General features: G+C 31.7%; 1 protein-coding gene and 1 long non-coding RNA gene across 2 annotated transcripts; one reads left to right on the top strand and one right to left on the bottom strand.

The window, feature by feature from the left end:
* Positions 1–2,626: 2,626 nt before the first annotated feature.
* LOC143057869 (beta-1,3-galactosyltransferase 5-like) lies at positions 2,627–5,599 on the bottom strand. Its single transcript, XM_076231314.1, has one exon. It carries the CDS (start codon positions 5,274–5,276, stop codon positions 4,116–4,118), a length of 1,161 nt encoding a protein of 386 aa, XP_076087429.1. The 5' UTR covers positions 5,277–5,599; the 3' UTR covers positions 2,627–4,115.
* A 17,935-nt stretch (positions 5,600–23,534) lies between these two features.
* LOC143056883 (uncharacterized) lies at positions 23,535–25,324 on the top strand. The gene is made up of 2 exons (XR_012972555.1): positions 23,535–23,665; positions 24,594–25,324. It is a non-coding gene; the product is annotated as an uncharacterized LOC143056883 (long non-coding RNA).
* Positions 25,325–72,089: the final 46,765 nt, after the last annotated feature.

Genomic DNA, 72,089 nt, shown 5'->3' on the forward strand with positions numbered 1-72,089 from the left:
ATAGGCTATTATATGCAATTGTAGGTATGTTGATTTGTTCATTACACGACACCATAGAGTGTTGCTTTAACATGCAGTTATTGTCACTTTATTTTGAAATTAAAACAAAAGAGCTGTGCCTGCTTGAAATTGATTGATTAAACATAGAAAGCAATGGGGCTATGAATTAGTGGTGAATTTTCTTATCGGAGGAATTAGTATTCCTATGTTATAACTTACAAAATGTCCCCAAAACAAACTGTTTAGCTTAATTTACGGAGACAATAAAGTTTAATGTCTATCTGTTGGGCTCATGCCCTTAAGAACAATTGATCAACTTTATAATAAAAATTGTATCAAGTAATTGCTTTTGATTCTATAGGTAAAAGACAAAAAATCTAACAGAACACACTATTCGGTTAAGTACGAGATTACAATTTCACCATCATTGTTATAAAAATTAAGGGACCCAATATCATCGATTTACACTTAACTCATTTTGACTGCTGAAAAAAGTGCTTATCCCTTTAAATATTTGCAGTTATGATAAATGCAATAGTAACAAAATGTGCTATTTTGAGAGTTTTTTTGGTCCACACCAAACATGTACCTGAATATGATTTGAAAATACTGTAAAAGCCGAAATTTTCGTGGAGGATTTAATTTTGTTTATTTCGTGGAAGGAATATATCCATGTAATTAAAACCACCACGAAAATTTAAACTACACATAATGTCACTTCCATTTATTTGAAACCACGAAATTAAATCCCCAATCTTATATAGAGACAAAAGCATGAAATTTTAACCCCACAACACTTGCTGAAAGATTTGTATTCATTTGGCTATGTATGGTGTATAAATAATTAATACGCAGTCCAAGTCCGGTTAGACGTTAGGTAATGTGTAAGAATGTTAAGAAACGTTAGAGGGCTCCGTATCTAGCCTGCTGCAAGGTCAAATGTCTATCCGAAACCAACGAACCTTTGATATTATTTCCAAGTGGCAAACCAAATTTCAGCCTTAAATGATGGCCGACCTATCTTGCAATTCCTACGTGTACCGATTATTTGTTAGTTTGCTATCGTCCTGAATATACATAATATACATGTTAACATCATCAGTGTCATTTGTCAATGGACAAACAAATAATACTTTACTTCATTCATATATAACCTATAGTGCTAAACAGGTCCATTATTACAACAAGGATTAAAGTAACGTGATTTAAGCAGATCATGTTTTACTCTTGCGAATGGGGAAGTGACTCATACAATGTGTGTTATATCTGAATCCTTCAAAATGTGTTAAACTTTCTGAAACCTTCAATAATTGTTTTGTCTGAATCATTCACTGTTTGTTTTATCTGAATCGTTCAGTATGTGTTTTATTTTGAATCCTTCAATATGTGTTTATCTGAATCCTTCAATATGTGGTTATCTGAATCCTTCAATATGTGTTTATCAGAATCATTCAATTTGATAAGATAGATAAGATAAATTTTATTTCCAATAGTGGACCAATTATAGACATAATCAGTACATTGATCTTTTATCACACAATTGCAATAGACAATACACAAGAAAATAAAAAATAGAAATATGTGTTATCTGAATCCTTCAATGTGTGTTTATCTGAGTCATTCAATATGTGTTTTATCAGATGATTTCAGCTTTCCAATTGTGAACTTTCCATTTCTAAGTAGCAACATTCCAGCAGCACCTGCATACGGGGTATATATCTCCCAATTGATACGATATTCCCGTGCTTGCATTTCCTATCATGATTTTCTTGATAGAGGGTTGCTGCTCACAAGGAAGCTATTAAACCAAGAGGTCCAAATGGTGAAGTTTAAATCATCCCTTCGTAAATTTTACGGACGCCATCACGAGTTGGTTGACCGTTATGGAATAACCGTTTCACAAATGATATCGGATATGTTCCTTACGTCGCAACTACAATGACCTACCGAATTAGACTATTTACTGGATTAAAATTATGTAATCACATAAGCAACACGACGGGTGCCACAAGTGGAGCAGGATCTGCTTACCCTTCCGGAGCACCTGAGATCACCCCTAGTTTTGGTGGGGTTCGTGTTGTTTATTCTTTAGTTTTCTATGTTGTGTCATGTTTACTATTGTTTTTCTGTTTGTCTTTTTCATTTTTAGCCATGGCGTTGTCAGTTTGTTTTAGATTTATGAGTTTGACTGTCCCTTTGGTATCTTTCGTCCCTATTTTTTTTCAATATCTGTTTTACCTGAATCCTTCAATATGTGTTTTATCTGATTCCTTAAATATGTGTTTTATCTGAATCATTCAATGTGTGTTTTTATCTGAATTATTCAATGTGTGCTGTGTCAATTCTCATTCGTTCTGATGGCAGTGCCTTCTTGTCTGTGTACGTTTGTGTGAAAGACAAAAAAGTCATGTTTAAATAGGAATAGGTATAGTCGACTCCATTCACCATATTAATTAGTTATAATTGTTCTGTATTGACGATTTCTTCAAATGTCGAGTAGGCAGGATAATGTTTTCCTACATTTAATTCTTTGTTGACACTCTTGTTGAAAACTGAATTTTAACAGAGAGAAAATCATAATTTTCAAAATTGATCAGCCGAATAAGTTCTACCAACACGGAAAATATCACAAATTCTTATATTTTATTTATAACATACTAAAATGTATATTTAGATTACAAAAAGTTCAAAAGAAATCAAACATACCTTTTATCAAACTTAAACCTTTTGGTCATCAAAATCACACATTCCTTTCACCAAACTCACTCTTACTCAGACGTACATGACTTACAAACATGTTGGACTCAGTCTCTCAAAATTAATAGATACCTTGAAACTAACCGCATAAACTTATGACTAAACACGCATGTTACACTCAAACGCACACGTTTTCAACACATGTTGAACTCAGACGCACACGTTTTCCTCACATGTTGAAGTCAATCATACAAAATAATAATGAACATAAGACGATTATGAATACAAACAGGTCAATAATGATAATAAAAAATTAAAAATGGACAATGCCTTACAATAATAAAGGTGAACAAAGGACAATATCGCAAGGGAGCTCCTTTTCCCCTTTCCCCCAAATATTTGACGAACGAATCGATAAATGAAGAAAGTACAAAATATACAATAAAGAAGACAACAAAGGCAAAAACGGCCACTCAAACATATATGTTCTTATTTCAATATAAATTCCTATAGTAGTCAAATAATGAATTTTCGATCTGATACGATCTGACTATTAACCGACGACTTATTTTGTACAATGAACAACACAACCCGCCTTAATTCTAAGTACTGATATTTTGCTTGTTTGTGGCCTATTCTGAAACGTCCTCGTTTATTTAGTTATGATAGATACATAGCAGCATGAAATTTTGAAATTAAAACAAAATCTAAGGCCATATGTTACAGGACGTGTATGTCCCATACCATGTTTATGTTAATTAATATCATTCTGAGACTCCTAGATTGGTTTTAAATTATATGAATTGTATGTATTAATGAATTACCGTATAGTACTATTTGTTGCTTACTATACTTAATTTAATATTAATTATACTCGATACTTATAAGCTGAACTGCTTTTGGAATAAAGCATATATTATTTAAATTGTATGCTAAATTAGCATTGAATCCGGGTAACCTGGTTAACTGAACAAGGAAATATTTTCATGTTGCCTGGTCTGCGGCCAGTGGGGAATATACCATGAATATTCATAAAATTGAGAATGGAAATGTGTCAAAGCGACAACAACCCGACCATAGAGCAGATAACAGCCGAAGGCCTCCAATGGGTCTTCAATGTAGCGAGAAACTCCCGCACCCGGAGGCGTCCTTTAGCTGGCCCTTTAACAAATATGTATACTAGTTCAGTGATAATGGATGTCATACTAAACTCCGAATTATACACAAGAAATTAAAAAATTAAAAATCATACAAGACCAAAAAAAAAAACAACCTTAGGCTCCTGACTTGGGACAGGCGCAAAAAATGCCGCGGGGTTACGCATGTTTTTTTTTTTTTTTTTAAATCTGAACCCTCTCCCTATACCTCTAGCCAATGTAGAAAAACAAACACACAACAATACTCACAGTAAAACTCGTTCATATATAAAAAGAAATTGAACAGTTTAGTCTGTTTTCAAATGTTGTTATAGTATTCCACATTTCTAATGAATTAGTTTCATTTTTTAAAATATTCAAATAAAATAAACTGCATGGCTGACTATGTAAACTACTAATCACAGGTTCAACATAAAATGTCGGCATAAACATATTTATCTTTAAGAGCAAAGATAAAAATCCACTTCCATAAACATCTTCTAACCATAAATAAGGTACATTCTTTGATGCTCTGTACATTTTTCTTACAATGTCAATTGACATAATAGAACTGTGTCCAGCACAATATGGGAGAAACTTCGTGAACGGATATTCCTCGTGTGTTATAAACCATTTATTGTTCCTGTCACGAACCGGAACATTTTCCGTTATCGTTTTACATTCTAGAACATTCGATACTTGTCCAGCATTTAGCTTCTCTGTCAAGTAGGGTACTATGAGGGGGATATTGATTGTAATATCATCGTCCATCTTGATGACGAATTTAGCATTGTTGCAGAAATTATTCACCCAAAATAAACTAAATACAAGTTTATATGTTAAATTCCTGTATGAATCTATGAAATTACTTTGAATAATGTCCATGTAAATTCTACTTTCATGTTGGATTTCTTGTTGAAGTGTTATGTTTTCAGTTTTGCCAAGCACAAATACATATTCAATGCGTTTATTCTGAAAACTAAAAACGGTTCCAATCGTGGATCTTATTAAGATTCGTTCAGCAAAATTTCCCGGCGCCACATGTATAAAAACTAAAAGAAAAATATTTTTTCCTTTGCATTTCCGATTTTGATTTATCAATAGTTTGTAGCGATGTTGATGGATAAATGGGTCCATAAGTTCACCAGCGGAAGCGTTGATGTAATAGCTGTCAAACTGCGACGATATGTTTCTTCCATGAAATAATTGTATTTTCTGAGTATTGGTTTGTGTTTTCTTCATAGCGTATACCATTGACTCCGTAACATATGTTACTTTCTTCGTTACGTATTGTAATTTCTCCGTAGCGTACTCTAACGTTTCATCAAAGCTGTTATACATTGTTTGATGGTAAGTTGAAAAGGAAATTATCACCGTCTTATTATAAAACAATAAGGTAAATAACCAAAAGACTAACACAGATACTCTCTGTACGAACTTCATACTTTTATCCAATAAACTCACTAAATTCTTCCTTCACTTCCGATATTTGTTTTCGGCGTCAAACCCGTCCTTTTCAGTGCATGAAATCAATCAAGTTTTAGTTTTATTCGCCTAGTGTCTATTATATATTTATATAAAGAAAAGTGACAATGAAGATATCACTGGCTCTTTAATAATTCAATTTCTATGTTGATCCAATTATTTAATTTGTTTTATTTCCTGTTAATTGTGTGTCCCTCTGGTCAAAAGGCATTTAATAAAATTCAATATGAATGTACGGTCATCTAAGTAAGCTGATTGAAAGTCATGTCCATACTATATATTGCATAATTCATAGATCTATCAATTTGTCGGTACAAAAATGTAGCTATCCCAAGGGGAAGCAATAAAAAGTTTAAACACCCTAAATCAACTTAATATTTTATCATACAATATAACAGTTCAAATTTGTATATGAAACAAAAAAACCTGTTGAAGACCTGTGTTCTTTTATGGCATCTTGGATATATGAATAATGATTGGGGTTCTTTTCATCAACAAAATGTGACGCAACTCTGACTTATGATAAATGTCATGGTTTGCTCCCTTGCTAGTTGGATTTCTTTAGGATATGCAGAGCCATTTGTTTTTTTAATTCTAGGATAATTTTACTTACAGAAAATACATGTAGTTATGATATCTATTAGACATTTAATGACAACTGAACTCATTATCATTATACAAGATTTAGCCTGCTGTCAGTGATATTGATTGATTGAGTTATCGAACTTATTTTCAAGGTGTGCAATAGTGTGCTTAATCTATTACAAATAAACATAATCCTCTACAAATAATTACATTATATAAAAAGTCAAGACGAATGCAAATATATATTAAAAGTACGATTGGAAAAATATTTACACTAAATGTACACGAATTGATCAAGGTTAGATAATAACATTTTCATACCATTATAAGGCAATACTAGTCGAAGAATCATTGTGTTTGGCAGGATTTTGAAAATAAATAACTCAGCCTTGATAATCACAAAAATAAATGGTTTGTTCTTTGGTAGTTTGAAAATAAATTATCTGACTTGCAACGTATTGAAAATAAATAACTTAGCAGGTCCAATTGAAAGTATGAGATGGCACCAAATTCTTCATAAATTCATCTTTTCCCCCCAAACAAATCAGGAAACACTTCCCAATTTTTTTAATAATAAAAGTATTAATATCATTTAAATGTACTTGAAATGTCTGAAAATTGGTTTCATTTAACTTTAGGTATATTGTCTCAGGAAACGTTACCTCACTTTTTTTTAACAGCGCCGTAACTACATTGAGGCAAATGTATGTATGCCTAATGTAGGAAATTTCAAAACCAAACGCTTGTCTCCATATCAAATTGTGTTCACTGCGAGTGCCTTGCAAGAAGCAAGTTCTGTTTTCCCTCAGACGAAGCCCTTATTTTTCGGGATTAATGTTTCATATTTATTTGTCTTTTGTTCATTGATTAACCTACTGTATTCTGTTAGTGTTGCATTCCATTTGTAATCTAGTAATTTTGTTATGAACTTGATCATGAGTTTGAAAAAAAAACCAGCAGCCACAGACTTAAATATGTGAATTCCATTTTTGCTTTATCATGCACATTGGTCTTTTGATGTTGTCCCTAGAAACTTTTAAAACACTGAATTTATACATTTTGCTTAGAGACCAAAATATTGTCAAAAAATTATTAAAATAAAACTTGCATTTTCAGATTAAGAAAGGATCTCAGGAACACCCAGAAAGCATGATATTGCATAATTTGTTTTATAGCTTCTTGGGCGTTCAGTGACTCCAAAACCCTTCAAAAAAAAATTTTGCCTCGCTCCGCTCGGCAAAATATGTTTCCCAATACTTTTAAAACAGACTAGTTACAGCCAAAACTTGAATACTATGTATGTATGCTAATAAATAATGACTTGACTATACATGTATTATTCATAATAAACAAATCATTTAAAAACTGTATGTTTTCGAATCATAAATATAGTTGTGAAAATGAATAATCAGTCCTTTGCTTTAATGAAAATGAAAAATCTTGCTTCAATAGTGCAGAAAATCTGTCCTCTCCGTTTACAAAAATAAATAACTGATAAAAAAAAATCATCCTGCACCCCACCCCCCAGAATATCAAATGGTCGTCCCCTAACTACAATCTACAATTTGAAAAGGATTGGGTATTGTTTGAAAATAATGCAATCTGTTCAAATTAAAAACTGTTCTATTGAGAACAAAAAAAAAAAAAAGGATATTCTAAATTAACTTATTTTCTAGAACTCATGTGAAGTAGACGGTAAGGTTAAATAAAAACAGGTACACCCACAAGGAATCACATAAATGACCATCACAAAGAATTTCCCAAGGGACAACTACAATTATAGTTCTCAATCTCCTAAACTAAAGAACACACAGAAGCATACTAGCTCTAAATCTCAAAAGAGAACCCCACAAACAAAGCTCTGAATCTAAAACAAACACCAATAAACATAATTCTGAATCCTCAAAAAGACACCCACAAACAAAGCTCTGAATCTAAAATAGACACCAAAAAACATAGTTCTGAATCCCAAAAGAGACATCCACAAACATTGCTCTGAAACTAAAATAGACACCCAAAATCATAGTTTTGAATTAAAAGAGACACCCCAAAACATAGCTCTAAATCTCAAAAGAGACACCCACAAACATAGTTCTGAATCAAAAAAGAGACACCCACCTACAAACATAGCTCTAAATCTCAAACAGACACTCACAAACATAGTTCTGAATCCTAAAAGAGACACCCACAAACATAGCGCTGAATCTTAAATAGACACCCCAAAACATAGTTCTAAATCTCAAAAGAGACACCCACAAACATAGCTCAAATTCTCAAAAGAGACACCCATAAACCTACCTCCGAACCTACTTTAAGACACCATCAAGTATGCTAGCACCGAATCTCTTGACGGACACCCACAAGCATACTAGCTCCGAATCACCTAACAGCCACCAGCAAGCATGCAAGCACTGACTCTCCTAACGGACACCCACAAGCATACTAGCTCTTTATTTTCAAACAGACACTCACAAGCATGCAAGCCCATTATTTCCAAACGAACACCCACAAGAATTCTAGCTCCTTATTTCCGAACGGACACGCACAAGCATACTAAATCCGAATCTCCTAACAGACACACACAAACATAATAGCCCCAAATCTCCTAACGGACACCCACTAGCATACTAGATCCAAATCTCCTACGGACACACACAAGCATACTAGATCCGAATCTCCTAATGGACACCCATCAGCATACTTGATCTGAATCTCTTAACGGACACCACAAGCATACTAGATCAGAATCTCCTAACGGACAACCACAATTATACTAGATCTGAATTTGCAAACTGACATCCACAAGCATACTATACACGAATCTCCTATGAACACCCAAAAGCATACATTTGTACTATACACGAATCTCCTAACGGACATTCACAAGCATACTAGATCCGAATCTCATAACGGACAACCACAAGCATACTATATAGCTAGCACCGAATCTCCTAACGGACTAAGGGACACTCACATGCATACTAAATCCGAATCTCCTAGCGGACACCCACAAGCATACTAGCTCCGAATCTTCTCACGGACACCCACAAGCATACTAGGTACAAATCTCCTAACGGACACCCAAAAAACATACTAGGTCCAAATCTCCTAAAGGACAACCACAAGCATATTAGGTCCGAATCTCCTAACGGACACACACAAGCATACTAGCACCGAATCTCCTCACGGACACCCACAAGCATACTAAGTCCAAATCTCTTAGCGAACACCCACAAGCATACTAGGTCTGAATCTCCTAACAGACACCCACAAGCATATTATATCAAAATCTCCTAACGGACACCCACATGCATATTAGGTCTGAATCTACTAACGGCCACCCACAAGCATACTAGGTCCAAATCTCCTAACAGACACCCATATGCATATTAGGTCTAAATCTACCAACGGACACCCAAAAGCATACTAGATCCAATCTCCTAACGGACACCCACAAGCATATTAGATCCAAATCTCCTAACGAACACCCACATGCATATTAGGTCTGAATCTCCTAACGGACAACCACATGCATATTAGGTCCGAATCTCCTAATGGACACCCACACGCATATTAATTCTGAATCTCCTAACGGACACCTACAAGCATACTAGCACCAAATCTCCTCACGTACACCCAAAAGCATACTAGGTCCAAATCTCCTAATGGACACCCACAAGCATACTAGGTCCAAATCTCCTTACGGACACCCAAAAACATACTAGGTCCAAATCTCCTAAAGGACAAGCACAAGCATATTAGGTCCAAATCTCCTAACGGACACCCACAAGCATACTAGCACCGACTCTCCTCACGGACACCCACAAGCATACTAGGTCCAAATCTCTTAACGAACACACAAAAGCATACTAGGTCCGCATCTCCTAACAGACACCCACAAGCATATTAGGTCCAAATCTCCTAACGGACCCCCACAAGCATACTAGATCCAAATCTCCTAACGAACACCCACAAGCATACTAGGTCTAAATCTCCTAACTGACACTCACAAGCATATTAGGTCCGAATCTCCTAACGGATCCCCACAAGCATACTAGATCCAAATCTCCTAACGGACACCCACATGCATATAAGGTCAATATGTCCTTACGGACACCCACAAGCATACTAGATCCAAATCTCCTAACGGACACCCACATGTATATTAGGTCCGAATCTCCTAACGGACACACACACAAGCAAACTAGGTCAAAATCTCCTAACAGACACCCACAAGCATGTTAGATCCAAATCTCCTAATGGGCACCCACATGCATATAAGGTCTGAATCTACTAACGGACACCCACAAGCATACTAGGTGCAAATCTCCTAACGGACACCCACATGCATATTAGGTCTAAATTTACCAACGGACACCCAAAAGCATACTAGATCCAAATCTTCTAATGGACACCCACAAGCATATTAGATCCAAATCTCCTAACGAACACCCACATGCATATTAGGTCTGAATCTCCTAACGGACATCCACATGCATATCAGGTCCGAATCTCCTAATAGACAACCACAAGCATACTAGGTCCAAATCTCATAACGGAGACCCACAAGCATATTAAGTCCGAATCTCCTAACGGACACCTACAAGCATACTAGCCCCAAATCTCCTCACGTACACCCAAAATCATACTAGATCCAAATCTCCTAACGCACACCCACAAGCATATTAGATCCAAATCTCCTAACGAACACCCACAAGCATATTAGATCCGAATCTCCTAATGGACACCCACAAGCATACAAAATCCAAATCTACTCACGGACACCCACAAGCATACTAAGTCCAAATCTCCAAACAGACACCCACATGCATACTAAATCCGAAACACCTAACGGACACCCACAAGCATACTAGGTCCGAATCTCCTAATGGACACCCACAATCATACCAACACCGAATCTTCTAACGGACACCAACATACATGCTCGATCTCCTACCGAATCTCTCTTCAGTGATGTTAGGGGTCGAAACGGTATTTGGAAGGCCATATAATTTACCCTCAATTTAAGATAGACTCTTGAATTTTAAGAGTCAATATAGGATGAACGGATCATATAAACCGGAGGGAAAATATGATACAAGCCCAAACGAAAAATTATAAACAAGTCTAAATTGAAAACTACGTTCAAACCTAATATGATTGCGTTGGATAAAAACCGCAATTTTTATACGTGTGCATGTAAAACCAATTTCGTTGTAGAAGGGTCTAAATACAGCACAAACAACATTTTCCAAAAGACCTAAAAAGTGAAAAAGTATATTTAAACAAAACGCATTTGACTAACAGGTCGAACAACTGATTTTCTTTAACCCTGCTGACTGCCATTGGCGATTGCCAAATAAAATTGTAAAAAATGGATCTTAATATAAATTAATACTAAACAGAAAACAATCAACTTGTGGCCAAGATGTTATGTCACAAACATAAGGTGTCAATATATTTTTTTTCTACAACGAAATTTGTTTTACATGCACACGTATAAAAATTGCGGTTTTTATCTAACGCAATCATATTAGGTTTGAACGTAGTTTTCAATTTAGACTTGTTTATATATGTTACAGTAAATAGGTGAAATTAGGAATTACACGTAATTACTAAATATTTCAGTAAATACCTGTAATCACTAGTCAGTTTAGTAATTACATGTATTTACTAGTTGTTCCAGTGATTACAGGTATTTACTGATTTTTTTTGTCATTTTTACAGCTATTTACTAACTTGATATTTTTGTTTCAAAATTAAAGACATAATTTAAGATATCAAATAAGTAAGTAAGGGGTAGGGATTTTTAGGGCTTACTTAAGGATCAAGGATTATAAGGCACATTAAAAGTGCATACTCTTCAGTGTTTGTGAATTGAAACTGGAAAATGGTTATTTTATAAGTTTTGAAACTCCCTAAAAACCATTTTGAGCATGCAAGACAATGATATCAATCCAAAATTGAGAAAAACATTTTTGAGAAATTTATAGGCAACTTAGCCAGCTATTTTTTAAGATAGACATTAGATTATGGCAAACTTGATTAAATGATCTTGATAATTCTTAAAATCTCATAATTATATTATATTAAATTCTCCATCAGGCATAGTCTGTATATCAACTTGGCCAATAACATGAGTTAAATTCCTTTTACAAAATAGGTTTAACTACGACTTCTTTTGTCAGACATTTGCGATAAAGCTGACATTCTTCACAAACAAATTTATACAAATTGATGGCGTTAAGAGTCACATTTTCATAATCTTGTGTTTTTATGACTTCTTCAAGACCTCCAAACTTAAGCTTTTATACCTCCAACAAAATTTTATCATCGTTTCTTCCTGTATAAGAATGATCTTTTTGTGGATTGAAAAAGTCAACTAAATGGTCCATCCCTTTTGTTTTACTTTCAATGTTGACATTCTTTTCCTTTTCGTCGAGCCTGCGTTTTTTGTCGCAAAAGCGAGACAAAGCGAACCAACCTAATAATTCCGTCGCCAGCGGAGTCCACAAATATTCGCTCTGTGGTTATATTTTTTAAATTTTGATAAGTTTCTCATATTATCCTGGATTTCTACCAAACTTGGACAGAAGCTTCAGTTGTTTATGATCAAAATATAAATTTCAAGAAGTAAATTTTGTAAAAATAAAATCAAGTTTTTCCGTATTTTACTTATAAAGGGACTTAGTTTTTATGCCAGTTAACATTACATTCACACTGTGGTTAAATTTTTTTAAATTTTAATATCTTTCTCAAAATATCCCGGATTTCTAACAAAATTGGACAGAAGCTTGTTTATGATCATAAATTAATATCTAGAAATAAAGTTTGTAAAAAAAACTATACTTTTTCGTATATTACTTATGTAAACAGACTATTTTTTTCCAGTTAACATAACATACACTCTGCAGTTAAAGTTTAGATTTCATAAACCATCCTGAATTTTTATCAAATTTTGATAGAAGATTCTTACAGAACTAGTCAAAAGATAGTATCGAGAGGAAAATTGTAAATATTTGTTTCCTATTTTTGTTTGGGCCTGCGACTCACAGCAAGAGTAGGCGAGACACTGGGTTCTGAAAAACCCTTAAAATTTGTATAGCTGAATACTCACTGATTTTCTAATTAGTATTACCATAACTTTTGATCAGTTGACCATATTACAACATTATTTTAACAGTTAGTAAATAGGTGTAAAAATTCATTTTAAAATCAGTAATTACTGGTAATTACTTGGCAGTCTTAGGAATTACTTGTATTTACTAAGTGCATCGGGAATTACATGTAATTCCTAAATTTTAGTAATTACATGTAATTCCTAATTTCACCTATTTACTGTAACATATATATGTAAATGTATATACCATTTTTATAGTCTCTCATAACTCGTTTTAGAGAAGCTCTTGTTTTATATGTAAAATTTTTATTTTATGTAAATGTTTTTATAAGAGGTGAGAATTCAAATAAAATATTGTCTTGTGTTGTTAATTTCACAAACGATTAAAAAAGATAAACAAATAGACAATGTAATTTATAAATTTTTGTTGTTGTTTATTTTTTTATTTAAGTAATTTTCCTACAATATATGTTAAATGCCAGCTAAAAAAATACTTTTTGGATTAAAAAGTTCAATAAATGAAATGTTTAATTAAGTCGGATTGTCCTTTACGCTATTTTTTCTAACTGATAGTCAATTAGATGTTAATCCAATTTCTACCTTTAAGGAAATAATAATCTATTTTATTATTGTGTCACATATTGATTGACATACATAAATTATACAACAATATTATACAAACACAGCCTTTGTATGAGGTCGATACAAGGATATATTGACCTGAAAGAAGTATATTGATTGAGGACGAAGTCCGAGGTCGATATACTTCTTTGGGTCGATATATCCTGTATTGATCTCATACAAAGGCAATATTTGATATATTATTAATTTCCGACCATGTTTGTATCAAAATCGTCATTTAGGTTTGTTGGAACTTTATAGATATTACATTGTCTCCTTGACAATAATAACATATTAGTTGTTATTTCATTTTTTTTTTTTTTGACATCTTATGTATTTGAAGATTTTTTTTTTCGTCAAATAATCGATCACAGATATCATTTGTTTCAAAACGTTAAACAACATCCTGAAATTCATTACATGACGTCACAAAGTATATCAGTTTTTAGATATTCTAAAAATAACCGTGCAATATGCTTTTTGCCGGTCAATATGCTTTTTGCTGTCCGCCGTTTTCTCTCTACCTTCGAAAATATAGTTTAACATGTGACTATCTCTAAACGAATCAAATTTGATAAAATATACGAATTAATAATATTAAAACACACATAGAACAATCATACCCAGCCATATCATTTGGCTTATGATGCCAACGTATATTTGCTCCGCCTAACATTTATAAAACTAACCTATATTATGAAGGAACTCCTATTCCGTCACATACATGTTCTTAAAAACCCAACGATACTTTGAAATACTATATTTTTTAAAACAAATAACTAGTATTTTCAACATGATGAATAAAACTTAAGTAAAAAATGTTTAAAAACGTTTCGTTAAAAATATTTAATTTACATATAATTAAAACTTCATACATATATTTGAAAATATTTACGTTAAGATATTGCGGGAAAAAATCAACTAATATGCATGATTTAAATATACAGAATGAATTAAAATAATTATTCACGGTTAAACATTTAAGTAAACAATTTATGTCGCATGAAAAATAGTTAAAAACTAGATGTGTCAAAGCGACACGAATGGCCCCGCCTCAAAAAGTTGAAAAATCTGCCATTTCAATAACACATGTGGACACAAACATGATGGTAGTCTCACATATCAAAAATCAGATCAAATATCTGGAGGCATATAGAAAACAAAAGTCTGTAATCTGTGAAAAGTAAAATCACAAAAATACTGAACTTAGAGGAAAATCAATTCGGAAAGTCCATAATAACATGTCGAAATCAAACAAAACGCATCAAAAACAAATTGACAAGAATTGTCATATTCCTGTGATAAGCCTGTGATTTTCAACAATTTTGAAAGTTGTAAACCCTTAATTTGGGCAACAATTAGCGAAGCGGAACAAAACTTAAAATTGATCTGGAACTCATCATGAGTATCTCACAGCCAAATATCTGAAAGCGTTTAGAAAAAAAATCTGTAACCTGTGATTTTCAACAATTTTGAAAGTTGTAAACCCTTAATTTCTGCAAAAATCAGCGGAGCGGAACAAACCTTAAACTTGATCTGTAACTCATCATGAGTAACTCACATACTAAAAATCAGCCCAATATCTGAAAGCGTTTAGAAAAAAAGTCTGTATAAATGTGATTTTCAACAATTTATCAAAGTCCATAGCCTGTAATTTCGACAAAAATTAGCGGAGCGGAACAAAAATGAAACATAATCTGTACCTCATCATGAATATCTCACATACCAAATTTCATCCAAATATCTGAAAGCGTTTGGAAAAAAATTCTGTATAACTGTGATTTTTAACAATTTATCAAAGTCCAAAGCCCGTAATTTCTGCAAAAATTAGCGGAGCGGAATGAAACGTAAACTTGATCTGTAACTCATCACATACCAAAAATCAGCCCAATATCTGAAGGCGTTTAGAAAAAAAAAACTGTGTATGGTTTTTTGCGGAATGACGGAATGACGGAATTACGAAATTTCGGACAAGGGTAAAACTATATGGCACCGACAACTTCTTTGCTGGGCCATAACTATGTAAATAATTTACGTCGCATAAAAACGTATGAATACTTTTACATAAAAATGACTGACAGGGCCGTAACTAGGGTTCGAATTCAGGGGAGGCAGGGGTTTGGGGGCCGCCAATTGAGCCCCCTTTGATAGGGTGTAGGGGGCACAGCCCCCGCCGATTTTTTTTTCTCTAGAAGTCATTGGCTAAAAATTACCCGCTTCCCTTCGATTTCCTTACTTTAAGAGACATCAGTATTGCTTGAACCTGGAAGCAAATTTTATGCAAAAACAAGCTGAGATTACTGTTCGAGTGAGCCAATGCTAGCTCCGTCTTGAAGGCTGTACTTTTACCTATAATTGTTAACATTAAATATATTGTGACCGTGGATTTTTTCTCAAATGATACGGCTAAAATTACCCGTTTTCCTTCGATTTCCTTACTTTAAGAAAGATCAGTTTTGCTGGATCCTTGGAGCAATTTTCATGCAAACAATTATTATCTGTATTTTCTGTATTTAAAGATATTTTTTTTAGAAACTGGTAAGTTCAAAAAACATATAAAGCAAGATTATAAACGCAACATATTTTTTTTTATCGGGGATCTTGAATTTCAATATTGTTGAAAGCTGAACAGACATGTATATAACTACAACCAAGGACTTTCTATACTAGTCTAGTATATACTTAGTATAGAAAGTCCCTGGTACAACGAATGAGAGTGTTTAACTACTGAGGCATTGACCATAAAAGAGGGACGAAAGATACCAAAGGGACAGTCAAACTCATAAATCTAAAACAAACTGACAACGCCATGGCTAAAATGAAAAAGACAAACAGAAAAACAATAGTACACATATGTTCTCGTACGATCGGGAAACTTAAAAAAAAAACGATCCAACAGCTGATTCAGCCGGTAACGAATTTCCGATATCTTAAAAGATTCACAATACAAAAGGAACTTCCTCTGCTTAAATAATTGAGCCCCCAACTAAAAGTAAATAGTTAAGTTTTTATTCAAAATTATCGAAAGCAAAGTTTCATGTGTTTTCTCATACGAATACTGACCCCCTCAATACTGAATAACAGACGGACGGCCACACGAAAAAACTGAAAATAAAACAAATACTGAAACGGTTTACTTTCGACCAAAAATCCGAAAAATGACAGATATTACGTATCATGATAACACTGTTAAAACTGTTAACTTGTGTTGTTTATAATATAAATTCAAGTTCTTCGTGTACATATTGTCAATATTTTATTTTTTTACTTCAAAAAAAAATTTTGGTGTAGAAAATTCAGGGGAGGCAGTTGCCTCACCTGCCTCATTGGTAGTTACGGCCCTGACTGAATCGCGGAGCAATTCATGATTTATATAAATTTTAAATCGTCATTCAAATTGTCGAAACTATTAATATGTTGTGAACATTCTGAGTAAAGGTCAAATCTTAAGTCATTATATAGACAACAGTTCAAATAAATGTTTCTCAGTTTCAACACTATTGTCAGAGCAATAAACATATAAACGGTCTTCAACAGGTATTGGCGGCTTGGTGTATCTTCCAGTCTCGATGGCTAACAGTAGCGAGCCTGCACGAAACAGGGCCATTACACGTCGGTACGACCGTGGAATTTTTTTTGACACATACGGTTCCACGGAACAGTTGCTTTTGTATTGCCTGTATGTTCTTAGTTTTTTTCCATACGAGTCTTTTCCACGATCTTTAAAGAGTTCTCTTTGCCATTCTGTATTATTTAGGATGTTAACTTGTTTATTAACTTTTTTCATGGCTACTTTTGTACTTAATGACACATCACTAAAAATGTTCCTTATTTCCAACAAATTGACCATCTTGTTCACCTCCGTACTCCAGCTTTTCCGTCGACGTGATATCCAACTCCAAACATCATATACAGTACTACTTTGATCCATTCGTGTTAGTTTACACAGAAGCCGAACGTAAGAAACGCGCTGCTTATTCAAACATGATGTTCATCCTAAGTCGCCTATAGTAGAAATATTAGACGTATTTCTACCAATTTTTAAAAACTACTTACAGGCTTTATTTTTGCACAGAGTTTATTACGCAAGACGATTTTGTTCCCCAAATTCCACTTCCTTACATTAAGATAGGCTCCACCATTGAGTTGTACAATTTTGTATAAACCTTATACAGTTGGAAAGCATGTCACGGTTTGACCCCAAGTTTATCAGCAACAATAGAGTCACGTGACCGTGAAAATTCAGTAAAAAAACGGATGAGACAAACCTCATTTTAACTCACTGAATACTATTATCGTAATAAAAACTTATTGACCTAACTAATCTGGAGTATCCATAGTTTATTCTCGTCAAAGCTCACACATCAAATCAAAGTCCTTTATTCTTTATTTTATCTGCAAACTTGGAGTTTGGGTGAAAATTGTCAAGTCTCCTGAACGAAAAATCTAAATATTTACGAGGAAACTAAAAATGATGGGCTGAATTTAAATTTAATAAAGCATCTCATTAAGACAAACACTCGATACGAGTATCTCGGCAATAGAATGTTGGATACGCAAACGTCAAATTGATTTCAAACCGAAGCGGTGGTTTTTATGCCGATTTGTACAAGTGGTTATCTCCCCTTAATATAACCAGTCAAAAATAAAAACCCAGCAAACTGCATAAAAAATAAAAAAGGAGTTTACTTTACAAAAATTAGAAAGAAAATAAACGAAACTCGATTTATAACTATGTTATAATAATATAAAGAAGAGATACTTCCCCCTTTTTTTCAGAGAAGGACTAATTCATAATAAAATGTAAATATTAAAAGACAAAATATTACTGCAGTAAAAAAAAATCAATTCAGAAATGTGGATAATGACACCTACATGTAAAATTAAAAACCTAGCTATATTGAAAGAAATTAGATCTGGCGGATGAGATATACTACATGCAATTTTTATATGTGGGATCATTCCTAGCAGAATTTTTTTAAACACTTCTGATTATATTTAATGCAATAAAACATAGTTTATACAATTTCAATAATCTTTCTGAAAATTGATATAATTATTAAATAAATAGTACTGATCATATATATTTTATATTCTATAAAGTGTGACCAAGAGTCACAACAAATTTCTTCAAATTAAGAGAGCCTTTAAACTCAAGCCTATGTTTCTTAGTTGAACAGTAAAATACAAAAAAAGGGATTTATAAGTTTTATACCAAAAATATTGACAGAAATTCTGTAAAAAAATAGAGTGGGGGGCACATATTCGCCGGGGACACAATTTCGCCGTTTTATGATTTTGAGGTGTAAACACTTCAAAAGATGGCTGAAATGGAAGAAATATGCCGATAAATTATAATTTTATAACAAATATGATTATTTTTTAAACTTAAACAAAATTGCGGCACTTACTGCAAAGGACCGAAAAACAGACAACGATTTTCGGTCAATTTCCTGAATGAAAAACACGATTTTCAAAGAAGTTTTTCTTAGTAATTTTTTGACTGATTGGCCTAAATTTATGTTTTTTACATCTTTGAAATGTCTGCTGTGCATCTATAATGAAATTTATTTGATAATATTATATAAAGTTGCAGTTATTTGGTTTTAAATAGATGTGTAAAAACGGCGAATATGTGTCCCCCATTGACAAAATATCAGGAAATTTCAAACCCCCTTTAATCTAACTTTACAGGTGATTATTTTCAAACAAACATGTTTTCAAGCTTAGGAATGTTTTGCATTTGAAGTTATCTTCATATAGAAATATCAGTATACTTAAAAAACATATTGACCTGAACATAAACTGCAGAAAACATGGAAAGATATGGCGAAAATGAGCACCCCACTATGCTTTAAATTATAAGTGAAAGTGACACAATTTTGAATTTTAGAATCTTTATTATTGTGAAATTAAACTATTAGATTAGCTTGCACAGTAGCCCTTTGTCTTATTTCTCAGGGTATTTTATAGATTATGAAAGTAAACTTTTTGGAAAAAAATGGGGCTTCTTCTCTTGAACAGGTTGCTGTATCAGCTTCTTTAAATAACTACATATTTATAAACAAAGTATTGTATATACTTTACCTGAATACTAGTAATAGGAAATGAAATGAAACTGGTGGGACAAATTTTGTGCATTTTACTTCAATAATGATCAAAGATACTTAAATTTGACAAGAATTTGCCATTTGAATAAATTCAATTTTGTAAGAACACATCTCTATGAATAAACTTCTTGTTTGGCTGACTTGGCTTGATAAGCTAGTTTTTGCTCTTATTACTATAAAATTGAGAATGGAAATATAGCTTACTAAGTAAAGAGATAATAATATAAGCAAGATTTTATTAACTGACCTTCATTTTCTTTTTTTCATATGTTTTTTTCCTACAGAATTTTCTTTGCAATGCATTTTCTATTACTATTTTTGTACTTTTGTCCATCCACACAGTAGGCTATCAATAATTTGTCAGATCTTTCAGAATTTTCCAAGACGTTTAGCTTTAAACGCAATAAAGAAGATCTTTGATTGTTGTTTCACTTTTCCAATGTGTAAATTTTTACTATGCACATGACCCTGACACATATTTTGTTATAAACGTTACATGACGTATGTTGAAAAAAGAAAACAATGTCACCGTCAATTTGTGTAGGGGATCAAAAGGGGTTTTAGTTACTTTAAAATACAAGTATCGTATGGAATTGTGAAAATCCACAACTTTTAATCAAAATTTCATTCATGTCTTTAATAAAATCAGTATTTTAGAGCACTTTCAAACAGGTACAATGAAAAGAAGCTAAACTTTACTGTTTTGAAGTAGAAACGTAGCTAAAACCAGATAAAAATTGACATGGCTGGTGGTCACTAAAATTGATGTATAAAAGTAAAAAATGATGGCTTCAAAACAGTGTATAAATTTGAAATAGGTTTCCCGGTTTCATTTAAGATTATAACCGTTCTTTTCTGTATTTGGATACGCAAACGTCAAATTAGGAAAAATCGATTTTTTTGGCGAACAAAAAAGATGACTAATTTTTTTTAGAACTGACAGGATAAAGGAATAGCAATAACAAACTATTTTTTGTAATGTTTGTATGTCGTAAAGAAATTATATTGGTCACAAAACCTACAAATTTTAAAATTTCATTGTAATAAAAGCATGACAAGTTGCAAAAAATACTTTAAACGTCAATCTTTTAGCCGATTGATTTGGCGGACTTTTTGACGTTACGGACGACTGTAGCGCCACCTAATTAATTCCCCCTGCTATTGTTGCTGATAAAGCTTGACGACAACGGACGTTTCCAAGGACTTGCTTTCCAACTGTGTGTCAAAGAGATAACAACCTGACCAAAGAGCAGATAACAGCCAAAGGTCACCAATGGGTCTTCAATGCAACCAGAAAATCCACAGTGAGAAAATCCCACAACCTGAGACTGGGGTGGATCCAGCCATTTAAAGAAGGGGTTCCTAACCCAGGACATATGGGGGGGGGGGGGGGGGTTTCGAACTATATTCCCCATTCAAATGCATTGATCGTCAAAAATAAAAGGGGGGTTCCAACCTTCGAACCCCCTTGATCTGTGTCTGTGAGCTAGCCTTAGCTTGCCATTGAAAGCTTGCCATTAAACAAAAATGTATACTAGTTGAGTGATAATGATAATGGACCTCATACTCCTCAATATAAAGTAAGAAACTAAAATAAAAATCATACAGAGGTCACAATGGCCATAACTTCTGGCTCCTGACATGTAGAAAAGTGCAAAATGCAGTGGGGTTAAAAGCCTTTTCTGTAAATTCCTGAAATTACAATTATATAAATCATCTCACATCTTTGTGCATTTCTTAAAATTGGTCATATTAATAAATGCGTGCAATATCTTCAGAAAATTTTAATATATAGGCTTTTAGAAGTCAAATCTTGTGCATGATTATCATCATGATTATACTCACACAATTAACACATGTGGTTCTCAAGACTAAGGGACAACATCAAAAGATCGATGTAGGATAAAAAACTTAAACCGAATAGTTTGGGGGGGGGGGGGGGGGGGGGGGGGGGTCAGCAAATTAAGTTAAGAAGGGGGGTAGGGGGGTCAGCGAAAAAACTATGTGAATTAAGTTTTTTATCCTACATTGAGCTTTTGATGTCGTCCCTAAGAGCTGTCTATGCTATTTATGACAACATTTTTAGGTTTTTAAGCATAAATATAGTGGGTCAGGATCTGCCAACTCTCACTGACTGACTGAGCACATGAATTTAACACTACTTTTTTGGTGATGTTGGTTTTGCTAAGTGTTTTGTTTTGTTTTTCTTTTCTGCATCTTGTGTTTTGCCTTGGCATTGTCAGTTTCTCTTTGTTTTTTTTTGTTATGTTAAATAACAAGAGAGAAAAGACAAAAAAAAAAAAATATGTGAAAAAATTGGCTTAGTTCAGTAGATATTAAAGTCATAAGAAACCTCAAATTAAAAAAAAATAATGCATATTTTTTTTATAACTCAATGGATAGTTTTCATTATAAAACTTATGTACATAAACTTTTTTCTGAAGAAAATTCTTTAATTTATTCATATTTAGAAGAAGTTTACTTTATTTTAATTGCTTCCTTCCAGGAAGCAATTCCACTCACATATTTTCCATATGCAAAGTGACCTCAGTGTGACCCATCTCGTAAAAATCCGGTGATCGCAATACGCATGGATGTCCTTAAAATAAACTATTATCTGAATTTACATGTTAAACACGTGCTCAATTTGCATGCTTTTTTGTTGATTGTTGACAAACAGGTGACAATCATTAAACTTTGGCTTCAAAACAAGAACTTTAATTACCTGCCATATTTTCCCAACAACACTGACCGATTGAAACATTTTTTTTTACTATAAAACGAAATTTATGCGAAAAAAATGGAAAATTCTTGAATAGAAGACTAAGTTTATGATGTTTGTATGCATTGGTTCAAGAATTGGAGGAAGATTATTTTTCATCGGTTACTCGTTTCTTATGACTTTAAAGACAGAGAAAACAAATAGCTAAATAAGAAAAAGAAAATTCCTTTTCTACAGTCAAATGGTCAATTGTCTGACAATCTAGAAGATAGCCTGATTTGCTTTAATTCTCCTGAATTCTAGCAGGTACTTTATTCCAACTTTTTTAATTCAAACAAACCATGTCTTAGATAGTCTTGGAATTAGAATACATTAATCATAAAATTTTCATAATACTTGAATTTTGGTAGTGTCTCTTTTTCTATTCTAGAGTTATATTCTTTAAAAATGGAAAAATAATAAATTTTTCGTTTTCTGTCCTCTAACTTAAGTTTACCTCAACCAAATTTTATTAAACTTTAAAACAATACTTTTTACCACAAAATCAGATCAATTTCAAATTTTGGTAGTAAATCTTTTACCGTTCTTCAGTTATGTTCCTTTAAAACTTTGAATAATTAATACAATGTAATATGCAAGCTGGAGTATCATCCCCTATTTATCATGTATATTTTTGTATAAGATGCAGAGTTAAGGAACTTTAGTTGTTGGAAAGTTATTTAAAATCTGTCCATTTTCAAACTTTGAAAGGTTTTAGAAATTTATTTGTTAAAAAATCACAGCCTTAAAATTGTAATCAAGATATCTCTAAATGGAGCCAAATTATCTTCATGTTTTATGTCAATGAATACCATTGTGTGTGCATGTCCTTTTTTTTTGAGGGGGGAGGGGTCTAATTTGCGCAGTGCTCATAGTTTTTCTAGTTGATTTTTAAAATTCATTTAAAGCATAAAGACCAGCTAAAAGGGCAACAAGCTTATCAAGCACTCATGGTACAGATTTTTATTAAACACACATTAATATACATCATGTACATTAAACAGCAAAAAAATATTGATGCAAGATGTCATTCAATAATAACTTTTACTCTTTTATGTATAGGACAAGAACTATAGAAGATACAGAGAAATTATAAACAGCAGAAATGATAGACAATTTAAAATTTGCAGAAGCCAACTAAACGTAAATGGTAAGGGCGCCACTTTTGTTTTTAAAAAAGTTATTGAACTTGAAAGATGATTTTCATGATTACTATAAAAATTAAAAGATGTGGTATATTAGATATGAAAACTATTGATCATGGCTTTAAGAAAGCAATAGTAGGCCTGTGACGATCTTCAATAATGAGAAAATCCATACCCTATAGTCAAAGTAGGCAGCTATAAAAGACCCTCAGATGAAAATTGAAACAATCCAAACTGTAAAACTAATTGCCTAGTTTATAACAAAATAAATTACAAAATATAAATATGACCAGTATGAAACAACAACAACAACCACTAAATTTAAGTGTCTGAGTAAACTGACAAAAACTACAGGCTCCGAACTTTGGACAGGCACAATTGGAATATATGGCAAGATTATATAAAAATAAGATGTGGCATGATTGCCAATAAGACAACTCTCCACCAGACAACTAATGATGTAAATTTCCTGCAAACACAGACTGGACTACTGTAAACCAACTAATTTTTCGTGAATACTTTATTTTTGTGTTTTATACTTTCTAGTCGACATCGAAGCTATTTATTTTTCACAATTTTTAAGTTTACTTAATGTATTTTAATAAGGGAAGATACATATGAAAAACATTCGCGACGAGTTATATGCGCGTTATATTTCTAAATGCGAAAATAAATTGCTTGTGAAAATAAATCGCTCGCGAAAATAAGTTGGTTTACAGTTAGCAAGAAATTTATACATTTCCCTAAATTGAAATGACACAAAGTTTTAAGTACTCACAGTAACTGACAGCTTAAGTTAGAAATCCATAAAAACTAATGCAAGAAAAGAAAGGAAATATATTTAAAATGTTAATAAACATGACAAAATAAACTTTTTTTGCTGTTTCTCTCTCCATTTATAACATTTTATTTGTTTATTTTGTGTATTTATAGGTTATCAGACATCTTTGTTTTCATGACCAATAGGTCATTACTGAAGAGGAAATTGAACTGGAATTTGTGGTTTCCTGCAAAAAAAGAAATAGGAAATTTTATCATAATCACATGATAATGGCCTTCAACAAAATGGAGTTCTATCATAGATACACAAAAACACTATTGTATAAAAGCAACAACATATTATATATATTAGTCGAAAGAAAGGAGAAATGCAGAAAAAGTACTATTTTGTTGTTGAAAAAAGGAACACCAGTTTTATCCACTCATTTACATTGCTCCCTCATATCAAATATACAGAAGAAGATCATTGAAGAACAATTTGCAAAAATGTTTCTCTTAGAATTGAAGGAAAATATTAGTGAATGGAATTATGTATTCACTGAATTCTTACGAGTGGATTGAATAACTACACAAGCTGAAACAGAAGAAAATTTTAATTTAAAATAACAGGAAAAGTGTTTATTTTATTATTTAATCTGCAAATATAAACAAATTCTTTAGAACACTACAAATGGTATGACATTCAAATTGGTTGCTTATTAATGTATTGTGTTGAAACAATTACAAAGAAAACAGAATCCTTTGGTACAATTTTTTTTTATAAATCAAAGTTAAAGTTATATAAAAAGTATGAACAATACCTAGACCTAAACAGTCAGACTGTATTAATTTTCAATGTCATTAAAATGTTGAGTCAAACATTTATTAAAGTTTTAAATATCATTTATATCAATCATGTCAATTATTCAGTCTTGTAAAAATCATATTCATACTGTTTGTATGCATGGTATAGTGAAGAAATTTTTAACAATTTAAAAATAAGGGAAAACATTTCCTTAAGGGAAATTTGATGTTCAGAAATTTCCTTCGAGGAAATTTGAAGAAGAATGATTTCCTTAGAGGAAATTTGTTGTCTTGAATTTTCCCTTAAGGAAAAGTGTTTGTCAACAATTTCCTTACAGGAAAAAGTATTTCCTCCAAGGAAAATTTGAAGCTACAAATTTCCTCACAGGAAAAAGTATTTCCTCAAAGGAAAATTTAAAGCCGCAAATTTCCTCTAAGGAAATAGAATTTCCTCAAAGGAAAATTTGATGCCGCAAATTTCCTCAAAGGAAAAAGAATTTCCTCTAAGGAAAAAGAATTTCCTCTAAGGAAATAGAATTTCCTCAAAGGAAATATTTATGCAGCAAATTCCCTAAGGGAAATCTTTTTCCCTTGAGGAAAAAACAATTTCCCTTGAGGAAAAATCTTTTTCCTTTAGGGAAATTTGATTTCCCTTGAGGAAAACTACTTTTCCTCTGAGGAAATTGTTGAAAAAAGGGGCATAACTTTTTCAACAGTGGTGCTAGAGCCAAAAAATTTTAGGACAAATATCAGGGAACCAATACCAACCAAGTTATCAACTTCATTTTGACTTAACTTCAAAAATTAAGGTGACAACTTTTGCACTCAGCGGAATTGCAAACTTGTCCCGGAGACTGTTATTTCTCTCGTTAAACCGAATGACACCCGTGTAGTTAACCGTATTTAGTTTTTTAACTATACAGATCGAGTCAGACATTTACCGGTAATTGAATTGATTATTCAGTTGTGAAAAATGTCAGAACCCAAAGAAAAACCCAAATTAAAAAATAGAACTATAGACGAAATGTTTTAGAAAATAAGACAAAGTGAATCTCCAGAAAATCAAAATGAAACGCCGAAGGTATCAAAGCAAATCTCGGAAAGTGACGAAAATGAAGAAACAGTTGTAATGGCGGGGAGCCAGACTGACTTAGGTGAAGCAGTGACAGCTACGTCCGATTTGACGCCTTCTAGTACATGTAGCTCCAGTTCAAATTTCACTCTTAGTCTAATCAGCAAATATGAACCTCTATACCCTGACATTGCTAAATTATCTGATATGGATGACCTAATAAAACAAAAACTGTTGTCTACAAAGTGGAATATGACTCTCACTTATTTAAATTCCCAAGCAGGTACATTGTAGGTGCATAAATCAGAAAATATATATTTGATAAATTCAGATTGTGTTGAATTTAAGTATGCACACATGTAGCTTAAATTACGTACCTATATTGTCTATCAGTTTTCAGAACATTTTTTTTTTAATATGATTTTCCACTCCGACTTCTGTTAAGTTGTATGTTGTATATGTGTAGATTTTTGTATTGTTCTTTAACATTTACTTTGATTGTTTCGATTTACAACTTTTGCTCAGAAACTAACATTTTGTCATGCAAGAACCTTTTATATCGTAATATTCTGTGTTTTCGAATGGCTAAAGACCGTACGGTTACCTATAATAACGGTAGATGTTATCATCCTCGAGCTTTCGTCTCTGGTGAATATATTTGTCTCATTGGCAACTGCCAAACCACATGATCATCATTAAAACAACTCGTATTTTCAGGGTGTTTGGACAAAAGCAGAGAAAACTTCAAAAACGCCTATTTCGAATTGGAACAATCTTGAATATATTTATATATAATATAAGAAGTGTAAATATCAAAGACATTATTGACAAATTTTCAGTGAAAAAAAACCCAGACACCTTAATTTCGTTTAAACGTTGTGATTTTGTCATGGTTTTTCCTGAAAATTTAGTACTTTATTAGTTTGACTTTGATGGTTTCTTTTATGTTTGAACTTTTTAACATTGTCCTCATGTGCATATAATATAAATGTTGAAAACAATTTCTGGACAGTCATTCATCAGTCTTTTTTAATTATTAAATAAATAATTAAACTTTACTTTTTTCGTGTATATTTCATGAGAAAAATAACCAGTGAATTGAATGTTTTCTGTGCAACGAAATAAAAACAAATTGCATCCAGAAATGCTCAAAACCGTTTTCCGTCGGGAGGCGAAGCGGGGGCGAAGCCCTGAACCCTCTACCAGGGCTTTGCCCTGGACCCACTCGGGGCCTTCAGCGGCCCCCAGACCCCCTGCCGATTGGTACCTACACTTCAATTTAAGTCTGGCTACGCCCCTGGTTTCATTTGTTTTTTTTATGAATACCATTCCGATTCAAGTTTAAGCAACTGTGTACAAACTGTTTTGCCGTTTCGTTGATCATGAAAGTGAGGTCTATGAGAAGAAACTTCGGTCACAGCCGTTTAAAACTAGTCTGCAATTTATGCAGGAAATTGTTGAGAATTATGGCATCGAAAGAAAACAACAACGACGACGAAGACAATCTAGTGTATACGGTCCGTAGCTATCTTGAATGAGTGAAGTGAAGGACTGTCGTGTATGTTTACATTTTTGGGTTACGCTTCTTATCTATTTGTATACTAGTATTATAACTCATACAACAGCGAAAAATATTAGGGGAGAGTTGAGCGTCCATAAACATGTTTAACCCCGCAACAATCTTTATGTGCCTATCCCAAGTCAGGAGTCTGAAAGCTCAGTGATTTTCTTTGATTCATGCATGTCTGTCATATTTGTTTTTCGTGATTTTTTTTTCTTCTAAAGATTTAGATGTTAGTTTCTCATGCCATGGTTTTTGAAGCAGACTTGGCCTAACTGGTATGCAGTTTTCTCATTGTTGAAGGTCCAACAGTTACCTACAATTGCTTACATCCACTTCATTTGAACTTGGATTGTTGTCTCATTACCAATCATACCACATCACTATACCTTTTATCAGGAACTTGACTTTTTGGTAATTTCTAAACTATTATCATTAGTACTGCAGATTTGAAAGGAAACAAACCGTTTAGTCTGTGTGAATGATAAAAGTCTTACTAGTAAAGAGATGGCGTTATAGACACACAGTCAATATATTAAAGATGTCTTCAAGATGTTTAACAAAAAGCAGACATTCATAGAGATTGCTTTTGTCTTATCACATTAAGAATATTGTATGCCAAGTTACTTGTAAGCCAGCAAAAATATTTAACTTGAGTGGGAAATGTAGGCTCACCATATACATGTAGCTCAATTTTGGTAATTTAGCTTCATAATATAAGTTCCGCAGGAATAAATATTACAGTATATGTTCCTAACGGAACAAATGGTATAGAATATTTGTTCCCACAGGAATAGATATTATGACAATGTTTATAATAAAGTTTCCATTGGAACTTCTGTTAGGCGGAACAAATATACCTTGACAGTGTGTCTTATAAATTTATGAACATACTATGGAGGGATCAAATTACCGGTGAACATCTTACTATATGGTCGTATATAGATGTTATCTAATTGGCATTATATTACTATGTACATGTATTCTTGTTCTCCGTGGACTATCAATACATCTACGACTTTGTTCTATTATTCCGTTTTACATATTTTACATCATCCTCCGTTCTTGTCTCGAGACGATTCTCGAATAGTCGTAGACATATACAAATCGATACGATTTCATATCATATATAAACTGTTTCAACCAGACTGGGTCTACGCCTGACTGGCCATTGTAGAGTTCCTAACCAAACGCATGTTGTCACATGATACCAGACTGGGTCTACGCCTGACTGGCCATTGTAGAGTTCCTAACCAAGCGCATGTTGTCACATGATACCAGACTAGGTCTCTGCCTGACTGGCCTTTGTAGAGTTCCTAACCAAACGCATGTTGTCACATGATACCAGACTGGGTCTCTGCCTGACTGGCCATTGTAGAGTTCCTAACCAAACGCATGTTGTCACATAATACCAGACTGGGTCTCCGCCTTACTGGCCATTGTAGAGTTCCTAACCAAGCGTATGTTGTCACATGATACCAGACTGGGTCTCTGCCTGACTGGCCATTGTAGAGTTCCTAACCAAACGCATGTTGTCACATGATACCAGACTGGGTCTCTGCCTGACTGGCCTTTGTAGAGTTCCTAACCAAACGCATGTTGTCACATGATACCAGACTGGGTCTCTGCCTGACTGGCCTTTGTAGAGTTCCTAACCAAACGCATGTTGTCACATGATACCAGACTGGGTCTCTGCCTGACTGGCCATTGTAGAGTTCCTAACCAATGGCATGTTGTCACATGATACCAGACTGGGTCTCCACCTGACTGGCCATTGTAGAGTTCCTAACCAAGCGTATGTTGTCACATGATACCAGACTGGGTCTCTGCCTGACTGGCCATTGTAGAGTTCCTAACCAAACGCATGTTGTCACATGATACCAGACTGGGTCTCTGCCTGACTGGCCATTGTAGAGTTCCTAACCAAACGCATGTTGTCACATGATACCAGACTGGGTCTCTGCCTGACTGGCCTTTGTAGAGTTCCTAACCAAACTCATGTTGTCACATGATACCAGACTGGGTCTCTGCCTGACTGGCCATTGTAGAGTTCCTAACCAAGGGCATGTTGTCACATGATACCAGACTGGGTCTCTGCCTGACTGGCCATTGTAGAGTTCCTAACCAAACGCATGTTGTCACATGATACCAGACTGGGTCTCTGCCTGACTGGCCATTGTAGAGTTCCTAACCAAACGCATGTTGTCACATGATACCAGACTGGGTCTCCGCCCGACTGGCCATTGTAGAGTTCCTAACCAAGCGCATGTTGTCACATGATACCAGACTGGGTCTCTGCCTGACTGGCCATTGTAGAGTTCCTAACCAAGCGTATGTTGTCACATGATACTATGCCTATGGGCAACCATTTGATCTTCTGTGGGAGGAGGTGGGGCTCCGGAATAAATATTCGTGATCATTTTTTGCTACTAGTACAAATTATTGTCATTCACATTTATTTTCTGCATTGTCCTGTATTTTGTTGGACAAAACATTCATCTTCTTCCCGTCTTTTCCAAAATTATTTACAAGGCCGGAATATTTTATTCCAAAATCCTACGGCCCCATTCTCTTTGTTTAGAATATCAAATGGTCATCCCCTAAGGAATTGAATTCGTTGACAGTCAACCGGTATTCATGACTTTGATTTGGCTGTTATACCTTCGGTGGTGGATACGTTGTACCAAAGAAATGATTTAAATCAAGAATGTATGATTAAGGATGTTTACTTGTCAAGTTTTGGAATTTTTGTCAGATTTTCAGAATCCTCTGGTTTTATCCATTTAATTTAAATGCCTTAAAAGTGGCCAATGGACCCCCATTTTTCACTTTATAAATCTATTACATGTATAATAACAAGCCATTTGTAAAAGTCTTATAAAATCTTTTTTTTTTGTATATAGTTTTTGAGAGCTTTAACTGGTCAATGGCTCCAATGGCAAATATCTCGAAAACCAGCACATTGCTCCCTATATATTTTTTTTTTTTTGCTTTTTTGATTCCTCAATTTATCCCCTATCAATATAAACTAGTGTTATGGAAAGCTATTTATTTTGAAACTGAGCAGCGAACTTCCTTAAATGTCATTTCCAATACTGCGTAACTTGCAGAATTGTGTTCTTTTAAATCATAATTCATAATTATGCCTATTTTAATTAACACTTGATCACCTATACGCTTCGGCAGCGTTTTTCTGGATTAACCTTCATCGGAAATGCTCAAAACCAAATATTTAAAAAGATATGACTCAAAGATAAAAGATAAAAGCCAAATCTATCTACGGTCAACTTAATTTACCTTATTGAAATCATCACTATACAAAAATAAGATGATACTTCCATAAGATTATGGTAATTGCAAGAGACAAAACGACATAAATGTAAAAAACTGTAAACACTTCATGTCCTTCAACAATGAGAAAAACACATATCGTACAGTTAGTTGTAAAAGTTACCAAAAGCACAAAATGTGAAGCATTTCCGATAACAGACTCCCTTTTGAAAAATAAAAATCAACAGCTCGGTTTACGTGCTACATGATAAAAAAAATATATATGATAGATATATTGAAGCCACTACACAGATTTACGTGTCAAATAAATGGCTAAAGTGACGTCACGAAATAATGAAAGATGGAAAGAGAATAAAACATCATTGACAAAACGTCGTTACCTTATGCTCTCCTAGCTGAAATCAATCAATGCTTAACATTAACCATCGGCCCGATCGGCCCTTTGGCAGTTAAAGAACACCTAAATCGGCCCTTTAAGAGAAACGTCAATCGGCCCGACCGGCCCATTGGCAGTTAGAGATAACGTCAATCGGCCCTGCTCGGTCCGTTGGCAGTATAAGGGTTAAGAACACTTCTGAGTGATTGATTCAGGGGGGAAAGGGGGCGTACGACCCGGCCCACCGTTTCATTGTTCCGATTCGTCTTTTAAACAGGTGTGATTTGTCTTAAGACTAATCCGAGTTGTCTTAAAATGATTTTGACAAAATGTCAATGCTTTATATATAATATAAATGGAACCATTGATGCACATAAATTTGCCAATGAATATTGACTGATTGCTACAGTGATTTCCCCAACAGAAGGATCTTTTCCTTTGTCACCTCCATGACTGAGGGTCTGGTATGGGGGGATCATTAGAAACAGGCAAAGTACCATCTGACTGGAACCACGCAAACGTCAAAACTGTATTAAAAAAAGGGGATAAACATAACCCAGGTAACTACAGACCTATATCCTTAACATGCATAGCTTGCAGATTACTTGAACATATTCTTGCAAGCAGCATGATGCAACATCTAGAAATCAATAACACACTTTATGAATTACAACATGGATTTAGGGCAAAACGATCATGTGAGTCCCAAGTTATCTTTCTGATTCATGAATTATCACAAAAAATGACAAGAACATACAAACAGATCTCATAATCATGGATTTTGCTAAAGCTTTTGACAACTGGGTACCACACAAAAGATTAATTTACAAATTGAAATACTTTGGCATATCAGAACAAATCATAAACTGGGTCGAATCCTTACTTTCAAACAGAACTCGAACAGTACTTTTAGAAAACATGACTTTGTCATCTTCAAAAATACCAGTCATATCGGGTGTCCCACAGGGTACAGTGCTAGGACCTATACTTTTCCTTATTTACCTAAATGACCTTCCAGAATACATCCAAAATATCAACATCAGACTCTTCGCAGATGACAGTATAATTTACAGACAAATTAAATCTCAAAACGACTGCATCAAGCTTCAAACCATCAAAGACTGAAACAAATTATCCTCCGACATAACTAAAAACACCACTATATATATATATAGAAACCTTTATATAGAAAAAATATATTAGCAAAATTAAATAAAAACAAAGAAAAATCTAAAAACGAAGAAAAATTGTAAAAATTTATATTATATATAACAAATATATAACATAACAAAATTAGTTATTATGGAAAACAAAACAAAATTACTAATACTTAATAAATTATAAATTTGGAAACATTTACCAGACATGCGCCGGAAAGTAAACATCAGTTTTTTTTATGGTTTTCTGAAGCGGAAGAAGAGAAGAAAGTTGAATAGAAGAAGAAGAGGGGGGGGGGGGGGGGGGGGGGGGAGTCGTTGAACAACTGACCAATCAGTGACATATGTAATTACAGAAAGTCACATTTTCCTTCGTCACATCAGTGACATATGTAATTACAGAAAGTCACATTTTCCTTCGTCACCTCAGTGACACATGTAGTTTCAGATGTCAATTGGCTATGTTTTTTATAGAATAGTATATTTGTTTTGCACAATTTCAACTTTTATGCGAACACAGTCATGTGTACTTTTCTTGTTGGCTTTATTTCAAGAAAAATATAATTGACCTGTTCCTTTGGTAAATGCATGATTTACACTTCCGAACACAAAAGTCTTAACACTTTCTGATATGTCAAATCCTCTGTTTGCTAAGAAGTTATCCCCTGGTAAAAGCTTCGTTAAGGGAGCTCGCTTCTCAGTTTCAAAGTAATTATATAGTTTATATAGATATATATATATATAGGGGGTTAATAAAGGAATCCAAAGAACAAAACAAGTATATATAGGTCACCTTGCTTGTTTTCGCGATATTAGCCATTGACATTTTGGCAGGAAAATATTCTCTCTTGACTTTTCATAGCTTTATCATTGACAAGTTAAAGTTCTGTTAAAAAGTAATTAAAGTTTTATAAGACTTTTACAGTTGGCATATCAGTATACATGTAAAAGATTTACTAAAAGAAAAATGGGGGTCACCGAGCAATTTTTTTCAAGGCATTCAAATGGATAAATTGGGTAAAAATATAATGATTACAGAAAAGAAAAATGTCCAGAATCCAGAAGTAGTTGCAGAATAGCCATTATTTTTAAAAGATAAAGAATAAAGAGCGAAAATATTAAAGAATACAGAAATGAACCGGGATCCCAATCAACACCCTCATATAATAACACAGATAAACAAATCAAAAACATCACAGTTACTTGACCAGGCTTCAGCACAGGTAAGTAAATTCTAAGGTGTTTAACACAGTAAAAAACAATGTCACAAAAAACTTACCCTGTCACAGAAATATGTAACTTTACCCTGTCACAGAAATATGTAACTTTACGCTGTCACAGAAATATGTAACTTTACACTATCACAGAAATATGTAACTTTACGCTGTCACAGAAATATGTATCTCAACACTGTCACAGAAATATGTAACTTTACGCTGTCACAGAAATGTGTAATTTTACGCTGTCACAGAAATATGTATCTTAACACTGTCACGGAAATATGTAACTTTCCGCTGTCTCAGAAATATGTAATTGTCCGCTGTCTCAGAAATATGTAACTTTACGCTGTCACAGAAATGTGTAATTTTACGCTGTCACAGAAATATGTAACTTAACACTGTCTCGGAAATATGTAACTTTACACTGTCACAGAAATATTTAACTTTCTGCTGTAACATAAATATGTAATTTTACGCTGTCTCGGAAATATGTAACTTAACACTGTCATGGAAATATGTAACTTTACACTGTCACAGAAATATGTAACTTTCTGCTGTCACATAAATATGTAGTTTTACGCTGTCACAGAAATATGTAACTTTACGTTGTCACAGAAATATGTAACTTTACGCTGTCACAGAAATATGTAACTTTACGCTGTTACAGAAATATGTTACTTTACGCTGTCACAAAAATATGTAAATTTACTCTGTCACAGAAATATGTAACTTTACGCTGTCACAGAAATATGTAACGTTACGCTAACACAGAAATATGTAACTTTACGCTGTCACAAAAATATGTAACTTTATGCTGTCACAGAAATATGTAACTTTAAGCTGTCACAGAAATATGTAACGTTACGCTAACACAGAAATATGTAACTTTACGCTGTCACAGAAATATGTAACTTTACGCTGTCACAAAAATATTTTTCTTTATGCTGTACGTGGTGGCCTTGGGCTGCTATCTGCTTTTAGGTCGGGTTGTTGTCTCTTTGGCATATCCCCCATTTCCATTCTCAATTTTATACTTTACGCTGTCACAAAATTATGTAACTTTATGCTGTCACAGAAGCATGTTACTTTATGCTGACACAGAAATATTTTACTTTACGCTGTCACATAAATATACAACTTTACGCTGTCAAAGAAATATGTTACTTTCTGCTATTTTGTAACCCAAGAATCTAATTCTCCATCACTGTGTTGGTATGTAACCTGTAAATGTATATTTGTACTGAGTTAAATTAGCCAAATTAGCCACAGTCTTACTCCGCATTTGGTAGAATTCTGCCATTGTGTTAAAGGCATGGACAGTTAATTTTTAGTTGAGGGAGGGATTCTCGAAACACATGTTTTGTCCTTTATAGAAAAATATTAGTGCAAGACTTAATTTTTGAAATCCACAACTTCATAAAGAAACATACATGTACCACCGGATGAAATAAAACGTCAAAAAACATCACCTAAAGCTCGGCTTGCTGATTTTGCTAGTTCCTTGGTATTTTTTATAAATGTAAGGACGTACACTATTGTGATGTCGTAATTTAAAAAGCAACTAGAACACACCCGCCAAATCGCGGGGAAATAGAGCGTATGTAAACTGTAAAATTAATCATAACTGGAGAATTCCAGGAGAGGTATCAAAAGTCGAAGGTACTTGGGGACTGGGCACATTTTTTTTGCCCTCCCCCTTTTATCCAAATACTATATTATTCTTTCTGTTATTCTGTATACTATGAACATACATATATGTATATATACTATAATTACTATATAAAACGGTCACTGATATATTAAAAGTCACCCCAGTAAACTATTGTAATTTATAGTAAATTATAGCAAATTTATACAATTTATTCATAGAATATATGTATGTAGTATACAGAAATATTTCAGTGATCGCTGTAGATAGAAAACTAATGGAATTGATAATTTACATTAATAGCAAATACACTTTATCTATAGTATATGCATAATCATAGTATACAGAAAAACGCAAACAAATAATTGTTCTGTCCCAAATACTTATCATGCAAATTATGTTTAATTTCAAAACTGTGACAGGCATAAAGGGCAGCGGAAGTCTTATATTTCTCAAAAAGTCATTTTTTTGTTTTCTATTTATTTCAACATGAGCATACGTTTAGTATGTTATGAACATACATTACTATTTCTAATGCAATTATTTTGTATCAATGGTTCTGATTGGGTGACAATTAGCGTAAAATTCTCTATCTCCTTGTCTGTAACTAAGGTAGCCGACATTTTGAATATCTAAATGTATTGACATGTAATTTTATACAGTCAAAAAACTAACATGTCGCACCTACTAATCGTCTTTTTATCAAATTTCATTACATTCTGAAGCGGCAGAGAAGCCAGAAAACGCCCGGTGTTTATGTTTGACACCGGAAGCATACCTATGACGTCACCTAGTGTAGGGACCAAAGAAGATAACATCTTTTCGCGGAATTTTCTTTAATGAAGATTTTACACTGAAATAATGATTGAAATGTGATTATGAACTTGTTTTGCGTTAGAATAGAGATAACTGTATTGTATTTGAAGCTTTGCGGACGTCCATCGGTAGTTTTACTGTCGCAAATACCCGTTTACCTGTCTCCGCTACGCGTCGCCAGGTAAACTAAATTTGCGACAGTAAAACTACCGATGGACGTCCTTAAAGCTTCAAATACAACAGTTATCTCTTAAAAATAAAGTGTTTGCTTTTTACTATCAATTCTCAGTTAGCTAATCAATCCACTGCGGTCATTGATATATTATATAGACCCTCTCTATTCAATATACTTAGTGACCCGATGAATTTTGTTAAAGATTTTATGACTGAAGAATTTCAGAAAAGGTACCAAAGCAGATAGCAAATACACGTTATTCATTGTCTTTGGTATGTACAGAGTACAGAAAAAACGCAAACCGGATGTCTAGTCTAGTACATGGTACCTATAGGACACAGAGGCTTGATGATTAATTTATTGTGGGAGGAAGAGAAGCGACACACAAAATGACGTCTTCTCGTTTAATAGTATAGATAACAATAAAAAATAACTTTATTTGGAAATACTCAGACACATGTTTACATGTGTAAAAAGAGTCAAAATACATAGCTATATATGGTTACTACAAAACAATGTTAACATATAACCATATTAATTACAATGTTTAACTAATTTGTAAGTACACAGTGATATTAAATTCTAAAGAACTTTGGTATTTAAAAATGAAACCAGTCCGTTCATTTCAACACATGGACAAATGCAGTAATATTCTGAAATATGTTTTTTTTTGATATTTTTAACAATATCAGGCTGGCACGTGCACTCAAATAAGTAGTGAAACTCATTTCCAATGGACAAGGAGCAAAGATGACATTGTTTTTCATCTCTAGGAATTCAATTCCAGCTTCCTGTTTCAATTGGTATTTTTAGGTTGTAGCATCGCAGCTTTGTAAAAGTTTAAGTATCTGCAGCTGAGAGTCTAAATAAATATTTCTAAAGCCATGGTCGATTTTGAGAAGACCGTAATACCCAGCCCCTTCCCTCGACGAGTTTTGGATTTGAGAGTACCATCGTTGGATGAACTTATCGTTAGATTGTTTTACAAATTTGTCATATCGGGGCCTTTTATAGCTGACTATGCGGTATGTGTAAACATATTTTATTAATTAAATTCAGTAATGTACACAAATAGGCATTTGCATAATAATACATGTGAAATAATTAATAGGATCCAGAAACAAGCTGTTCGCTTATATTAATCCGTTTCCTAAAAAGAACATTTCATATTGTAATACTCAAGGAGTAAAATGTTAAACAAAAATATAACAATATAGAATAATACACAGAATATTGGGCACAAATAAATTTTTATTTAAGATAAAAATAAAACAAAGCGATAAATGTACTTTCTGCAGTGAAGTTACTGAAGATATTGAACACATATTTTGGACATGCCATAAAATAGCAGATCTGTGGATAAGACTCATGGACTGGATTTATAACCAAACACAAATAATTATTCCATTTAACATGGATATAATTTTATTTGGAAATTTAGGAAAAACAGAAAATAATAAAATAAAAAACTTAATAATACTTTTATCAAAATTCTTTATCTATAGAACAAAACTGTGTGAAAATCAAGTAAATTTTGCAGGGCTGAAAAACTATCTAAAAGAAAATCTAATACTAGAAAAGAATATATTTTTTTAAAACAAAGCCTCTTCACATTGCCAACCTCTACTGGGACCCCTGGCTTCCATTATTAGAATAATTTACACTTAAGCAACTTAATTAGCATTACCCTATGTAATGTTATTGTGCATTTTATTTTAGCCTTTTCACACCATCATATATGTTTTTATTTAATATACTGTTATATGTTGTTTATTGTTTATTGTCTTTTGTTCTTGTTTTGTGCCTAAAATGCATATACATTCTCTAATATCTATTTTGTGTTTTTATGAATTATTTACAATGGAAAACCAACTTTGCCAAATCTATTTAATGTTGCCAAAAAAAATACTGCTGCCAAATTCCAAATTTCAAGGACTTTCTATTTTTTATTTTTATTTTTTTTTTCTCTAGTTTTTATTTTTTTGTTTTTTGTTTTGTATTTGTGTTTTAATTATTTATTATTTTCTCTTCTCTTCGCACATTCTCTCTTAAATAAAATTCTCACTTTATTGATCAATATTGAAATAATTGATACACAATAATATACTGTATATATATTATGTAATTTTGAGTACTCGAGCATAAAAACACCCGATCCCGACGCCCCGAAAAAGGTCCTGCCTCCCTCTAATCTCTACCTTACTTTCATTTTTGCCAAATCACTTTTTTTCCTTTCAACAATATTTTGTTTTTGCCCCATTTATGGGCATTATGTTTTCTAGTCTGTGCCTCCATGCGTTCGGTCGTCCGTCCGTCCGTCTGTCCCGCTTCAGGTTAAAGTTTTTGGTCGAGGTAGTTTTAGATGAAGTTGAGCATGTTTAACTTATTTTAATATATATATGCAAGTGGTATGACCCCTTAAATAGTAAACATTTCAAAGAAACAGTAGACAGAATCAGGGACTTTCTATACTAACATAGAAAGTCCCTGACAGAATACAGAGTCTCTATATATTAAAGTAGTATAATCGTAGTTTACATGTAGATAAACGCGAAAAATAATTGTCCTCTCCTCTAAGGATGTAGAATAGTTATGATTCTTGCGATCTAAACACCATGATATTGAGAACGCTCTAAATGGCTTATTTATTTTTCATTTTTGTTATCTATCATACGATTGGTTGTACTTGTGTCACATGTTTTACTTATTCTAATATATATGAAACTGGTATGACCCCTTAAATAGTAAACATTTCAAAGAAAACATTAGACAGAATACAGAGAGTATCTATATATTAAAGTAGTATAATCGTGGTTTACATGTAGATAAAAGCGAAAAATAATTGTCCTCTCCTTTCCTATAAGGAGGTATAATAGTTGTGGTTCTTGCGATCTAAACACCATTATATGGAGAACGCTCTGATTGGCCACAGACCACAATTAATTCCTCTATTAGTTCTTTATAACTTTTTGTCTCATTAAAAAAATTGGACCTAATCTTTTTGTCAAATTTTTTGTGTGTGTAATGTATAGTACTAGTCCAAAAACATATCCAAAATTCAGAAAGATTGCTCTGATGTAACTTACAAATTTAGCCAATACACATCCATACCCCTATGGACAAGTCAAGAGATGTTCCGAAAACTGAAAATATTACCTTTTTGCACTTGACCTAATCACTCTTTCCATATTAAAATCAGTTAAAATACCTTCAACAAAAAGTTATTTCACCTCTCTTCTTTCATTTCCACCCCATAAAAACTAACAAATGAATGAAAAAGGCAAAGAAAAAAAATAAAGAAAAAATACACTATAATTAAGGGGAACTATATTCGTGAACAACGAAAAGCGGGGTCATTAATTGTGGTCTTGGGCCTATTAGGGGCCAAAAACTTGACCAATTCCAATAAAACTTGGCATGATTTAAGCTTAGTGTATTATAAGTCAGTTTACAAAGTTTAAAAGCCATATGATATATATTATAGAAAATGTGGCATTTTTTATATCTCAACTTTGGTTGCTGAATTGAGACGTTGAAATAGAAAAAATTCAACTTTCAAATTTTGGCTTCAAAAATTTCCCCAAAACACCAAATTGCACTTTTGTATGTCTCAATGTATAAGATATTATATATTCAAAGTAAATGATAGCATACTTAATGTATGAGACTTATAAATATTTGACAAAAAGTAATTTTATATGTGCCTATGCCAAAAAATAGAGGTTTTCAAATGAAGGGAGGCCTTATATGAAATGCAATATTTTCCACTTACAACAATTTTCTGAAGTTGTTAAGTTAAAACAAAACATTTAACATTATCATAAATGTTCTTTTCATGTAAATATAAGTTTCAAAAAGCATAACACATGAGTTTTACATGGTATTAAGCAATGTCAAGCTTAAAATAACAAGTTGTCAATTTAGGCCGTTCCCTATATTTCCATACTTAATTGCATATAAATGATATTGGAGATGGAAATATGCTTCTTTTTGCCAAAATCCTTGCTGAGATATGATAAAATTTGAAGCCTGGATGTAACAAGACTGTTGCTTTTAATTGTATATGTAGAAAGTATGGTCTGATACAAAGTTTTTTCAATTTACTGTTTAAAACCTGCATGGAATTTCAGTCTTAAAATGCCAATATTTTAACCACCAGCCATTCAGCAGAAGAAAATAAAGGTATTCTGTGAAACAGACAAGTTCAAACAACCTGTAATAAGTGCTTTTCATATAGATTCAGTGCAATCTGTTTAAAGAAATACACTTTTAAAGTGCATAGAACTTCATATTTCACTTGCTTCGTACGGACCGCTAGACCTAGGCTATTAAAACAGCACATTTTATACTCTTTTTATGCTTTCATCCACATTTCCTTGTGTCCAGAGTTCACAAATGAGTAAAACACATGAAATAAATACCACAAACACAAATAGATATCAGAAAAAAATTGTCAGAGAAAAAATAAGGATGCTGATTTTGCAAAAATGTTAAAAAAAGTGAAAAAGCTACTTTTTGGGCATATTAGCTGAAAAGTGACTTTTTTTTACAAATTTCTATCAAATAAAAGTGGAAATCATTTCTTCTCATATAGTTTGACAAATCAATACCAATAGATCATTCAGAGAAGTTGTCAAAGTATAAATTCAAAATTTGCTGAAATGCACCTCTTAGGCCACAGACCACAATTAATTCCTCTATTAGTTCTTTATAACTTTTTGTCTCATTAAAAAAATTGGACCTAATCTTTTTGTCAAATTTTTTGTGTGTGTAATGTATAGTACTAGTCCAAAAACATATCCAAAATTCAGAAAGATTGCTCTGATGTAACTTACAAATTTAGCCAATACACATCCATACCCCTATGGACAAGTCAAGAGATGTTCCGAAAACTGAAAATATTACCTTTTTGCACTTGACCTAATCACTCTTTCCATATTAAAATCAGTTAAAATACCTTCAACAAAAAGTTATTTCACCTCTCTTCTTTCATTTCCACCCCATAAAAACTAACAAATGAATGAAAAAGGCAAAGAAAAAAAATAAAGAAAAAATACACTATAATCAAGGGGAACTATATTCGTGAACAACGAAAAGCGGGGTCATTAATTGTGGTCTTGGGCCTATTAGGGGCCAAAAACTTGACCAATTCCAATAAAACTTGGCATGATTTAAGCTTAGTGTATTATAAGTCAGTTTACAAAGTTTAAAAGCCATATGATATATATTATAGAAAATGTGGCATTTTTTATATCTCAACTTTGGTTGCTGAATTGAGACGTTGAAATAGAAAAAATTCAACTTTCAAATTTTGGCTTCAAAAATTTCCCCAAAACACCAAATTGCACTTTTGTATGTCTCAATGTATAAGATATTATATATTCAAAGTAAATGATAGCATACTTAATGTATGAGACTTATAAATATTTGACAAAAAGTAATTTTATATGTGCCTATGCCAAAAAATAGAGGTTTTCAAATGAAGGGAGGCCTTATATGAAATGCAATATTTTCCACTTACAACAATTTTCTGAAGTTGTTAAGTTAAAACAAAACATTTAACATTATCATAAATGTTCTTTTCATGTAAATATAAGTTTCAAAAAGCATAACACATGAGTTTTACATGGTATTAAGCAATGTCAAGCTTAAAATAACAAGTTGTCAATTTAGGCCGTTCCCTATATTTCCATACTTAATTGCATATAAATGATATTGGAGATGGAAATATGCTTCTTTTTGCCAAAATCCTTGCTGAGATATGATAAAATTTGAAGCCTGGATGTAACAAGACTGTTGCTTTTAATTGTATATGTAGAAAGTATGGTCTGATACAAAGTTTTTTCAATTTACTGTTTAAAACCTGCATGGAATTTCAGTCTTAAAATGCCAATATTTTAACCACCAGCCATTCAGCAGAAGAAAATAAAGGTATTCTGTGAAACAGACAAGTTCAAACAACCTGTAATAAGTGCTTTTCATATAGATTCAGTGCAATCTGTTTAAAGAAATACACTTTTAAAGTGCATAGAACTTCATATTTCACTTGCTTCGTACGGACCGCTAGACCTAGGCTATTAAAACAGCACATTTTATACTCTTTTTATGCTTTCATCCACATTTCCTTGTGTCCAGAGTTCACAAATGAGTAAAACACATGAAATAAATACCACAAACACAAATAGATATCAGAAAAAAATTGTCAGAGAAAAAATAAGGATGCTGATTTTGCAAAAATGTTAAAAAAAGTGAAAAAGCTACTTTTTGGGCATATTAGCTGAAAAGTGACTTTTTTTTACAAATTTCTATCAAATAAAAGTGGAAATCATTTCTTCTCATATAGTTTGACAAATCAATACCAATAGATCATTCAGAGAAGTTGTCAAAGTATAAATTCAAAATTTGCTGAAATGCACCTCTTAGGCCACAGACCACAATTAATTCCTCTATTAGTTCTTTATAACTTTTTGTCTCATTAAAAAAATTGGACCTAATCTTTTTGTCAAATTTTTTGTGTGTGTAATGTATAGTACTAGTCCAAAAACATATCCAAAATTCAGAAAGATTGCTCTGATGTAACTTACAAATTTAGCCAATACACATCCATACCCCTATGGACAAGTCAAGAGATGTTCCGAAAACTGAAAATATTACCTTTTTGCACTTGACCTAATCACTCTTTCCATATTAAAATCAGTTAAAATACCTTCAACAAAAAGTTATTTCACCTCTCTTCTTTCATTTCCACCCCATAAAAACTAACAAATGAATGAAAAAGGCAAAGAAAAAAAATAAAGAAAAAATACACTATAATTAAGGGGAACTATATTCGTGAACAACGAAAAGCGGGGTCATTAATTGTGGTCTTGGGCCTATTAGGGGCCAAAAACTTGACCAATTCCAATAAAACTTGGCATGATTTAAGCTTAGTGTATTATAAGTCAGTTTACAAAGTTTAAAAGCCATATGATATATATTATAGAAAATGTGGCATTTTTTATATCTCAACTTTGGTTGCTGAATTGAGACGTTGAAATAGAAAAAATTCAACTTTCAAATTTTGGCTTCAAAAATTTCCCCAAAACACCAAATTGCACTTTTGTATGTCTCAATGTATAAGATATTATATATTCAAAGTAAATGATAGCATACTTAATGTATGAGACTTATAAATATTTGACAAAAAGTAATTTTATATGTGCCTATGCCAAAAAATAGAGGTTTTCAAATGAAGGGAGGCCTTATATGAAATGCAATATTTTCCACTTACAACAATTTTCTGAAGTTGTTAAGTTAAAACAAAACATTTAACATTATCATAAATGTTCTTTTCATGTAAATATAAGTTTCAAAAAGCATAACACATGAGTTTTACATGGTATTAAGCAATGTCAAGCTTAAAATAACAAGTTGTCAATTTAGGCCGTTCCCTATATTTCCATACTTAATTGCATATAAATGATATTGGAGATGGAAATATGCTTCTTTTTGCCAAAATCCTTGCTGAGATATGATAAAATTTGAAGCCTGGATGTAACAAGACTGTTGCTTTTAATTGTATATGTAGAAAGTATGGTCTGATACAAAGTTTTTTCAATTTACTGTTTAAAACCTGCATGGAATTTCAGTCTTAAAATGCCAATATTTTAACCACCAGCCATTCAGCAGAAGAAAATAAAGGTATTCTGTGAAACAGACAAGTTCAAACAACCTGTAATAAGTGCTTTTCATATAGATTCAGTGCAATCTGTTTAAAGAAATACACTTTTAAAGTGCATAGAACTTCATATTTCACTTGCTTCGTACGGACCGCTAGACCTAGGCTATTAAAACAGCACATTTTATACTCTTTTTATGCTTTCATCCACATTTCCTTGTGTCCAGAGTTCACAAATGAGTAAAACACATGAAATAAATACCACAAACACAAATAGATATCAGAAAAAAATTGTCAGAGAAAAAATAAGGATGCTGATTTTGCAAAAATGTTAAAAAAAGTGAAAAAGCTACTTTTTGGGCATATTAGCTGAAAAGTGACTTTTTTTTACAAATTTCTATCAAATAAAAGTGGAAATCATTTCTTCTCATATAGTTTGACAAATCAATACCAATAGATCATTCAGAGAAGTTGTCAAAGTATAAATTCAAAATTTGCTGAAATGCACCTCTTAGGCCACAGACCACAATTAATTCCTCTATTAGTTCTTTATAACTTTTTGTCTCATTAAAAAAATTGGACCTAATCTTTTTGTCAAATTTTTTGTGTGTGTAATGTATAGTACTAGTCCAAAAACATATCCAAAATTCAGAAAGATTGCTCTGATGTAACTTACAAATTTAGCCAATACACATCCATACCCCTATGGACAAGTCAAGAGATGTTCCGAAAACTGAAAATATTACCTTTTTGCACTTGACCTAATCACTCTTTCCATATTAAAATCAGTTAAAATACCTTCAACAAAAAGTTATTTCACCTCTCTTCTTTCATTTCCACCCCATAAAAACTAACAAATGAATGAAAAAGGCAAAGAAAAAAAATAAAGAAAAAATACACTATAATCAAGGGGAACTATATTCGTGAACAACGAAAAGCGGGGTCATTAATTGTGGTCTTGGGCCTATTAGGGGCCAAAAACTTGACCAATTCCAATAAAACTTGGCATGATTTAAGCTTAGTGTATTATAAGTCAGTTTACAAAGTTTAAAAGCCATATGATATATATTATAGAAAATGTGGCATTTTTTATATCTCAACTTTGGTTGCTGAATTGAGACGTTGAAATAGAAAAAATTCAACTTTCAAATTTTGGCTTCAAAAATTTCCCCAAAACACCAAATTGCACTTTTGTATGTCTCAATGTATAAGATATTATATATTCAAAGTAAATGATAGCATACTTAATGTATGAGACTTATAAATATTTGACAAAAAGTAATTTTATATGTGCCTATGCCAAAAAATAGAGGTTTTCAAATGAAGGGAGGCCTTATATGAAATGCAATATTTTCCACTTACAACAATTTTCTGAAGTTGTTAAGTTAAAACAAAACATTTAACATTATCATAAATGTTCTTTTCATGTAAATATAAGTTTCAAAAAGCATAACACATGAGTTTTACATGGTATTAAGCAATGTCAAGCTTAAAATAACAAGTTGTCAATTTAGGCCGTTCCCTATATTTCCATACTTAATTGCATATAAATGATATTGGAGATGGAAATATGCTTCTTTTTGCCAAAATCCTTGCTGAGATATGATAAAATTTGAAGCCTGGATGTAACAAGACTGTTGCTTTTAATTGTATATGTAGAAAGTATGGTCTGATACAAAGTTTTTTCAATTTACTGTTTAAAACCTGCATGGAATTTCAGTCTTAAAATGCCAATATTTTAACCACCAGCCATTCAGCAGAAGAAAATAAAGGTATTCTGTGAAACAGACAAGTTCAAACAACCTGTAATAAGTGCTTTTCATATAGATTCAGTGCAATCTGTTTAAAGAAATACACTTTTAAAGTGCATAGAACTTCATATTTCACTTGCTTCGTACGGACCGCTAGACCTAGGCTATTAAAACAGCACATTTTATACTCTTTTTATGCTTTCATCCACATTTCCTTGTGTCCAGAGTTCACAAATGAGTAAAACACATGAAATAAATACCACAAACACAAATAGATATCAGAAAAAAATTGTCAGAGAAAAAATAAGGATGCTGATTTTGCAAAAATGTTAAAAAAAGTGAAAAAGCTACTTTTTGGGCATATTAGCTGAAAAGTGACTTTTTTTTACAAATTTCTATCAAATAAAAGTGGAAATCATTTCTTCTCATATAGTTTGACAAATCAATACCAATAGATCATTCAGAGAAGTTGTCAAAGTATAAATTCAAAATTTGCTGAAATGCACCTCTTAGGCCACAGACCACAATTAATTCCTCTATTAGTTCTTTATAACTTTTTGTCTCATTAAAAAAATTGGACCTAATCTTTTTGTCAAATTTTTTGTGTGTGTAATGTATAGTACTAGTCCAAAAACATATCCAAAATTCAGAAAGATTGCTCTGATGTAACTTACAAATTTAGCCAATACACATCCATACCCCTATGGACAAGTCAAGAGATGTTCCGAAAACTGAAAATATTACCTTTTTGCACTTGACCTAATCACTCTTTCCATATTAAAATCAGTTAAAATACCTTCAACAAAAAGTTATTTCACCTCTCTTCTTTCATTTCCACCCCATAAAAACTAACAAATGAATGAAAAAGGCAAAGAAAAAAAATAAAGAAAAAATACACTATAATTAAGGGGAACTATATTCGTGAACAACGAAAAGCGGGGTCATTAATTGTGGTCTTGGGCCTATTAGGGGCCAAAAACTTGACCAATTCCAATAAAACTTGGCATGATTTAAGCTTAGTGTATTATAAGTCAGTTTACAAAGTTTAAAAGCCATATGATATATATTATAGAAAATGTGGCATTTTTTATATCTCAACTTTGGTTGCTGAATTGAGACGTTGAAATAGAAAAAATTCAACTTTCAAATTTTGGCTTCAAAAATTTCCCCAAAACACCAAATTGCACTTTTGTATGTCTCAATGTATAAGATATTATATATTCAAAGTAAATGATAGCATACTTAATGTATGAGACTTATAAATATTTGACAAAAAGTAATTTTATATGTGCCTATGCCAAAAAATAGAGGTTTTCAAATGAAGGGAGGCCTTATATGAAATGCAATATTTTCCACTTACAACAATTTTCTGAAGTTGTTAAGTTAAAACAAAACATTTAACATTATCATAAATGTTCTTTTCATGTAAATATAAGTTTCAAAAAGCATAACACATGAGTTTTACATGGTATTAAGCAATGTCAAGCTTAAAATAACAAGTTGTCAATTTAGGCCGTTCCCTATATTTCCATACTTAATTGCATATAAATGATATTGGAGATGGAAATATGCTTCTTTTTGCCAAAATCCTTGCTGAGATATGATAAAATTTGAAGCCTGGATGTAACAAGACTGTTGCTTTTAATTGTATATGTAGAAAGTATGGTCTGATACAAAGTTTTTTCAATTTACTGTTTAAAACCTGCATGGAATTTCAGTCTTAAAATGCCAATATTTTAACCACCAGCCATTCAGCAGAAGAAAATAAAGGTATTCTGTGAAACAGACAAGTTCAAACAACCTGTAATAAGTGCTTTTCATATAGATTCAGTGCAATCTGTTTAAAGAAATACACTTTTAAAGTGCATAGAACTTCATATTTCACTTGCTTCGTACGGACCGCTAGACCTAGGCTATTAAAACAGCACATTTTATACTCTTTTTATGCTTTCATCCACATTTCCTTGTGTCCAGAGTTCACAAATGAGTAAAACACATGAAATAAATACCACAAACACAAATAGATATCAGAAAAAAATTGTCAGAGAAAAAATAAGGATGCTGATTTTGCAAAAATGTTAAAAAAAGTGAAAAAGCTACTTTTTGGGCATATTAGCTGAAAAGTGACTTTTTTTTACAAATTTCTATCAAATAAAAGTGGAAATCATTTCTTCTCATATAGTTTGACAAATCAATACCAATAGATCATTCAGAGAAGTTGTCAAAGTATAAATTCAAAATTTGCTGAAATGCACCTCTTAGGCCACAGACCACAATTAATTCCTCTATTAGTTCTTTATAACTTTTTGTCTCATTAAAAAAATTGGACCTAATCTTTTTGTCAAATTTTTTGTGTGTGTAATGTATAGTACTAGTCCAAAAACATATCCAAAATTCAGAAAGATTGCTCTGATGTAACTTACAAATTTAGCCAATACACATCCATACCCCTATGGACAAGTCAAGAGATGTTCCGAAAACTGAAAATATTACCTTTTTGCACTTGACCTAATCACTCTTTCCATATTAAAATCAGTTAAAATACCTTCAACAAAAAGTTATTTCACCTCTCTTCTTTCATTTCCACCCCATAAAAACTAACAAATGAATGAAAAAGGCAAAGAAAAAAAATAAAGAAAAAATACACTATAATTAAGGGGAACTATATTCGTGAACAACGAAAAGCGGGGTCATTAATTGTGGTCTTGGGCCTATTAGGGGCCAAAAACTTGACCAATTCCAATAAAACTTGGCATGATTTAAGCTTAGTGTATTATAAGTCAGTTTACAAAGTTTAAAAGCCATATGATATATATTATAGAAAATGTGGCATTTTTTATATCTCAACTTTGGTTGCTGAATTGAGACGTTGAAATAGAAAAAATTCAACTTTCAAATTTTGGCTTCAAAAATTTCCCCAAAACACCAAATTGCACTTTTGTATGTCTCAATGTATAAGATATTATATATTCAAAGTAAATGATAGCATACTTAATGTATGAGACTTATAAATATTTGACAAAAAGTAATTTTATATGTGCCTATGCCAAAAAATAGAGGTTTTCAAATGAAGGGAGGCCTTATATGAAATGCAATATTTTCCACTTACAACAATTTTCTGAAGTTGTTAAGTTAAAACAAAACATTTAACATTATCATAAATGTTCTTTTCATGTAAATATAAGTTTCAAAAAGCATAACACATGAGTTTTACATGGTATTAAGCAATGTCAAGCTTAAAATAACAAGTTGTCAATTTAGGCCGTTCCCTATATTTCCATACTTAATTGCATATAAATGATATTGGAGATGGAAATATGCTTCTTTTTGCCAAAATCCTTGCTGAGATATGATAAAATTTGAAGCCTGGATGTAACAAGACTGTTGCTTTTAATTGTATATGTAGAAAGTATGGTCTGATACAAAGTTTTTTCAATTTACTGTTTAAAACCTGCATGGAATTTCAGTCTTAAAATGCCAATATTTTAACCACCAGCCATTCAGCAGAAGAAAATAAAGGTATTCTGTGAAACAGACAAGTTCAAACAACCTGTAATAAGTGCTTTTCATATAGATTCAGTGCAATCTGTTTAAAGAAATACACTTTTAAAGTGCATAGAACTTCATATTTCACTTGCTTCGTACGGACCGCTAGACCTAGGCTATTAAAACAGCACATTTTATACTCTTTTTATGCTTTCATCCACATTTCCTTGTGTCCAGAGTTCACAAATGAGTAAAACACATGAAATAAATACCACAAACACAAATAGATATCAGAAAAAAATTGTCAGAGAAAAAATAAGGATGCTGATTTTGCAAAAATGTTAAAAAAAGTGAAAAAGCTACTTTTTGGGCATATTAGCTGAAAAGTGACTTTTTTTTACAAATTTCTATCAAATAAAAGTGGAAATCATTTCTTCTCATATAGTTTGACAAATCAATACCAATAGATCATTCAGAGAAGTTGTCAAAGTATAAATTCAAAATTTGCTGAAATGCACCTCTTAGGGGCCAAAAACTTGACCAATTCCAATAAAACTTGGCATGATTTAAGCTTAGTGTATTATAAGTCAGTTTACAAAGTTTAAAAGCCATATGATATATATTATAGAAAATGTGGCATTTTTTATATCTCAACTTTGGTTGCTGAATTGAGACGTTGAAATAGAAAAAATTCAACTTTCAAATTTTGGCTTCAAAAATTTCCCCAAAACACCAAATTGCACTTTTGTATGTCTCAATGTATAAGATATTATATATTCAAAGTAAATGATAGCATACTTAATGTATGAGACTTATAAATATTTGACAAAAAGTAATTTTATATGTGCCTATGCCAAAAAATAGAGGTTTTCAAATGAAGGGAGGCCTTATATGAAATGCAATATTTTCCACTTACAACAATTTTCTGAAGTTGTTAAGTTAAAACAAAACATTTAACATTATCATAAATGTTCTTTTCATGTAAATATAAGTTTCAAAAAGCATAACACATGAGTTTTACATGGTATTAAGCAATGTCAAGCTTAAAATAACAAGTTGTCAATTTAGGCCGTTCCCTATATTTCCATACTTAATTGCATATAAATGATATTGGAGATGGAAATATGCTTCTTTTTGCCAAAATCCTTGCTGAGATATGATAAAATTTGAAGCCTGGATGTAACAAGACTGTTGCTTTTAATTGTATATGTAGAAAGTATGGTCTGATACAAAGTTTTTTCAATTTACTGTTTAAAACCTGCATGGAATTTCAGTCTTAAAATGCCAATATTTTAACCACCAGCCATTCAGCAGAAGAAAATAAAGGTATTCTGTGAAACAGACAAGTTCAAACAACCTGTAATAAGTGCTTTTCATATAGATTCAGTGCAATCTGTTTAAAGAAATACACTTTTAAAGTGCATAGAACTTCATATTTCACTTGCTTCGTACGGACCGCTAGACCTAGGCTATTAAAACAGCACATTTTATACTCTTTTTATGCTTTCATCCACATTTCCTTGTGTCCAGAGTTCACAAATGAGTAAAACACATGAAATAAATACCACAAACACAAATAGATATCAGAAAAAAATTGTCAGAGAAAAAATAAGGATGCTGATTTTGCAAAAATGTTAAAAAAAGTGAAAAAGCTACTTTTTGGGCATATTAGCTGAAAAGTGACTTTTTTTTACAAATTTCTATCAAATAAAAGTGGAAATCATTTCTTCTCATATAGTTTGACAAATCAATACCAATAGATCATTCAGAGAAGTTGTCAAAGTATAAATTCAAAATTTGCTGAAATGCACCTCTTAGGCCACAGACCACAATTAATTCCTCTATTAGTTCTTTATAACTTTTTGTCTCATTAAAAAAATTGGACCTAATCTTTTTGTCAAATTTTTTGTGTGTGTAATGTATAGTACTAGTCCAAAAACATATCCAAAATTCAGAAAGATTGCTCTGATGTAACTTACAAATTTAGCCAATACACATCCATACCCCTATGGACAAGTCAAGAGATGTTCCGAAAACTGAAAATATTACCTTTTTGCACTTGACCTAATCACTCTTTCCATATTAAAATCAGTTAAAATACCTTCAACAAAAAGTTATTTCACCTCTCTTCTTTCATTTCCACCCCATAAAAACTAACAAATGAATGAAAAAGGCAAAGAAAAAAAATAAAGAAAAAATACACTATAATTAAGGGGAACTATATTCGTGAACAACGAAAAGCGGGGTCATTAATTGTGGTCTTGGGCCTATTAGGGGCCAAAAACTTGACCAATTCCAATAAAACTTGGCATGATTTAAGCTTAGTGTATTATAAGTCAGTTTACAAAGTTTAAAAGCCATATGATATATATTATAGAAAATGTGGCATTTTTTATATCTCAACTTTGGTTGCTGAATTGAGACGTTGAAATAGAAAAAATTCAACTTTCAAATTTTGGCTTCAAAAATTTCCCCAAAACACCAAATTGCACTTTTGTATGTCTCAATGTATAAGATATTATATATTCAAAGTAAATGATAGCATACTTAATGTATGAGACTTATAAATATTTGACAAAAAGTAATTTTATATGTGCCTATGCCAAAAAATAGAGGTTTTCAAATGAAGGGAGGCCTTATATGAAATGCAATATTTTCCACTTACAACAATTTTCTGAAGTTGTTAAGTTAAAACAAAACATTTAACATTATCATAAATGTTCTTTTCATGTAAATATAAGTTTCAAAAAGCATAACACATGAGTTTTACATGGTATTAAGCAATGTCAAGCTTAAAATAACAAGTTGTCAATTTAGGCCGTTCCCTATATTTCCATACTTAATTGCATATAAATGATATTGGAGATGGAAATATGCTTCTTTTTGCCAAAATCCTTGCTGAGATATGATAAAATTTGAAGCCTGGATGTAACAAGACTGTTGCTTTTAATTGTATATGTAGAAAGTATGGTCTGATACAAAGTTTTTTCAATTTACTGTTTAAAACCTGCATGGAATTTCAGTCTTAAAATGCCAATATTTTAACCACCAGCCATTCAGCAGAAGAAAATAAAGGTATTCTGTGAAACAGACAAGTTCAAACAACCTGTAATAAGTGCTTTTCATATAGATTCAGTGCAATCTGTTTAAAGAAATACACTTTTAAAGTGCATAGAACTTCATATTTCACTTGCTTCGTACGGACCGCTAGACCTAGGCTATTAAAACAGCACATTTTATACTCTTTTTATGCTTTCATCCACATTTCCTTGTGTCCAGAGTTCACAAATGAGTAAAACACATGAAATAAATACCACAAACACAAATAGATATCAGAAAAAAATTGTCAGAGAAAAAATAAGGATGCTGATTTTGCAAAAATGTTAAAAAAAGTGAAAAAGCTACTTTTTGGGCATATTAGCTGAAAAGTGACTTTTTTTTACAAATTTCTATCAAATAAAAGTGGAAATCATTTCTTCTCATATAGTTTGACAAATCAATACCAATAGATCATTCAGAGAAGTTGTCAAAGTATAAATTCAAAATTTGCTGAAATGCACCTCTTAGGCCACAGACCACAATTAATTCCTCTATTAGTTCTTTATAACTTTTTGTCTCATTAAAAAAATTGGACCTAATCTTTTTGTCAAATTTTTTGTGTGTGTAATGTATAGTACTAGTCCAAAAACATATCCAAAATTCAGAAAGATTGCTCTGATGTAACTTACAAATTTAGCCAATACACATCCATACCCCTATGGACAAGTCAAGAGATGTTCCGAAAACTGAAAATATTACCTTTTTGCACTTGACCTAATCACTCTTTCCATATTAAAATCAGTTAAAATACCTTCAACAAAAAGTTATTTCACCTCTCTTCTTTCATTTCCACCCCATAAAAACTAACAAATGAATGAAAAAGGCAAAGAAAAAAAATAAAGAAAAAATACACTATAATTAAGGGGAACTATATTCGTGAACAACGAAAAGCGGGGTCATTAATTGTGGTCTTGGGCCTATTAGGGGCCAAAAACTTGACCAATTCCAATAAAACTTGGCATGATTTAAGCTTAGTGTATTATAAGTCAGTTTACAAAGTTTAAAAGCCATATGATATATATTATAGAAAATGTGGCATTTTTTATATCTCAACTTTGGTTGCTGAATTGAGACGTTGAAATAGAAAAAATTCAACTTTCAAATTTTGGCTTCAAAAATTTCCCCAAAACACCAAATTGCACTTTTGTATGTCTCAATGTATAAGATATTATATATTCAAAGTAAATGATAGCATACTTAATGTATGAGACTTATAAATATTTGACAAAAAGTAATTTTATATGTGCCTATGCCAAAAAATAGAGGTTTTCAAATGAAGGGAGGCCTTATATGAAATGCAATATTTTCCACTTACAACAATTTTCTGAAGTTGTTAAGTTAAAACAAAACATTTAACATTATCATAAATGTTCTTTTCATGTAAATATAAGTTTCAAAAAGCATAACACATGAGTTTTACATGGTATTAAGCAATGTCAAGCTTAAAATAACAAGTTGTCAATTTAGGCCGTTCCCTATATTTCCATACTTAATTGCATATAAATGATATTGGAGATGGAAATATGCTTCTTTTTGCCAAAATCCTTGCTGAGATATGATAAAATTTGAAGCCTGGATGTAACAAGACTGTTGCTTTTAATTGTATATGTAGAAAGTATGGTCTGATACAAAGTTTTTTCAATTTACTGTTTAAAACCTGCATGGAATTTCAGTCTTAAAATGCCAATATTTTAACCACCAGCCATTCAGCAGAAGAAAATAAAGGTATTCTGTGAAACAGACAAGTTCAAACAACCTGTAATAAGTGCTTTTCATATAGATTCAGTGCAATCTGTTTAAAGAAATACACTTTTAAAGTGCATAGAACTTCATATTTCACTTGCTTCGTACGGACCGCTAGACCTAGGCTATTAAAACAGCACATTTTATACTCTTTTTATGCTTTCATCCACATTTCCTTGTGTCCAGAGTTCACAAATGAGTAAAACACATGAAATAAATACCACAAACACAAATAGATATCAGAAAAAAATTGTCAGAGAAAAAATAAGGATGCTGATTTTGCAAAAATGTTAAAAAAAGTGAAAAAGCTACTTTTTGGGCATATTAGCTGAAAAGTGACTTTTTTTTACAAATTTCTATCAAATAAAAGTGGAAATCATTTCTTCTCATATAGTTTGACAAATCAATACCAATAGATCATTCAGAGAAGTTGTCAAAGTATAAATTCAAAATTTGCTGAAATGCACCTCTTAGGGGCCAAAAACTTGACCAATTCCAATAAAACTTGGCATGATTTAAGCTTAGTGTATTATAAGTCAGTTTACAAAGTTTAAAAGCCATATGATATATATTATAGAAAATGTGGCATTTTTTATATCTCAACTTTGGTTGCTGAATTGAGACGTTGAAATAGAAAAAATTCAACTTTCAAATTTTGGCTTCAAAAATTTCCCCAAAACACCAAATTGCACTTTTGTATGTCTCAATGTATAAGATATTATATATTCAAAGTAAATGATAGCATACTTAATGTATGAGACTTATAAATATTTGACAAAAAGTAATTTTATATGTGCCTATGCCAAAAAATAGAGGTTTTCAAATGAAGGGAGGCCTTATATGAAATGCAATATTTTCCACTTACAACAATTTTCTGAAGTTGTTAAGTTAAAACAAAACATTTAACATTATCATAAATGTTCTTTTCATGTAAATATAAGTTTCAAAAAGCATAACACATGAGTTTTACATGGTATTAAGCAATGTCAAGCTTAAAATAACAAGTTGTCAATTTAGGCCGTTCCCTATATTTCCATACTTAATTGCATATAAATGATATTGGAGATGGAAATATGCTTCTTTTTGCCAAAATCCTTGCTGAGATATGATAAAATTTGAAGCCTGGATGTAACAAGACTGTTGCTTTTAATTGTATATGTAGAAAGTATGGTCTGATACAAAGTTTTTTCAATTTACTGTTTAAAACCTGCATGGAATTTCAGTCTTAAAATGCCAATATTTTAACCACCAGCCATTCAGCAGAAGAAAATAAAGGTATTCTGTGAAACAGACAAGTTCAAACAACCTGTAATAAGTGCTTTTCATATAGATTCAGTGCAATCTGTTTAAAGAAATACACTTTTAAAGTGCATAGAACTTCATATTTCACTTGCTTCGTACGGACCGCTAGACCTAGGCTATTAAAACAGCACATTTTATACTCTTTTTATGCTTTCATCCACATTTCCTTGTGTCCAGAGTTCACAAATGAGTAAAACACATGAAATAAATACCACAAACACAAATAGATATCAGAAAAAAATTGTCAGAGAAAAAATAAGGATGCTGATTTTGCAAAAATGTTAAAAAAAGTGAAAAAGCTACTTTTTGGGCATATTAGCTGAAAAGTGACTTTTTTTTACAAATTTCTATCAAATAAAAGTGGAAATCATTTCTTCTCATATAGTTTGACAAATCAATACCAATAGATCATTCAGAGAAGTTGTCAAAGTATAAATTCAAAATTTGCTGAAATGCACCTCTTAGGCCACAGACCACAATTAATTCCTCTATTAGTTCTTTATAACTTTTTGTCTCATTAAAAAAATTGGACCTAATCTTTTTGTCAAATTTTTTGTGTGTGTAATGTATAGTACTAGTCCAAAAACATATCCAAAATTCAGAAAGATTGCTCTGATGTAACTTACAAATTTAGCCAATACACATCCATACCCCTATGGACAAGTCAAGAGATGTTCCGAAAACTGAAAATATTACCTTTTTGCACTTGACCTAATCACTCTTTCCATATTAAAATCAGTTAAAATACCTTCAACAAAAAGTTATTTCACCTCTCTTCTTTCATTTCCACCCCATAAAAACTAACAAATGAATGAAAAAGGCAAAGAAAAAAAATAAAGAAAAAATACACTATAATTAAGGGGAACTATATTCGTGAACAACGAAAAGCGGGGTCATTAATTGTGGTCTTGGGCCTATTAGGGGCCAAAAACTTGACCAATTCCAATAAAACTTGGCATGATTTAAGCTTAGTGTATTATAAGTCAGTTTACAAAGTTTAAAAGCCATATGATATATATTATAGAAAATGTGGCATTTTTTATATCTCAACTTTGGTTGCTGAATTGAGACGTTGAAATAGAAAAAATTCAACTTTCAAATTTTGGCTTCAAAAATTTCCCCAAAACACCAAATTGCACTTTTGTATGTCTCAATGTATAAGATATTATATATTCAAAGTAAATGATAGCATACTTAATGTATGAGACTTATAAATATTTGACAAAAAGTAATTTTATATGTGCCTATGCCAAAAAATAGAGGTTTTCAAATGAAGGGAGGCCTTATATGAAATGCAATATTTTCCACTTACAACAATTTTCTGAAGTTGTTAAGTTAAAACAAAACATTTAACATTATCATAAATGTTCTTTTCATGTAAATATAAGTTTCAAAAAGCATAACACATGAGTTTTACATGGTATTAAGCAATGTCAAGCTTAAAATAACAAGTTGTCAATTTAGGCCGTTCCCTATATTTCCATACTTAATTGCATATAAATGATATTGGAGATGGAAATATGCTTCTTTTTGCCAAAATCCTTGCTGAGATATGATAAAATTTGAAGCCTGGATGTAACAAGACTGTTGCTTTTAATTGTATATGTAGAAAGTATGGTCTGATACAAAGTTTTTTCAATTTACTGTTTAAAACCTGCATGGAATTTCAGTCTTAAAATGCCAATATTTTAACCACCAGCCATTCAGCAGAAGAAAATAAAGGTATTCTGTGAAACAGACAAGTTCAAACAACCTGTAATAAGTGCTTTTCATATAGATTCAGTGCAATCTGTTTAAAGAAATACACTTTTAAAGTGCATAGAACTTCATATTTCACTTGCTTCGTACGGACCGCTAGACCTAGGCTATTAAAACAGCACATTTTATACTCTTTTTATGCTTTCATCCACATTTCCTTGTGTCCAGAGTTCACAAATGAGTAAAACACATGAAATAAATACCACAAACACAAATAGATATCAGAAAAAAATTGTCAGAGAAAAAATAAGGATGCTGATTTTGCAAAAATGTTAAAAAAAGTGAAAAAGCTACTTTTTGGGCATATTAGCTGAAAAGTGACTTTTTTTTACAAATTTCTATCAAATAAAAGTGGAAATCATTTCTTCTCATATAGTTTGACAAATCAATACCAATAGATCATTCAGAGAAGTTGTCAAAGTATAAATTCAAAATTTGCTGAAATGCACCTCTTAGGCCACAGACCACAATTAATTCCTCTATTAGTTCTTTATAACTTTTTGTCTCATTAAAAAAATTGGACCTAATCTTTTTGTCAAATTTTTTGTGTGTGTAATGTATAGTACTAGTCCAAAAACATATCCAAAATTCAGAAAGATTGCTCTGATGTAACTTACAAATTTAGCCAATACACATCCATACCCCTATGGACAAGTCAAGAGATGTTCCGAAAACTGAAAATATTACCTTTTTGCACTTGACCTAATCACTCTTTCCATATTAAAATCAGTTAAAATACCTTCAACAAAAAGTTATTTCACCTCTCTTCTTTCATTTCCACCCCATAAAAACTAACAAATGAATGAAAAAGGCAAAGAAAAAAAATAAAGAAAAAATACACTATAATTAAGGGGAACTATATTCGTGAACAACGAAAAGCGGGGTCATTAATTGTGGTCTTGGGCCTATTAGGGGCCAAAAACTTGACCAATTCCAATAAAACTTGGCATGATTTAAGCTTAGTGTATTATAAGTCAGTTTACAAAGTTTAAAAGCCATATGATATATATTATAGAAAATGTGGCATTTTTTATATCTCAACTTTGGTTGCTGAATTGAGACGTTGAAATAGAAAAAATTCAACTTTCAAATTTTGGCTTCAAAAATTTCCCCAAAACACCAAATTGCACTTTTGTATGTCTCAATGTATAAGATATTATATATTCAAAGTAAATGATAGCATACTTAATGTATGAGACTTATAAATATTTGACAAAAAGTAATTTTATATGTGCCTATGCCAAAAAATAGAGGTTTTCAAATGAAGGGAGGCCTTATATGAAATGCAATATTTTCCACTTACAACAATTTTCTGAAGTTGTTAAGTTAAAACAAAACATTTAACATTATCATAAATGTTCTTTTCATGTAAATATAAGTTTCAAAAAGCATAACACATGAGTTTTACATGGTATTAAGCAATGTCAAGCTTAAAATAACAAGTTGTCAATTTAGGCCGTTCCCTATATTTCCATACTTAATTGCATATAAATGATATTGGAGATGGAAATATGCTTCTTTTTGCCAAAATCCTTGCTGAGATATGATAAAATTTGAAGCCTGGATGTAACAAGACTGTTGCTTTTAATTGTATATGTAGAAAGTATGGTCTGATACAAAGTTTTTTCAATTTACTGTTTAAAACCTGCATGGAATTTCAGTCTTAAAATGCCAATATTTTAACCACCAGCCATTCAGCAGAAGAAAATAAAGGTATTCTGTGAAACAGACAAGTTCAAACAACCTGTAATAAGTGCTTTTCATATAGATTCAGTGCAATCTGTTTAAAGAAATACACTTTTAAAGTGCATAGAACTTCATATTTCACTTGCTTCGTACGGACCGCTAGACCTAGGCTATTAAAACAGCACATTTTATACTCTTTTTATGCTTTCATCCACATTTCCTTGTGTCCAGAGTTCACAAATGAGTAAAACACATGAAATAAATACCACAAACACAAATAGATATCAGAAAAAAATTGTCAGAGAAAAAATAAGGATGCTGATTTTGCAAAAATGTTAAAAAAAGTGAAAAAGCTACTTTTTGGGCATATTAGCTGAAAAGTGACTTTTTTTTACAAATTTCTATCAAATAAAAGTGGAAATCATTTCTTCTCATATAGTTTGACAAATCAATACCAATAGATCATTCAGAGAAGTTGTCAAAGTATAAATTCAAAATTTGCTGAAATGCACCTCTTAGGCCACAGACCACAATTAATTCCTCTATTAGTTCTTTATAACTTTTTGTCTCATTAAAAAAATTGGACCTAATCTTTTTGTCAAATTTTTTGTGTGTGTTATGTATAGTACTAGTCCAAAAACATATCCAAAATTCAGAAAGATTGCTCTGATGTAACTTACAAATTTAGCCAATACACATCCATACCCCTATGGACAAGTCAAGAGATGTTCCGAAAACTGAAAATATTACCTTTTTGCACTTGACCTAATCACTCTTTCCATATTAAAATCAGTTAAAATACCTTCAACAAAAAGTTATTTCACCTCTCTTCTTTCATTTCCACCCCATAAAAACTAACAAATGAATGAAAAAGGCAAAGAAAAAAAATAAAGAAAAAATACACTATAATTAAGGGGAACTATATTCGTGAACAACGAAAAGCGGGGTCATTAATTGTGGTCTTGGGCCTATTAGGGGCCAAAAACTTGACCAATTCCAATAAAACTTGGCATGATTTAAGCTTAGTGTATTATAAGTCAGTTTACAAAGTTTAAAAGCCATATGATATATATTATAGAAAATGTGGCATTTTTTATATCTCAACTTTGGTTGCTGAATTGAGACGTTGAAATAGAAAAAATTCAACTTTCAAATTTTGGCTTCAAAAATTTCCCCAAAACACCAAATTGCACTTTTGTATGTCTCAATGTATAAGATATTATATATTCAAAGTAAATGATAGCATACTTAATGTATGAGACTTATAAATATTTGACAAAAAGTAATTTTATATGTGCCTATGCCAAAAAATAGAGGTTTTCAAATGAAGGGAGGCCTTATATGAAATGCAATATTTTCCACTTACAACAATTTTCTGAAGTTGTTAAGTTAAAACAAAACATTTAACATTATCATAAATGTTCTTTTCATGTAAATATAAGTTTCAAAAAGCATAACACATGAGTTTTACATGGTATTAAGCAATGTCAAGCTTAAAATAACAAGTTGTCAATTTAGGCCGTTCCCTATATTTCCATACTTAATTGCATATAAATGATATTGGAGATGGAAATATGCTTCTTTTTGCCAAAATCCTTGCTGAGATATGATAAAATTTGAAGCCTGGATGTAACAAGACTGTTGCTTTTAATTGTATATGTAGAAAGTATGGTCTGATACAAAGTTTTTTCAATTTACTGTTTAAAACCTGCATGGAATTTCAGTCTTAAAATGCCAATATTTTAACCACCAGCCATTCAGCAGAAGAAAATAAAGGTATTCTGTGAAACAGACAAGTTCAAACAACCTGTAATAAGTGCTTTTCATATAGATTCAGTGCAATCTGTTTAAAGAAATACACTTTTAAAGTGCATAGAACTTCATATTTCACTTGCTTCGTACGGACCGCTAGACCTAGGCTATTAAAACAGCACATTTTATACTCTTTTTATGCTTTCATCCACATTTCCTTGTGTCCAGAGTTCACAAATGAGTAAAACACATGAAATAAATACCACAAACACAAATAGATATCAGAAAAAAATTGTCAGAGAAAAAATAAGGATGCTGATTTTGCAAAAATGTTAAAAAAAGTGAAAAAGCTACTTTTTGGGCATATTAGCTGAAAAGTGACTTTTTTTTACAAATTTCTATCAAATAAAAGTGGAAATCATTTCTTCTCATATAGTTTGACAAATCAATACCAATAGATCATTCAGAGAAGTTGTCAAAGTATAAATTCAAAATTTGCTGAAATGCACCTATTAGGGGCCAAAAACTTGACCAATTCCAATAAAACTTGGCATGATTTAAGCTTAGTGTATTATAAGTCAGTTTACAAAGTTTAAAAGCCATATGATATATATTATAGAAAATGTGGCATTTTTTATATCTCAACTTTGGTTGCTGAATTGAGACGTTGAAATAGAAAAAATTCAACTTTCAAATTTTGGCTTCAAAAATTTCCCCAAAACACCAAATTGCACTTTTGTATGTCTCAATGTATAAGATATTATATATTCAAAGTAAATGATAGCATACTTAATGTATGAGACTTATAAATATTTGACAAAAAGTAATTTTATATGTGCCTATGCCAAAAAATAGAGGTTTTCAAATGAAGGGAGGCCTTATATGAAATGCAATATTTTCCACTTACAACAATTTTCTGAAGTTGTTAAGTTAAAACAAAACATTTAACATTATCATAAATGTTCTTTTCATGTAAATATAAGTTTCAAAAAGCATAACACATGAGTTTTACATGGTATTAAGCAATGTCAAGCTTAAAATAACAAGTTGTCAATTTAGGCCGTTCCCTATATTTCCATACTTAATTGCATATAAATGATATTGGAGATGGAAATATGCTTCTTTTTGCCAAAATCCTTGCTGAGATATGATAAAATTTGAAGCCTGGATGTAACAAGACTGTTGCTTTTAATTGTATATGTAGAAAGTATGGTCTGATACAAAGTTTTTTCAATTTACTGTTTAAAACCTGCATGGAATTTCAGTCTTAAAATGCCAATATTTTAACCACCAGCCATTCAGCAGAAGAAAATAAAGGTATTCTGTGAAACAGACAAGTTCAAACAACCTGTAATAAGTGCTTTTCATATAGATTCAGTGCAATCTGTTTAAAGAAATACACTTTTAAAGTGCATAGAACTTCATATTTCACTTGCTTCGTACGGACCGCTAGACCTAGGCTATTAAAACAGCACATTTTATACTCTTTTTATGCTTTCATCCACATTTCCTTGTGTCCAGAGTTCACAAATGAGTAAAACACATGAAATAAATACCACAAACACAAATAGATATCAGAAAAAAATTGTCAGAGAAAAAATAAGGATGCTGATTTTGCAAAAATGTTAAAAAAAGTGAAAAAGCTACTTTTTGGGCATATTAGCTGAAAAGTGACTTTTTTTTACAAATTTCTATCAAATAAAAGTGGAAATCATTTCTTCTCATATAGTTTGACAAATCAATACCAATAGATCATTCAGAGAAGTTGTCAAAGTATAAATTCAAAATTTGCTGAAATGCACCTCTTAGGCCACAGACCACAATTAATTCCTCTATTAGTTCTTTATAACTTTTTGTCTCATTAAAAAAATTGGACCTAATCTTTTTGTCAAATTTTTTGTGTGTGTAATGTATAGTACTAGTCCAAAAACATATCCAAAATTCAGAAAGATTGCTCTGATGTAACTTACAAATTTAGCCAATACACATCCATACCCCTATGGACAAGTCAAGAGATGTTCCGAAAACTGAAAATATTACCTTTTTGCACTTGACCTAATCACTCTTTCCATATTAAAATCAGTTAAAATACCTTCAACAAAAAGTTATTTCACCTCTCTTCTTTCATTTCCACCCCATAAAAACTAACAAATGAATGAAAAAGGCAAAGAAAAAAAATAAAGAAAAAATACACTATAATTAAGGGGAACTATATTCGTGAACAACGAAAAGCGGGGTCATTAATTGTGGTCTTGGGCCTATTAGGGGCCAAAAACTTGACCAATTCCAATAAAACTTGGCATGATTTAAGCTTAGTGTATTATAAGTCAGTTTACAAAGTTTAAAAGCCATATGATATATATTATAGAAAATGTGGCATTTTTTATATCTCAACTTTGGTTGCTGAATTGAGACGTTGAAATAGAAAAAATTCAACTTTCAAATTTTGGCTTCAAAAATTTCCCCAAAACACCAAATTGCACTTTTGTATGTCTCAATGTATAAGATATTATATATTCAAAGTAAATGATAGCATACTTAATGTATGAGACTTATAAATATTTGACAAAAAGTAATTTTATATGTGCCTATGCCAAAAAATAGAGGTTTTCAAATGAAGGGAGGCCTTATATGAAATGCAATATTTTCCACTTACAACAATTTTCTGAAGTTGTTAAGTTAAAACAAAACATTTAACATTATCATAAATGTTCTTTTCATGTAAATATAAGTTTCAAAAAGCATAACACATGAGTTTTACATGGTATTAAGCAATGTCAAGCTTAAAATAACAAGTTGTCAATTTAGGCCGTTCCCTATATTTCCATACTTAATTGCATATAAATGATATTGGAGATGGAAATATGCTTCTTTTTGCCAAAATCCTTGCTGAGATATGATAAAATTTGAAGCCTGGATGTAACAAGACTGTTGCTTTTAATTGTATATGTAGAAAGTATGGTCTGATACAAAGTTTTTTCAATTTACTGTTTAAAACCTGCATGGAATTTCAGTCTTAAAATGCCAATATTTTAACCACCAGCCATTCAGCAGAAGAAAATAAAGGTATTCTGTGAAACAGACAAGTTCAAACAACCTGTAATAAGTGCTTTTCATATAGATTCAGTGCAATCTGTTTAAAGAAATACACTTTTAAAGTGCATAGAACTTCATATTTCACTTGCTTCGTACGGACCGCTAGACCTAGGCTATTAAAACAGCACATTTTATACTCTTTTTATGCTTTCATCCACATTTCCTTGTGTCCAGAGTTCACAAATGAGTAAAACACATGAAATAAATACCACAAACACAAATAGATATCAGAAAAAAATTGTCAGAGAAAAAATAAGGATGCTGATTTTGCAAAAATGTTAAAAAAAGTGAAAAAGCTACTTTTTGGGCATATTAGCTGAAAAGTGACTTTTTTTTACAAATTTCTATCAAATAAAAGTGGAAATCATTTCTTCTCATATAGTTTGACAAATCAATACCAATAGATCATTCAGAGAAGTTGTCAAAGTATAAATTCAAAATTTGCTGAAATGCACCTCTTAGGCCACAGACCACAATTAATTCCTCTATTAGTTCTTTATAACTTTTTGTCTCATTAAAAAAATTGGACCTAATCTTTTTGTCAAATTTTTTGTGTGTGTAATGTATAGTACTAGTCCAAAAACATATCCAAAATTCAGAAAGATTGCTCTGATGTAACTTACAAATTTAGCCAATACACATCCATACCCCTATGGACAAGTCAAGAGATGTTCCGAAAACTGAAAATATTACCTTTTTGCACTTGACCTAATCACTCTTTCCATATTAAAATCAGTTAAAATACCTTCAACAAAAAGTTATTTCACCTCTCTTCTTTCATTTCCACCCCATAAAAACTAACAAATGAATGAAAAAGGCAAAGAAAAAAAATAAAGAAAAAATACACTATAATTAAGGGGAACTATATTCGTGAACAACGAAAAGCGGGGTCATTAATTGTGGTCTTGGGCCTATTAGGGGCCAAAAACTTGACCAATTCCAATAAAACTTGGCATGATTTAAGCTTAGTGTATTATAAGTCAGTTTACAAAGTTTAAAAGCCATATGATATATATTATAGAAAATGTGGCATTTTTTATATCTCAACTTTGGTTGCTGAATTGAGACGTTGAAATAGAAAAAATTCAACTTTCAAATTTTGGCTTCAAAAATTTCCCCAAAACACCAAATTGCACTTTTGTATGTCTCAATGTATAAGATATTATATATTCAAAGTAAATGATAGCATACTTAATGTATGAGACTTATAAATATTTGACAAAAAGTAATTTTATATGTGCCTATGCCAAAAAATAGAGGTTTTCAAATGAAGGGAGGCCTTATATGAAATGCAATATTTTCCACTTACAACAATTTTCTGAAGTTGTTAAGTTAAAACAAAACATTTAACATTATCATAAATGTTCTTTTCATGTAAATATAAGTTTCAAAAAGCATAACACATGAGTTTTACATGGTATTAAGCAATGTCAAGCTTAAAATAACAAGTTGTCAATTTAGGCCGTTCCCTATATTTCCATACTTAATTGCATATAAATGATATTGGAGATGGAAATATGCTTCTTTTTGCCAAAATCCTTGCTGAGATATGATAAAATTTGAAGCCTGGATGTAACAAGACTGTTGCTTTTAATTGTATATGTAGAAAGTATGGTCTGATACAAAGTTTTTTCAATTTACTGTTTAAAACCTGCATGGAATTTCAGTCTTAAAATGCCAATATTTTAACCACCAGCCATTCAGCAGAAGAAAATAAAGGTATTCTGTGAAACAGACAAGTTCAAACAACCTGTAATAAGTGCTTTTCATATAGATTCAGTGCAATCTGTTTAAAGAAATACACTTTTAAAGTGCATAGAACTTCATATTTCACTTGCTTCGTACGGACCGCTAGACCTAGGCTATTAAAACAGCACATTTTATACTCTTTTTATGCTTTCATCCACATTTCCTTGTGTCCAGAGTTCACAAATGAGTAAAACACATGAAATAAATACCACAAACACAAATAGATATCAGAAAAAAATTGTCAGAGAAAAAATAAGGATGCTGATTTTGCAAAAATGTTAAAAAAAGTGAAAAAGCTACTTTTTGGGCATATTAGCTGAAAAGTGACTTTTTTTTACAAATTTCTATCAAATAAAAGTGGAAATCATTTCTTCTCATTTAGTTTGACAAATCAATACCAATAGATCATTCAGAGAAGTTGTCAAAGTATAAATTCAAAATTTGCTGAAATGCACCTCTTAGGCCACAGACCACAATTAATTCCTCTATTAGTTCTTTATAACTTTTTGTCTCATTAAAAAAATTGGACCTAATCTTTTTGTCAAATTTTTTGTGTGTGTAATGTATAGTACTAGTCCAAAAACATATCCAAAATTCAGAAAGATTGCTCTGATGTAACTTACAAATTTAGCCAATACACATCCATACCCCTATGGACAAGTCAAGAGATGTTCCGAAAACTGAAAATATTACCTTTTTGCACTTGACCTAATCACTCTTTCCATATTAAAATCAGTTAAAATACCTTCAACAAAAAGTTATTTCACCTCTCTTCTTTCATTTCCACCCCATAAAAACTAACAAATGAATGAAAAAGGCAAAGAAAAAAAATAAAGAAAAAATACACTATAATTAAGGGGAACTATATTCGTGAACAACGAAAAGCGGGGTCATTAATTGTGGTCTTGGGCCTATTAGGGGCCAAAAACTTGACCAATTCCAATAAAACTTGGCATGATTTAAGCTTAGTGTATTATAAGTCAGTTTACAAAGTTTAAAAGCCATATGATATATATTATAGAAAATGTGGCATTTTTTATATCTCAACTTTGGTTGCTGAATTGAGACGTTGAAATAGAAAAAATTCAACTTTCAAATTTTGGCTTCAAAAATTTCCCCAAAACACCAAATTGCACTTTTGTATGTCTCAATGTATAAGATATTATATATTCAAAGTAAATGATAGCATACTTAATGTATGAGACTTATAAATATTTGACAAAAAGTAATTTTATATGTGCCTATGCCAAAAAATAGAGGTTTTCAAATGAAGGGAGGCCTTATATGAAATGCAATATTTTCCACTTACAACAATTTTCTGAAGTTGTTAAGTTAAAACAAAACATTTAACATTATCATAAATGTTCTTTTCATGTAAATATAAGTTTCAAAAAGCATAACACATGAGTTTTACATGGTATTAAGCAATGTCAAGCTTAAAATAACAAGTTGTCAATTTAGGCCGTTCCCTATATTTCCATACTTAATTGCATATAAATGATATTGGAGATGGAAATATGCTTCTTTTTGCCAAAATCCTTGCTGAGATATGATAAAATTTGAAGCCTGGATGTAACAAGACTGTTGCTTTTAATTGTATATGTAGAAAGTATGGTCTGATACAAAGTTTTTTCAATTTACTGTTTAAAACCTGCATGGAATTTCAGTCTTAAAATGCCAATATTTTAACCACCAGCCATTCAGCAGAAGAAAATAAAGGTATTCTGTGAAACAGACAAGTTCAAACAACCTGTAATAAGTGCTTTTCATATAGATTCAGTGCAATCTGTTTAAAGAAATACACTTTTAAAGTGCATAGAACTTCATATTTCACTTGCTTCGTACGGACCGCTAGACCTAGGCTATTAAAACAGCACATTTTATACTCTTTTTATGCTTTCATCCACATTTCCTTGTGTCCAGAGTTCACAAATGAGTAAAACACATGAAATAAATACCACAAACACAAATAGATATCAGAAAAAAATTGTCAGAGAAAAAATAAGGATGCTGATTTTGCAAAAATGTTAAAAAAAGTGAAAAAGCTACTTTTTGGGCATATTAGCTGAAAAGTGACTTTTTTTTACAAATTTCTATCAAATAAAAGTGGAAATCATTTCTTCTCATATAGTTTGACAAATCAATACCAATAGATCATTCAGAGAAGTTGTCAAAGTATAAATTCAAAATTTGCTGAAATGCACCTATTAGGGGCCAAAAACTTGACCAATTCCAATAAAACTTGGCATGATTTAAGCTTAGTGTATTATAAGTCAGTTTACAAAGTTTAAAAGCCATATGATATATATTATAGAAAATGTGGCATTTTTTATATCTCAACTTTGGTTGCTGAATTGAGACGTTGAAATAGAAAAAATTCAACTTTCAAATTTTGGCTTCAAAAATTTCCCCAAAACACCAAATTGCACTTTTGTATGTCTCAATGTATAAGATATTATATATTCAAAGTAAATGATAGCATACTTAATGTATGAGACTTATAAATATTTGACAAAAAGTAATTTTATATGTGCCTATGCCAAAAAATAGAGGTTTTCAAATGAAGGGAGGCCTTATATGAAATGCAATATTTTCCACTTACAACAATTTTCTGAAGTTGTTAAGTTAAAACAAAACATTTAACATTATCATAAATGTTCTTTTCATGTAAATATAAGTTTCAAAAAGCATAACACATGAGTTTTACATGGTATTAAGCAATGTCAAGCTTAAAATAACAAGTTGTCAATTTAGGCCGTTCCCTATATTTCCATACTTAATTGCATATAAATGATATTGGAGATGGAAATATGCTTCTTTTTGCCAAAATCCTTGCTGAGATATGATAAAATTTGAAGCCTGGATGTAACAAGACTGTTGCTTTTAATTGTATATGTAGAAAGTATGGTCTGATACAAAGTTTTTTCAATTTACTGTTTAAAACCTGCATGGAATTTCAGTCTTAAAATGCCAATATTTTAACCACCAGCCATTCAGCAGAAGAAAATAAAGGTATTCTGTGAAACAGACAAGTTCAAACAACCTGTAATAAGTGCTTTTCATATAGATTCAGTGCAATCTGTTTAAAGAAATACACTTTTAAAGTGCATAGAACTTCATATTTCACTTGCTTCGTACGGACCGCTAGACCTAGGCTATTAAAACAGCACATTTTATACTCTTTTTATGCTTTCATCCACATTTCCTTGTGTCCAGAGTTCACAAATGAGTAAAACACATGAAATAAATACCACAAACACAAATAGATATCAGAAAAAAATTGTCAGAGAAAAAATAAGGATGCTGATTTTGCAAAAATGTTAAAAAAAGTGAAAAAGCTACTTTTTGGGCATATTAGCTGAAAAGTGACTTTTTTTTACAAATTTCTATCAAATAAAAGTGGAAATCATTTCTTCTCATATAGTTTGACAAATCAATACCAATAGATCATTCAGAGAAGTTGTCAAAGTATAAATTCAAAATTTGCTGAAATGCACCTCTTAGGCCACAGACCACAATTAATTCCTCTATTAGTTCTTTATAACTTTTTGTCTCATTAAAAAAATTGGACCTAATCTTTTTGTCAAATTTTTTGTGTGTGTAATGTATAGTACTAGTCCAAAAACATATCCAAAATTCAGAAAGATTGCTCTGATGTAACTTACAAATTTAGCCAATACACATCCATACCCCTATGGACAAGTCAAGAGATGTTCCGAAAACTGAAAATATTACCTTTTTGCACTTGACCTAATCACTCTTTCCATATTAAAATCAGTTAAAATACCTTCAACAAAAAGTTATTTCACCTCTCTTCTTTCATTTCCACCCCATAAAAACTAACAAATGAATGAAAAAGGCAAAGAAAAAAATAAAGAAAAAATACACTATAATTAAGGGGAACTATATTCGTGAACAACGAAAAGCGGGGTCATTAATTGTGGTCTTGGGCCGATTGGCTTATTTATGTTTCATTTTTGTTATCTATCATACGATTGGTTGTATTTATGCATGTTTCAAAGTGGAAATCCTATCTATGACTAATAGTCAGTCTGATGACAGAATCATATCCGGACTCCTTTTTTGTCGTTTTTCTCTCAAAATAACGCAATCTGAATAATCATAAGAATGGATGACAAATGCGACTATGCATGTTACCTAAAGGACACAGAGGCATGATGATTGGTTTATTGTGGAAGGAAGAGAAACGACACACAAAATGAGGTCTTCTCGTTTAATAGTATAGATAGCTAAATCCAGTATTTTCAAATACGGATTACACATGTTCAATTCATTTAAACTAATTTGCAATCCGGGTTCGTTCAATTTGAAAATGGCATGTTACAAAATGGAAGAAATAATGAAATCGATCGGACATCGACCAAGGTCACCATAAATCATGAAAATTGGAGTGGTTGTCCTAACCCCTAAGATATTGTAGGTGTATCTTTTCTAAAATATTAGCATTTACAAATCCCACTGCCTAACAGCCGTAGACGAGAAAAGACTGTACTAGAATATCAGAAAGTCTTAGTTGTAATTCAACTAGTAAAGAGATATTTCGCAATTTCTTGTTAAGGCCAAATAGTCGTATAGTTAGCTGCAATTTATTTCGCCTCTACGAATGAACCGTTATAATTATGTGACAACCAGGTATGAATAGGAATCTTGATTATCTTACTATCTGCCAAAAGTTTGACAACTGGCTGTATTCTAGTTTTCCTCTTGCAAAAGGTAACAACCTTCGTTTTCGAAAGCAATTTTGCTCTATAATTAATTTTTAAGTAGTTCTGAAAATGATTTTGTAGTAGTTTGATCAAAAAGCGGTTGAAGGATTTTTAAAGAAGCTTAGTCAAAAAGTGAGTGAATGATTTTGAAGTAGCTTAAACAAAAAAAGGATGATCAAAATTAGAAAATTTACATAAAGTTGATATTGATCGTGAAAACCGTGCACTTTTTTGAGATGATGAAAAGATCAGTTCTCTAATTTTTGTGCTATTTTATTTGATCACTCGGACACAATGCATACGTGTAACAAGAGGAATACAATATATATACATATATACAAACAATACAAAACAATGGTGGGTATAACAAATTTTTATGCTGTACATAATTTTTATTTTTCTTATGTAAAGATGATGTCTTATTTTACAATGTACCAATGTTTTATGAATATTTTTACTTGTCTGTATATATTCATTGCATATGTTGTTAGACGCATTTGTTGATACCCCGTCCCCTAGCCCCCGTTGTAAAGGAGTAGTTTCTAAACAGATATAATATATATATATATATATATATATATATATATATATATATATATATATATATATATATATATATATAAGTGCCTATAAATAGCAGCACATGACATACAAATCTATGGGAGTGTGGATTAATCAGTACAGAGATTAATTCAATTACACAAATAAAATTATAGATTGCCTAACAATGTAATTTTAACACACTATTTAGTATGTAAATATAAGAATGTTTAAAATATTTACAAAATGATGAAAATAAACGCAATATTTCGCTAGACCAACTAGCTTTATCAAGCGTGCATCTATCCAGGTGAAATCGGATGTAGATGATAAGAAACTTTTGCAGCTCAACGTCTGTGTTGCACTGAACTGCCTTCAAAATAAGAAAATTTTGCAGCTCAATGTATATGACCTCTTGCATTTAGCTGCTTTGAAAATAAGAAAATTTTGCAGCTCAATGTACATGTTGCACTTGGATTTAGCTACCTTAAAAAATACATAATTGGTAGTCGAAGTTAGCAACGTCCATTGGCCAATATTAAGGGATTAAAAGGACGATGCTTTGTTTTAAATTATTCTTTATCTTTCCTGTATCTTTTTTCGTCTTTTTCGTTAAGACCATCAGGTTCTAAAGTGTGGAGTTGGTGGATCCAAAAGTTTTCTCTTCTCCTTCTCGCCGTGGTGTCCCATTCGGTGTTGACTTCTATAATTTGGAAAGTGACATTATCAAAAGGATGTTTCGTTGAACGAAGATGTCTTGTGAGAGGACAGTTTTTGTTGGTTTTGTACGATGAACGATGGTTATTGAGCCGAATATTAAATTTGTCCATTGTTTCTCCCACATACTGAATGCCACAAGTGTCACATGTTAATATATAAATTGAGTTCTCCGTTTTACAGTTGGAATTAGAGTAGATGGTATAATTTTGTTTAGTAACGGAGCTGATGAAAGAACTGCTTGTATTGGCAGCTTTACAACACAAACAATTCCTTCGACCACATTGTTTGTAGCAACCGGGCGATGGATTAGGCTGCTTGGTTAATACAGATGTCACTAATTTGTCACGGATGTTTTTAGGTCTTCTGAAGGCCATGACTGGTGGTGAAGAAAATACTTTTTTTAGATTTAAATCATTTTCTATAATTTTCCAATGCTTATGAACAATGGATGACACATTTTTAAAATCAGGATGGTAAGTGAGTA

Source organism: Mytilus galloprovincialis, chromosome 13 (genome assembly GCF_965363235.1).
Source record: "Mytilus galloprovincialis chromosome 13, xbMytGall1.hap1.1, whole genome shotgun sequence".
Lineage (NCBI taxonomy): Eukaryota > Metazoa > Mollusca > Bivalvia > Mytilida > Mytilidae > Mytilus > Mytilus galloprovincialis.

What these genes read in the sequence shown, in the direction of transcription:
- LOC143057869 (XM_076231314.1), bottom strand. Translation starts at nt 5,276, where the DNA reads ATGAAGTTCGTACAGAGAGTATCTGTGTTAGTCTTTTGGTTATTTACC.